Source organism: Lemur catta, chromosome 25 (genome assembly GCF_020740605.2).
Source record: "Lemur catta isolate mLemCat1 chromosome 25, mLemCat1.pri, whole genome shotgun sequence".
Classification (NCBI taxonomy): Eukaryota; Metazoa; Chordata; class Mammalia; order Primates; family Lemuridae; genus Lemur; species Lemur catta.
Window position 1 is genome coordinate 13,798,411 of NC_059152.1, and position 72,089 is coordinate 13,870,499.

The 72,089-nt window shown below is 45.9% G+C and overlaps 1 protein-coding gene across 1 annotated transcript; it reads right to left on the bottom strand.

Moving 5' to 3' along the window:
* Nucleotides 1-26,675: 26,675 nt before the first annotated feature.
* On the bottom strand, nt 26,676-54,327 carry LOC123627477 (ERO1-like protein beta). The gene is made up of 12 exons (XM_045537038.1): nt 54,319-54,327; nt 54,154-54,237; nt 52,812-52,852; nt 51,138-51,221; nt 46,223-46,295; nt 40,861-40,982; nt 40,691-40,737; nt 37,600-37,611; nt 35,056-35,082; nt 32,402-32,494; nt 32,023-32,269; nt 26,676-26,790 (listed from the first exon to the last, which is right to left on the bottom strand). Exons 1-12 carry the CDS (start codon nt 54,325-54,327, stop codon nt 26,676-26,678), a joined length of 954 nt encoding a protein of 317 aa, XP_045392994.1.
* Between the last annotated feature and the right edge of the window lie 17,762 nt (nt 54,328-72,089).

Genomic DNA, 72,089 nt, shown 5'->3' on the forward strand with positions numbered 1-72,089 from the left:
TGTGCCATCCACTCACGACCATCCCTCTGCACAGGTTCCTGCTCGCCGCACTCTCCTGTCACGCAGGAGTCCCCCAAATCCAGTTCCACACTCCAAGGGCCGAGAGGTGGTCTCGACTCTGGGAGGGCACCCGGGAGCCGCCCGTCAGCAGCTCCAACTCGGGCCACTCACTTCCTCTTCCCTCTAAGGCGAGCCAGACCCTGCGGCGCCCAAATGTGCGGTTCTGGTGGACGCTGCTCACACCCTGCCCTGAGACCCGTGTATATCCAGCTAAGATGTGTCAATTAATTCAGGGATCGTGATGACTCACGGAAAGTTGTTTTCAAGATTAAAGCCTTCCTCGATGGGGGTTGATCCAAGGGTGTTGGAGCGTGGGAAAGATGCTTCAACATCAAAGGAGACCGTAGGAAACCGGTACATGGATCTGAACGTGAAGTAACGAGACAGTGCTAATCGGGACCTTGGTGGAAGAGGACACACTGGATGACTTTTTCAAACTGTGGGTCCATTTCTCATTTTCAGAACCAATAGATTCTTTTTTTTTTTTTTTTTTAGTAGAGTCTCACTCTGTCACCCGGGCTAGAGTGCCCTGGTGTCAGTGTAGCTCACAGCAACCTCAAACTCCAGGGCTTAAGTGATCCTCCTGCCTCAGCCTCCCAAGTAGCTGGGACTACAGGCATGAGCCACCATGCCCAGCTAATTTTTTCTATTTTTAGTAGAGACAGGGGTTTACTCTTGCTCAGGGCTCAGGCTGATCTTAAACTCTTACCCTTGAGTGATCCTCCCGCCTCGGCCTCCCAGAGTGCTGGGATTAAGAATCAGTAGATTCTTTTGGGCCCTTCATCACCCCCAATCTACTCTGCACCTCGCAGCCAGACTCAACCTTCCCCTAGGGCCACTTTCATGTTATGCAACTTCCCCATTCCACAGGCTGCGCTCGCTTCTCTTGATAAACCCAGCTCATCTGGCAGTTTTTAGATCCCTCAAAAATTAGGCCCTTTAACTAACCTGTCTATAATTCTTCAGTATTGTGAGCGTCCTAGTGTAGTGTTTTGCACGTAGCATGTGTGTGTGCATATATGTAGGGTGTGTGTATACACATACACACACATATATAAAAACATAAGTGCATATGTATATTCAAGCCAATTCTCTCATTGTCTCCAATAGACATTGTTTCTTCTCATGTTGTCACTTCCTCCCCAGTGGCACCATTCCTCTTCCACATAGTTATTATTACAGAAAGCCTGGCATAGGTATGGGCTGTCGTGGAGCTGACATGAGTTTAGAGCTCTTTTTAAGTCAAGTTCCAAGTGCCTCTGGCAGCCTGGGGCTGTCCTCAAGATGTGCCAGGAGCAAGTGTGAGCCGGGTGCAGCTCGTCTGCAGGGCAACTGGGTGAGCTCCAATGGGGCTGATCCGAGGCTGTGGTAATCCACCACCGACAGAGCCCATCCTTTGCAGCAATTCCAGACTAACCAAGGGAGGGAACTTAGGCACTAGTGCATTTAGTGATCAACAGAGTGAATTTTAATAATAAAGTACATATTTTCAGATTGTACCTGCAAGAAATTGTCAGAGATCAGGTTTAATCAGAACATCCCATGCAGTTTCAGAGCTGACGATAACAGCATTTTTGTGTGTGTTTTATTTCTTGTTGTTGTTGTTGTTTTTGAGACAGGGTCTTGCCCTGTCACCCAGGCTGGAGTGCAGTGGTACGATCACAGCTCACTGTAATCTCCAACTCCTGGGCTCAAGCCATCCTCCTGCCTCAGCCTCCTGAGTAGCTGGGATGACAGGCACATGCCACCATGCCTGGCTGATTTTTCTTTTCTTTTTTGTAGAGACAGAGTCTCACTATGCTGCCCAGGATGGTCTTGAACTCCTGGCCTCAAGTGATCTTCCCACCTCAGCCTCTCAAAATGCGGGGATTGCAGGGGTGAGCCACGACATCCGGTGATAACAGCATATTTTAAAAAATGGTTATTTTATTTAGAGAAGTAAGTTGTGTTTATTATAAAAATTAATAGTCAAAATTTATTAAGTAAAAATTTCCCATAATACCACTCTTAAGAACTGCCCATTTTTAACACTTTATTGGGAATCCTTTCAAATCATTTATATGCATAGTGTATACATATGCTTCTTTTCTTTTGCACAAATGAGATGACCTCATATACATACAATTGTTTTTAATCACTTATCCATAGAAGTCGTCTGTTTCCACTGTTGGCATGTAGCGCTGTCTCACGTTGTTTTTAATGTATTTCACTATATGGATGTTCCAGTGTTTATTTTAGCTTTTTTGGACTTTCATTTTTTTCATTTCTTTTACTATTATAGACAATACTATAATCAATATTTTTATGCAAAAATGTCATCATACACTTTTGAAACTGTAAGAGAGATTCCTGTAAGTATAATTGCTAGATCAAAGGTATGCACATTTATAATTTTGACAGAAATTAACAAGTTTCCTCCAAAAATATTTTGCTAATTTATATTCTTATAGCACTTGAAAGAACAGCAACATCCTTGGCTACAAAGCTGGGGAGGATATATCTGTCTGCCAATTTTTCCTCTCACATAGTAAAATGGAGTCATGAAAAGAACACTAAGATGCAAGTCAAGAAATTCACGTAGAGTCAGCCTGGTGGAAGCACACAAGTCAGAGAGTTTTGGAGACCTAAGGACGTCAATTTTTATTGCGACCCCAGTATCCACTAACATGGTGAAGCTGGGGCAGTTTGTTCAGTCATCCTGAGCTTCAGCTTCCTTGACTGTACAAGTGGGGACAGCGGTGCTCCCCCTCCAGTGCTGCCGGGAATGTTTAATGAGATACTATGCACAAAGGGCACTGATAGAGCCTGAGCCATGTGTTTGCCATGTGTTTGCTGTGTGCTGGCCGATTCTATATCAGCATCCTCTTCCTAGCCTGTGTTTCCCAGCCTCCCTTGCAGTCAGGTGAGACCGTGTGGCTGGGTGTGGGCAGAAGGGATGAAGCCGTTCGCAGGCTCTCTCCCTGTTGGAGCAACAGGGGCCTGGTGCTGAGACGGCAGAGGACCCGAGGAACCCAGCCTGTGCCCCACGCTGAGACTGTACTTGGCCAAGAGGTAGACTGTTGTGTTAAGCCGGGAGGTTCCAGGGTCTGCGATCAGGACAGCAGGGCCACGCCACCTTCCCCGGTGCCAGGGCTTGGTTAGCACTGCAGGCTTTCTGCAAGCACGTGTGGTCTTTCTAGGCTCACGACTGGCTCTGGGGCTCATCTCGTGACCTTGGGGAAGTTGCTTCCTGGAGGCCTCAGGGTCCTCGTCTATAAATGAGAGTACAGAGCTTGATGAAGCCACCGTAAGGATCTTTCCAGATCTCATACTTGATGGCTTAGAATCACTGGCGGTGTAATTCCTTGGTCCCTTGGACACTGTGAAACAAAGTAGCAAAGGTGAGAAGCCTCATTTGCTCACTCCTGCTGGCCAGAGTAATGTCACAGTGCCCCAGCTCTGTGACGACGTGCAGCTCTCTGGGCAAATGCTTTGAAGACAAAACAGGATGGAGCACGTGGCCTGCCACACCTCTCGCCACCGGAGCCCCTGCATTCCTTAAAAGACAGCTTACCCTAATCCTTGCCTTTTCCTCCACACAAGGTGACATCGATAGGGTTCGCTATTGTACTTCTGTGACCTATAAGCAGATGTGCTCTTACACCCAAACCTTCCTGCGATTCTGCTTCAGTGTGACTTCTGAGCAAGTTGCATCTGGTTTTGCAGGTACTGGGCTCCCACCCCTGTGCAGGAGCAGCGGGACTGAAACCCTGTTCAGGAGCAGCCTGGCGGCACTGCTTGCGGACTGCAGGCCAGTCTGTAGTCCTCAGAGAGACTTCTGAGTAAAACCAACTTTAATTCTTTAAAAGCTTGACTTTTGTTGACAGCACAAGTGCCCAGAACCCTCTGCAGCGAGGTAGCATGCACAGGGCTTGTGAGCAGAGCCTCAGAGCCCGGCTCCCTCTTTCCAGGCCCCACCTCCCCTGCTGTGGGCTGCATGACCCTGGGCAAGGGATGCACCCTCTCTTCGCCTCAGTTTGCCAATATTTTTTGTTGTTCTTGTATAGATCTTGTACATGTTTTGTTGGATTTATACCCAAGTATTTCACTTTTGGGGGGTGCTAATTGCAGGACAGTTTTCGAGATGGCCTTGGACTGACCCAGCTCTCCCCCTGCCCCCCCCCCCGTCTTGCTTGTGGTTCTCAGGAGTAACTAACCGTAGGGTGTGCTGGGAGCGCAACATGCCGAGGTGGGGGACTGGCTGGAAGAGCTGGGGCCTTGTTCCTGTCCCTCTGAGAGCAGGATGCCCTTCAGTGCTTTAGCCCAGCGTGTTGAGTTCACCTGGGGTGTGAAACCCAAGGTGGGCTGCTTTCTGGGGTCCCTCAGCTATGGCGCAAGCAAGGCCAAGCACAGTTGTGGTTCCGTCTTCCCTGGGCAGCTCTCCCGAGCCTCGAGGGCCCTGCTCATCACGACTCCTAGGCCTCTGCTGTCCCCTGCTGCCTACCTGCGAGCCATAAAGCCGCCTTGTGTGGCTTGTCACGTGTGCCAGTGTTCTGTCTCCCCAGACGCAGGCAGTAACCGTTGCACAATCAGCCTGCTTCACACTAATGTAAATAGTATTATGTTTTTGATTTCAAATTCCACTGGTTTATTGCTGGCATATAGGAAAGCAATTGACTTTTGCATTAATCTATTAGCCTTGTATCTTGCAACCTTGCTATAGTTGCATTTTAGTTCCAGGAGATTTTGGTTGTTGTTATTATTCTTTCAGTTTTCTATATCAACAATCATGTCATCTGCAAAGAAAGACAGTTTTATTTTCTTCCTTCTTATTTTCAAACTTTTAATTTCCCTTTCATATTGCATTAACTAGGACTTCTGGTGTGATCTTGAGAAGGAGTGGTGAGAGAAGATCCATTATTTTTTAAATGGAGACAATGAGATCTAATTAATACGATGCTTTTGAGGTTTAAGGAATTATAATAGTAAATGGAAAGTGCTTAGGTGAGACCTGGAACTTAGTAAGTTCTAGGTAAAAGTCTATTAAAGAAATAAATGACTGAGGGCTCCCTCTGCCTAAATGCCCCCTGGACTTGGTGAGTGACTTCTTCACCATGACACACTTCAGGTAGGATGCTCAGGTCAGGTGAGAGAGGTGGGATTTGGGGGGCGAGGGAGTTAGGTCTAATAAGCCGTCCTTACCAACAGGTTCTTTGCCAGACCTAAGCATCAGGCATCACAAGGCCAGGAAATGACCCAGACTCATTATAAAAACTCTCTGTTGTTTCCAATTTAATTGTAGCTGAGAACGGAAGCCAGAGCTCCTTTCTTCACTCCGTTTTCTGTGGTTACACCAGCATGCTCTATTTACCTTCCAGCCCTAAGCTGGCCTCCAAACACACGTGAACTTTCCTTGGGGAACAGAACCCCAAAGCCCCTCAAGTGTGGAAACCAATGTCTGAACTAATGTTGCCCAGCAGCAACTTTGAGGCCACGGGAGGAGGATTTGAGGGAACAGAGAGCTGAGTCTTGGACTGACTGTCACCAGAACGGTTTGGACACTCCTGCCGAGTGGCCACGGTGGAGGGAATGACGGCTCAGCTATCAAGAGCTCTGTGCTTCTCTGGCTATCAGGGGATTAGAGGCTGGCCTTCTCCTGTGAAGGAGCTTGGCTCCGTGTGTGGCCCGTAGTCTCTGCCTATTTCCAGGGGTTGTTTGGCAAACTCAGTACTTGTAAGTAAACCTGTCATAGACGGACAGAGAGTGCCTGGGCCTGAGCTAGGCCTCCTGGTTTTATTTCTGGATTTGCCTGCTGACTTCTCCATGATGCTGGTGAAGTCATTCGACTTCCCTGGTCTGTTCTAAAATAGCCATGCGAGGAGCCACTAAGTCCTTTGGCCACAGTGAGGAGCCAATGATGTCCAGGACTGGCTGGTGCTCACACTGCTGAGGGCGGGAGGCCATCGGCCAGTCTCTCTGCCTCTCTCCTCCCTACCGAGAGCAGTGGATTGAGGTCATCCTTGGACTACAGTCAAGAGGTTTGGAAAGTGAAAAGTCTTGTTTATTTAAGAAAAAGTCTTTAGAAAGGACTTGTAGATGAAGTAGTAGGATCTTTAGAAGCTCGTTGGAGTCTGTCCTTAATTTGTATTGTCACTAAGGCAGCCATCAGACAGGAATCAGTATGTGGTCCCTCTGTTGCTGGGGGGTTCAGAGTGTTAATAAATCAGAATTCTTGCATGTAGAGCTGTACAGGATCCAGCAAAACGTCTTTATAAGCATGCCATTTACAGCCTAATGCCCTGAAGGCAGCAGTGATTTTCTGTGGTTTTGGTGGGAGTCCAGCCAGGAATAAACTGCTGCAGCGTCTCCACAGGGAAAAAATGATCCTGCCCTAGATCCCTTGGCACCTCGCGTGCCTGCTGGCCGGACCCAGTGGCCACAATAAAGTTCCTTCCAGAGGCTGAGGCGGAGCAACTTAGAGAACAGAATCTAATTAACCTGGTCAACAAGGGGCGAGATCCGTGTTTGGTGTTAATGCTGCGGCAGATGGGAAGGCAAGGCTGTTCTTCTGCGGCCCCGTGGGAAGCCCTCCATCCTGGGGAAACCGTGCACGGCGTCCGCATGTGCTGAGTGACCTGTGTGTTCTCTTAGATGCAGGTAACGGGCCAGCTCCGTGTGTCCCACGCAGCATTTAGTGCACAGCTGATGCTCAGCGAAGGGGTCAAGGTTTGTTGCTGGAGACCCTGTAATTCCTGGCTGTTCCCGGCAGAGCTTCAAGCGAGAGCTGCCCAGGGCCCAGCGCGGGCAGGGGTGAAATCCCCATGAGAAGTCTGACTGCTGCTGTGAGTGCCTGTCATCCCTGTCCCTAGGTACAGTGACCCACCTGCCTTACTTCTCCTCAGCTCATCAAGGGGGAGGGGAAGAGGGTGGGTGCTTACCTGGACCAGCGGTCCCCAACACTTTTTGGCACCAGGGACCGATTTCATGGAAGAAAATTTTTCCATGGACCAGGGTTGTGGGGGTATGGTTTCGGGATGATTCAAGCACATTACACTTATTGTGCACATTGTTTCTATTATTATGACATTGTCACTTGCCACTCACTGATAGAGTTTTGATATGAGTCTGCAAGCAATTGATTTGTTATGGTCTCTGTGCAGTCAGACCTCTCTGCTAATGATGATCTGTATTTGCAGCTGCTCCCCAGCACTAGCATCACCGCCCCGGCTCCAGCTCAGATCATCAGCCATTGGATTCTCATAAGGAGCAGCAACCTAGATCCCTTGCATACAGCTTACAGCAGGGTTCACGCTTCTATGAGAATCTAATGCATCCGCTGATCTGACAGGGGGCGGAGCTTGTGCAGTGATGTGAGCCACAGGGAGCGGCTGTAAACACAGATGAAATGTCACTCACTCGCCCACCACTCACCTTCTGCTGTGTGGCCTGGTCCCTAACAGGCCAAGGACCGGTACTAATCCGCGTTCCAGGGGTTGGGGACCGCAGACCGCAGACCTGGACAGCAAAGTGCGGAGGAAGGCTTTTCCCTGGTTGTGCACGTGCCTTTTGAGTTGCGGAATTCAGAGCCAGGCGCAAGACTCAGTGAGGAGCCTGAGCACGGTGGGCCCTGCAGGAGAGGGGCCCAGGGTGGGGGTGGGGAGAGATCTCAGGGAGGGTCAGCCAGAGGATGATGAAGGTAGGGAAGCGGATGGTCAGTTCAAACCGTCTAGAGGGCTCCTCTCCTACTGCTGAGGGGAGGGGACACACCAGCTACTGTGGCTCACCCAGCTGGCCTTCTATATGGTGCGTGGCCACCGCCCACAGGCCAGTGACAGTGCAGGAAGCGTGGAAGGGGAGCCAATTTGGGATCCGTGGTTCGGGGCTTGCCCACAATCACTGCACAGTAGAAGGGAACTGAGTGAGTAGCTTGGCATCCGGCCCTGGCCCAGCCTGACTCGGGAGTGCGGCGGGAGGGCCCCAGGGAGGCTGACTGACAAGCAGGGTCGCATAGCAGTTGGTCACCCTGTCTCGGAATCTGTGGCAATGCAGTAGAAAAGGCGCCAGCCAGGCAGGCCCAGGCTGAAGTCTGGGTTCTAACTTAGCATTTGTGCTGCCTTGAGAAAGTCTCCAAATGTCAGAGCCCTCATTTGTGAACGAAAGGAAGAAAAAAAAAATGAGGCAATATTGCATTGCTCAGAGGAGAGCATCTCCTCTGAGCAAAGAACTAAGCCTTTCAAGCAGTAAGCCTCTCAGAGACACAGTTTTAGAGGCAGAAGGTACTGAAACATACGTGCCAAATGCTAGGGCCTCGCCTGAGTGTGCGCAGCGCTGTAAATCGGAGGCAGCCTTGCAGCAAAGCATGACTAATTATACCATTTGGGGAAGTCATCAAAGCGCCTCCGTCTCACCCAGATGACTGTGCTAGAGAGAACATCTCAGGATTGTCAGATGAGCTTCTCAGGCCGGGCGTGACGCGCCAGCACTTTGTCCTCACGGTTGTGCCGCTGCTGCTAGGGGAGGCGCCGCCTCACACGCTCACAGCCCCGGGAGTGGGCGGGTGGTGAGCCGGGCCGGGGCCGGGCTGCGTGCGCTACCCCGGGCAGGAGGCCAGCAGCCTCTCCTTCCCCGAGCCCGTTCCGTGAGCGCTGCTTTATCCCCTTGGGCTGCATGAGCTGCTCTGGAGGCTGGCGGGTGCCTGTCCCGGTGGCTGGGTGGGGGCTTGGAGGGAGGGGACAGAGAGGAGAAGAGAACTGCAGCCTTTGGTCTCAGAGCCCCTTCCCCACCCACCCTTTCCTCCCCCAGGGGGCCCTCGCTGGGGCTTGTTTGTCTCAACACGGCTTTTCTCCAAGGCTGTCCTCTTGTTTTGTCGACAAGACACACATCCAGCCCATGTCCTCCTGGTGGGGCTTCTAGCGCCCAGACATAAAGTCACACCAAATGGAAGAAGTATACTTTTTGATCATAAAAGTCCAGGAATTTGTTTTTGCTTTGCTCCTTCTCACTTCTCTCAAGCCTGGGGAGCTGCGCGTGTGCCAGGGGATGTCCCAGGCCCCAGCCACGGGCTCAGGGGAGTTTGGGCTGGCACAGTGCTGGGTGGAAAGCAGTTGTCCCCCGTGCAACCTTTGTGGGAAGTGCGACCTCCCTCTTCCTTGGGGGCACTATGTGAAGTTCACACGGGCAATTCTGAGCCCACATTCCTGGAAAAGGGGTCCTCTACTCGGCCTGAAGCCAGCACCAGGAAGTCACCTCTCCCCAGCCCCCTGTGGACAGTCCCAGCTGCCTTGTCACTGACTGGAGGAGCCTCCAGCACCCCTGAAGTGCGTTTGTCCGGGGTGGACAACACATTTGCAGCTGGCCACCGTTTACAGAGTACCAACTTTGTGCTGTGGACTCCTGCACGTGACCTCCTCTAATCCTGGCAACGGCTCTGCCAGAAAGACTCTGTTAGGCTCATTTTACGGTGCGGAAGCTGAAGTTCACCCAGGCGTCCTGACGTGCTCAGGGCACACAGCTGGCTCTGGCGCTCGCTTCTCCCACCACAGTGTCCTGCACGCAGGCCCCCTGGGTGGTGTGAGCCTGGGTGTGGCAGCAGGTGGCCGAGTTCCTGCACCATGAGAAGTGGGAGTTGTTGGATTGGAAGCCCAGAAAGTACGGCAGAGCCACGATTTAGACTTGTGGCTCCTTTCCCACGGACAAAATGGGGGTAATAAAAACAACAGCAGGACTCTCTGAAGGGGACGAAGGACTAATGTTCAGAAAATATTTACTGTTTTGAAAGCACTACTAATTGGAGGACTTTTTATGCTAATATAGGTAAAATGCACGAAAGCCTAAGATACAAGCCCTGTGTATAATTTCAAAACTGAGTCGTCGGAGAGAAAAACAGCCAAGTTCAACAAGAGCTTCACTGAGCCTCCCATTATGGGAGGAAACCTGGAAAGCCGTGGTGAGTGAGTGACAAGCCCTTCGGCCAATGAGATTCCATACTGGAAGCATTCCATCACGGAGGGAAAGGCTCGTTGGTGGTCTGGCCTCTGAGACCCAACCCCCAAGCTGCTGGCATGTGTGAAAACTGCCTTTCACTGGTGTGGAGGCGACGGTGCAGCCCAGAGTAATGGCTCGCCCAGCCCCTAGCATCCAACTGCTTCAGAGGTCATGGGTGGCTTTTGCTCTGCCCAGACGGGGGATGTTGCAGGTGTTCCCGCCCCTGGGCCGTTTAGAATGCTTGTGAGGAACAGTGCGGCTCATCCATTTCACACCTGCGTTTCCCCAAGAACCCCCCTACTCCACTGTCCTAGTACTTCTAGTGTCACCACAGGCTGGACACGGTCTGCCGGATAGGAGCTGAGAAAGACAATTGTAACCGTTTGCTCATTTGCTGAGTGATTGGAAGTGATGCATATAGTCACCTCCAGCACAGCTGGGATCCAGGCTGCTGCGGGCTGAAGGCCCTTCTCCCCCCAGGGGATGTCCTGGCCGCGCCTCCCGCTGCTGCCCCAGCACAGCGGAGGTGGGAAGGGTACCGTGGACGCTGCAGGTAGAGGGAGGGGAGGGCGTCTGTCTTGGGCAATGCAAGTGACAGGGGCTCTTCATCCCCACCCCAGGACACAGCATTTCCCCCTGGAGATGGAATCTTTTTTGTCTACGAGCGTCTTGTTAGAACTGAAGGAAGGGTGATTCCTGCTTGGCTTGTCTGCTATTTTCAGGTTTTATGTGGCCACAGAATCTGCAGAGGGAAAGACATTCAGGGCCACGACTGACTTCCGTTTCCCCGTGCGTTACGCTATGAGAGAAAGACCCTGGGTTTGCCGTCAGAATCTGGGTCCAGCCACGAGCCCCAGAGTTAGCAGACGCAGCGGGGCGAGGCCCAGGCCTCTCTGGGCTTTGGTTTTCTCGGATGTGACAAACTGTTGATGAGAACACGTATTTCACACGGCTGGTGTGAGAATCACACACAGTAATGTGTATGGAAGCATTTTGTAAGATGTAGAGGGCTTTCGTGATAGCATTAGATGAAAGCATTAAAATTGCCTGTTTTTGAGGTGAAAACATTTGAATATCAGCAGTTTCGTAGGATTCAACCTAATAGTTGCTGTGTTGCACCTGATGCCTGAAGGGGATTCGGGGGTTCCGTGGTGCGCCCCTCTGCTTCTGCCCTTGGGGCTGAGCATTAACTCCCACAGCCGGGACCGTAGCTGACAGCTCTTGGCTCAAGGCTTCGGCAGAATCCCTTTCTAGGAATTGCTCTCAGCGAAGGGGAAGCTCACTTTAGGCCATGCCCGCCTCCTGGGGCAGCCCACAGCCAGAGGCTGGGCCATGGGGCGCACACTCAGCCCTCTTGCCAGTAGGTGGGGCGACTCTGAATGGCTGTCTTAGCTCCAGAGCCTTCTGGGGACCATCTGAGGCCTTGGTTGTGGCTGCTTCAGAACTAGACTCCTGGGAACCCGCCCTAAGCAAGCAGTCGCGGAAGGTTGTTTGAATGAGAGAGGACTTGGGACTCTGGGTGCCTCGTGATATTTCCTGCACTTGGCAAGGTATCCACTCCCACTTAACGAATAGTAAATGTATTTTCTCTTCCTAATGATTTTCTTTTCTCTAGCTTACTTTATTGTAAAAATACAGTATATAATACATATACAAAGTATGTGAGAATTGACTGTTTATATTGTCAGTAAGGCTTTGGTTAACAGTAGGCTATTACTAATACTAGTTAAGTTTTGGGGGCACCTAACGTTATACGTGGATTTTTGACTGCGCCAGGGGTTGGCACCCCTCACTCCCACGCTGTTCAAGGGCCACCTCCCCACGAAAACCCTGATCTTGGCCACTGCTTGCTGCTACCCCTGCTTCCCTGTCTCCCCTCCTTCCTCCTCTTCCTTCCCATTCCCCTCCCTCTCCTTCCCTCTCTCTGCCTTTCTCCCTCCACCCAACCCCAGCGGATTTACTTCATGTCTCGGTCCACCAGCTGGATTCCTGTGTGAACAGATGTTTCGATCACTGACTTTGCCTAAGTGCTGAGCACGTGAAAGGCAGTAGCCTGGTAAAAAGCTTGCCAAGTGCAAAGCCGAGGTAAAACCGCCTTTGGTATTTCTGCTTGTTTGTGGGGTCCATTGTTTTAAGGGAACTTTCTTTGCTTCAGCTGCAGGCTGCGTATCTCTTGATTTACACCATTTGAGTGATTTCTTCTACCCACATCCAATACGAGGTTTTAAACCTTCAAATCCAATTAGTTCCTAACTGGATTTGTGGGTTTCTTCCTCAATTAGTAAATGAGCTGTCATTTCATCCGTAGGGCAAGTCCTTGGCTCTTTGCTGAAAGTGGTGGTTAAATTTTCTTTTCCTCCTCCGGGTCGGCACAGCAGGGCTGACCGTGTGCAGTGAAACACCTGCTTCAGTCACCCGTGGGCGACAAGTCCCCTCCTCGGCGGCGAGGCTGGCGGTGAGCAGTGTGCACGGAGCTCGCAGCTTCTCAGCGGCAGAGGCAGCGGGCACCCTTGAGGCTTGAAGGACAATGGCGTAGGACAGGGAAGAAGGGAGAACTGCTTTTACAGAGAGCAGTTTATATGTGCAGCTAACACAGCTTGAAAATATTACTCTGTATGTCCAGAGTGGTGGGTTGTCAAGGGTATCTTCTGGAAATTTTATCAAGATGCACCACGTGAAATCTTCCTAGAATCATTGAATGCCACACAGGGCACCAACCAGCCTAGTGTTTTACCATGGGCATTACTGGCCAGCACAATGCCTTGTGCGTGGGACTGACACATGCCTGGGAGAACACGTGGCATCCTAGGCCCCTGGGCCCCAGAAAATGTCCCCACACATTTCCGTGAACCTGTACACTTCTCACTTTTTTGACCAGGAACCTGAAGGTAAGAGAATTGAAGTGGCTTTTGCAAGAATTACACCGCTTGGCGGGGGCTGGACTCCCATCTGATGCTCTTTCTGCTTCTTCTGGTCAATTGGCTGAGTGAGGGGCCCTGCGCTAGCAGAAGGGGCAGGAGAGAGATGCGTTCGTTTCGTTATGTGGTTGGTGTTGGAGGACTGAGTGTGAGCTCGCTCGCACATGCTCACACACATACACACTGTTACCTTTTTCTGATGACCTGCTTGTCATCTGATGCCCTAGTCCTCTGCAAAGCAACCTTGAGATGTTGAGTGTCAGTGGATCAAGCCACAGATTAGCACATAGAGTTTATCATTCTGATTCATTTTACAGTTGGAGAAGCAGCTTGCAGACAAGAGTGGGCTTTTTCCCCTTTAAACCCAGCAGAATGGTACACGTAGGCGTGTTGGACCGCGAGCTCCCTTAGGCTGCGTCTTGTCACTCTCATGCACATGTTTCCAGTGGACACTGGAGAATGTGCTCAATAAATGAATGAATGAACGTGTGGTGAATGAATGGATGATGGGCAGGCCACGCAGTCCCTCTCCACGTTTGCATTATGAGGTCACAGTGGCACACAACAGTGCCGGGAGACAAAGGGCCTGGAGACCTTCGAGTTGACGTTGAACGAGGTACGTATCAGGTACGAGCACAGTGAAAACCAGCGCACTGTTTGGACCCGTGAGTGGCAGAGGCGCCTTCCACACGGGAGTCTCAGGTCTGCTACAGAGGCCGCCGGCACCCTTCCTGCATCCGCTGTCGTCATTGCAATTTTTTAAATGTCTTTAATGCAAAACAATCAACATGCCAGAGCGGCATATTTTGGGGTGGCAAGTTCTGAACACCTTCACTGTCTAATTTAATCCTCATAACAACTGCAGCAGGTCACCGTTTCCATCTGACTGATGTGAAAACAGCCTCGGAGAGGTCATGAGATGTGCTAGTCTCTTACAGCAGCTAAGAGATCTTCCTTCCTCCTGTCCCCACTTTCCTTCCTCCAGAGATGTGGAGACGCAGAGTGAGAGTGACAGGCGTCTGAGTTTGCATGCACGTCCGGAGGGAAGCGAGAAATGGAGTATGGAGGGGACGTCCTTGGGGACGCCTCAGTAAACAAAACCCAGTCCTGCCCTGACGGAGGTTTCCCGCTGGTGGGGGAGACAGACGCACATGGCAGGCTGGCCCGTCGGGGGGCAGCTCCATGGCTCCCGCGCTGGGTCCTGGGTGCTCCTGTCCACAGAAGCTCGATCTTGACCTTCCCCCACCCCATGCTCCTGCTCCGCTCTCTGGTTTGCTTTTCTGCTTTCTCCTTTCTCTTGGTCAACAACCCAGAGTCCAGACCCTGATCGCCCTGAGCTAGACATTTGCAATGACCTCCTGGTTGCTCCCTGGTCCTTGTGTCTCTGGCCGCAGTCCAACCCCTGCCCTAGAACCTGTCTTTGGTCCCCCAACCACACTTGCCAAGTCCAGACTCCACTGGTGGGTCTTCAAGGCCATCCACAATCTTGCCCTTCCCAACACAGGGGGCTCATCTCCCTCCTCTGCAAGCTGACCCCTGTTGGCTAATAAGGACGACCTTCCCTCTGTCCCCAAGACAGATCCTACTCTCATTCAACCCCCACCTTTCCTTTATTTTTTTAAATTAATTAATTTTTATTTATTTATTTATTTAGAGACGGGGTCTCACTCTGTCACGCAGGCTGGAGTGCAATGGCACGATCACAGCTCACTGCAGCCTCCAGCTCCTGGGCCCAAGTGATCATCCTGCCTCACCCTCCTGAGTACCTGGGACAGCAGGTACCAGCTCATTTTTTTATTTTTACTTCTGTAGAGATGGAGTCCTGCTGTGTTGCCCAGGCTGCTCTTGAACTCCTGGGCTCAAGTGATCCTCCCCCCTCAGCCTCTCCAAGTGCTGGGGTTATAGGTGTGCGCTGCCGTGCTGGCCTCTTTCATCTTTTTCAAACACTACTCTCCCTGCCTCCTGCCCATCTAAATGAGGTTAGGACCAAGGGGCCTTCGGGGCTAAAGAGATCTGTGTTAACACCATGTGTGTGACTTTATTGAACCTTCGGAATCCGGTTACCTCATGTAAAATGAAAATGGTACTAGCACCCGCATGATGTCGGCAGAAGAGTGACGTGCAAAGAGTCCCACGAGAAGCACTCGTCACAGGGTCTGGCAAATGGGGAGCTTCGCGACGTGGTTGCAGTCATCCTCCATTCCTAAGGCCAAGTCGGACCCGCCCGCCCCGTGGGCTTCTTGACTTCTCTGGCCACGCAGCAGCCGAGCCCTGCCGCGCTGAGGGCGTGACATTCGGTCCTGGATCATTCTCCTGCAGTGAGTGGATCAGATGTAGCTCTTGAGCTAGACTGTACACTCTGAGGACATAGACTGAGTTTTCTTCTTCTTCCTTTTCTGTGCCCCTTGTTCTCAGAAATTCTCCTGGCTGGAGCTGAGGGGGACCTGGGGGATTTTCTTTGTCCACATCAAGTCCAGGTCCTCTAGCCCCAGGCTCCTCAAAGCCCCGCAGGCAGCCCCCGTGAGATTTAGGGCCGGGGCTGCCCTCCTGCAGGGGTCCTGCCACCTGGCGGATGCCCAGGGCTGAATGTGCACCCAGCAGGCCCGTGGCCTGGGTACCCAGCTGCTCCCTGAGGGCACTTAGTCTCCCCTCATCTTGCCGGGTGACAGGGGTGACACAACTGTGGTCCCCGGGGCCGGCCAGCATCTTGCTTTGCAGGCCTGTGGAGTCTCCACGGCAGCACGCTGGGACAGGGTGAGAGGGGGTGTTTTAATGAAACGGGCCTGTGCTCTGTTTAGTGAGGGGCATTCGAGACCCAAGCTGAGGAGATTGCACGAGCTGACTTCTTGACAGTGCAATTATAGCTCATTGTCATCACTAAATTAGAAGCCCGTGGCCGGGCACTGGCCTGCTCTGGCCAGCGCGGGAACAGCCGCTGCTGCCTCTCGTGTTGGAGCCCGGGGGGCACGTCTGCAGTGGCGGGTCTGCTTCCATTAGAATATTCCTGAGAAACTGTGCACAAGTGGTTTTTATGAGCATTTGCCTTGGGCTGGCGTTACGGTGTCGGGAAGGCTGCATTGCTGACTGATCCTGGAGTGCCCGCCAGCGCGTCCCCATTGAGGTTCCCAAGCAGTTAATTGTCTGTAAACTCTGGGGAAGTCGGGGTTTCTATCCGAGGCAATAAGCTATCCTAAGTGAATCCTTTGGTAAAGAGGAAAATCCTTTTGTAGAGAAGAAGGATCTCCCCTAATCGACGTCTCTGGTGAGCAGGGCTTCCCTTGCCGTACGGGGTCTTGAATGCACTGGGGTCATCACTGTCACCGGGCTCTGAGGGGCAGACCCTGGGGGGGCACCACAGTGGGGGGGCAGGTGAATCGAGCACCTGCTGCTTCCTGTTCTCACGTGATCCACTTGGGAGCCCTGTGCGGTAGGTGTCACTACCCCCATTTCCCAAGTGAACAAAGTGAGGCTAGAAGAGGCCAAGTAGGAGTCTGAGGTGGCCCCACTGGCAGGGGCTGGGCCAGGACACATGAGGCCACTTCACCGCCAGCCTGGAAGGAGACCCTGAGCCCTCGCAGCCCTCTGCCTGGGAGACAACCCTGAAGGCTCTGGAATTTCCAGCCACTCTTACTTCTAGCTCTTTGAAGCCATTCTCAGAATCGAGTCCCCTTATCCTTCAAGAGAGGAGATGAGTTTTCTCTGGGGGAGTGTCCTGGGCTCGTTCCACAGTGGCCCGGAGGACAATGGCTCAGTGTTTCCCTCCCAGCCCTCCGGGCCACCTGGGGGCTGTGCCGAGTCTCCCTTGACCTTCTCCTCTTCAGACAACCAGATTATTTAGAGCAGCAAACAGCTCAGTTTTCCCGTCTTAACCAGAAGCTGGGGTTAAAGTTTTTAATGACTAGAGTGGTTTTTTATTTTTATTTTTTCATTTTACAAATGCTTTAAATACAGTCATAAAAATAAGCTTTGATTTTACAAAAAAGCCAATATATTATTTGTTAGTTTATTTTTTATTTCCTTCAGCTAGCCTAGAAAAAGCAATATATTAATATTAAAAGACGATGGGATGGGAAGCAAATTTCCGTGGTCCACATGCTGACTCGACACAAGATTTCCTTTAAATGGGGAACTACCTAAATGCATGTGATGTGGTTATGTTTCTAAAATTAGAATTAAGTTTTTATTTAAATATTTTTGGATGCAATTTTATCTCATACCAAACTATTGCATAAAGTGTATGTAATATAAATTTTAACCACAAATACAACCAGAGCTAGCCCAGATCTTCCTAAGGTACACTGTGGGTGCACCATTAGCACCCTAAGGTGTTCATGAGGCGTTCTTTGAAAGAAGCGTTGTGTAATAAAAGCATTTGCGAAACACTGAGTGAAAGTTGAATACGTTGTCTGAAACTGCAGGACCCCCTCTAAGATTTCAACATGCTAATATATATTTATATTGGCTATCTATTGCTATAGAACATATTATCCCAAAAGCCAGTGGTTAGAAACAACAACAAACCATGAGATGCCACTGACGGCATCTGCGGGTCAGGAATTTATGAGCGTCCTGCTTGGGCGGCTCTGGCTCATGGTCTCCCCCGAGGCTGCAGTCAAGATGTCGGCTAGTGACGTGTCATCTGAAGGCTGGACTGGGGCTGGGGATCCTCACTCAGCCATCAAGCTGGTGATTGGTGGGGCCCTTGGTTCCTCTCTCCAGACCCCTCTGTACGGGGCTGCTTCAGGGTCCTCATGCTGTGGTGGCCAGCTTCCCCCGGGGGACAAGGCAGAAGCTGCAGGAGGCATCACCTCTGCCAGACTCCATTAGTCACCCCGACCAGCCCCGTAGCATTGTGGGAGGGCTCCACAAGGCCTGGAAGTCCCAGAGGCAAGATCTTTGGGGCATCATGATACCGTTCAACCTTGCTGTATGACTTTCCCCAAACTTGCTTTACCTCAGATAGTCACAAAATCCTTTTGTCTTTCAAGGAATGCGTATTCCTGGTGTGTGTTGATCCCTGCAGTTCTAGCCCAGGCTGCTCAATCCGACCCCTGGCCCGGGATGAGCCCACCAGCCTGTGTGGTGCCAGGAGACTTCTTTGTATTTGATGTGTGTGCATGTGGGTGTGTGCACATGCGTGTGTGCATGCGGGTGTGTGTGCACATGCCTGTGTGCATGCGGGTGTGTGTGCACATGCCTGTGTGCATGTGGGTGTGTGTGCACATGCGTGTGTGCATGTAGGTGGGTGCACATGCCTGTGTGCATGTGGGTGTGTGTGCACATGCGTGTGTGCATGTGGGTGTGTGCACATGCCTGTGTGCATGTGGGTGTGTGTGCCCATGCCTGTGTGCATGTGGGTGTGTGTGCACATGCGTGTGTGCATGTGGGTGGGTGCACATGCCTGTGTGCATGTGGGTGTGTGTACACATGCGTGTGTGCATGTGGGTGGGTGCACGGTGCTGGCCAGGAGCTCTGTGGGCAGAGCCTGAGCTGAAGGACTTCCTGGGTATTTAAACTGCACCCCCAGGGGGCCCTCCCCTTGCTGCAGTGCTGAGTTCCCGCCCACGCTGGGGCCACTCCCTCCCTTGCGGCCACTGAGTCCCCAGATTCAGAGCTGAGGTTTCTCTCCACTTCTTGGTTCCTTCCTCACCTTCCTCCACTTTGTGCCTGGATCCCCCTTTCTCTTTCACACCAAAGCCATCTTCCTGGCTTTTCTTTCACAAAAAAGCTATGGTGGTCAAATCAGAAAGAACTTCTAAAACAGGATTCTGAGCCGTTCACGACCGAAGGTATTTCCCCCTTCTTTGCCGAGAGGAAGGCTCTCCCTGCAGACCCAGCCGCCTGGTCAGCACGTCCCGGGGAGGGTCGCTCTCCCTCCCTGTCCAGCCAAGGACGGGCCAAATCTAAGGCAGGAAAAAAGAGACAAAGGACTTGAGATTTCATACCCCATTACAGGCAGCATTTGTCCTTCTGTCCCAGACCCGTCTCTGCCTGCATCTAGCTCGGGCAGAAACGCAGCCTTCCTGACCATCCAGCTTCTCTGATGTGCTCTTGCCCTCATTCCAGGAAACCACGTCTTTCCTGCTTTGCTTTTGTGGTGGCCCTCCTTCCACCTCCTCGCCCCCTCTACACCATAGTTGCCTCGCACGTCGTGCCGTGGACTTGGCTCAGCCATGTGCCTGCTGCCCTTTTGCTAGCGACAGTGTGAGGTCCCTGAATGAGCATCGGAAGCCGTGGCCCTGGCTGGATGTGGGCAGGGGCTGCATTCTCAGGCAGCCAGGCAGAGGGTCTGGAAACACAGCACGCTGTTCTCGTTTCTCTGTGAACTCGTGCGGTGAACACGAGAAGGCTCATAAGCTGCTCAGTGTCATGGTTGTCCAGTGCTGGGATGGGGAGGGACACACACCGCATTTGATGCACCGTCAGGCGGGGTTAACGAGTTTCTCTCTCTCTTTATTTTTCTGTCCACGTCCTGGGCAAAGCTTACTTATTCATAGAAGTCTTTTCCATTGTGTCATTTCCTTCCTTCTCTGAAGAGCAGATTTCCATCTGGGTATCTGGGAAGAGAGGAAAGGAAAATAGTTCTTGGACACAGTGGTTCTGGAAATTAATACCTCCCTCCTCTGTGTTGTCAATCTCCAGACTTAAAGAATACAGCTTTTTTTTTTTTACCTCCCTGCCCAATTGGTGATTAAACACCAGGGTTGTTATGACAGAGAAAAAAGGGTGGATTCTAATTTTGGCAGCAAGAATAAAGACTGACCTTGTCAATAAAATGTGGTCAGGGAGTTTAAACTCTTTTGTTGAAGGCCTGGCTTCCCAACTAGAAGGCTGACCCCCGCCTCCTCCAGTGAAGTTGCTCATATTTTCCCTTGTTGATACATTGTCCTAAAATGCTGTGCAATTATTTTCCCCTTAATTGTCTCCTGGAACTACTTAGCACGTTTTCCCCGAGTGAGGGATGGCACAACCGAGGCACGGAAACACGACAGTGTGAATACCATGCTCCCAAGGAGCTCTCGACGGCCCGCTCTTAAAGTAGCTTCCGTGGATCCAGGAGCAGTGGGGCTGAGACACAAGAACCTCACCAGCCTGTCGTGCCTCTAGAGCTCAGCCTGTAGAAGAAAAAGGACCCTCACCACTGGCCAGTCGCAAGCAGATTACAGAGCTTGGGGGAGGGTGTGTGACCTTTTGGAAGCAAATACTCCTCTCTAGTGGCCGGGACTGGTTTGCTTCCAGACTCCTGCAATGGCAGCCACCCAAGCCCCAGGTAGATGGTGGGATGGGGCTATGTGGGGCAGAGTGGCTATCTTCATTACCTGAGTCACCTGGGCCAGGTAGACAAGTCTACAGGCCACTTGTCCCCAAGCTAAGCTAAGTGAAGATAAATGTCTAAATCATCTTCACTTCCTTGCCAAAGCCACTGGGTGTCCAGGATGCAGCCATAGTGGAACGTGTCAAGAATTTTACGCCTGTCTCTTTGTCTGGGCCAGATGTCCCCCTCTCTGGGATCCTGCCCCACCCCTGTCCTGACTGCTGTCAGCATTCATCACTCTTTGTTACGGTCGCCCATCTCCCCTACAACACTGTAACTGGCTTTAGTGCAGGAACTCTGTGTGTGTGTGTGTGTGTGTGTGTGTGTGTGTGTGTGTGTGCGCGCGCGCGCATTTCTGTATCCTTAGTGTTTAATATAGAGCCTGGCACCTAGTAGGGACTCACAATGTGTTTTCTGGGAGAATGAAATTGTCCTGCAGCAGAAAAGCAGCAGCAGGTGTTGCTGTGCCCGGTGAACTCAGGAGGCTCGGCAGGACGCCTCCTGAAATGTGGAAAGACCTGGGCCCCTGAAGCAGACACGCAGCACTGGCAGGGCCAGCGGTAGCTGGAGGGAGGCTGGAGGGAGGGGAAGAGACAGGTGACTAGGGCGAGGGAGAAATCTCCAGTGCATTAGCACACTCTTTATTCATGTCCAGTGAACATTTCTTGTTTCCTCTGGAGTCCCAGCTAGATCAGATGCTGGCAGTTGAGGAAGCGAATGATCATTGAGGGCGGGTGGAGACCTGTTGGAGCCTCGCTCAGAAACAGACCTCGCTCCCTCCTGGCCGCCCGTCCCACGGTTGTTGAAACAACCAAGAGCAGGAGGGTGGTCGATGGGCGAGTTGGAGGCTGCAGGGAAAATGGGCGCCTCCCAGACACACACAGGGCCACGGAGGCTGGAATCACTGCTGAGCGGACGCCACCAATTGGTTGAAACCTTTTCCATACCGGGCTTTTTTGCAGAGAAGGGCAATTGATAATAAAACCAGCTCATATTAGGCATTTAGTAAACAAAGGAAGGAAGATGATTTCTAGGTCTCAGCTGATTCCAGATCGTCTCCAACACCAGTGTGTAACAACACACTGTTTTTAGGAATGGAACTTCTTAGTTGCACAAGATCTGGTATTGTATCCTAGCATATAAAATGATGCACATGGGGTTCCCCACGTCCAACCCCCTGGCAGCAGGCAACTGACCCATGAACTCAGCTCGGGACCCGCTGCCTGCGCCTCCCCCATGGCTTAGGCCCCTGGAGCTCACGTGAGCCACCGCGTAGCCCCCTGACACTGCAAGAAGATTCCACCTGGTCCTGCATCCCACACTTAATCTATCAGGAGAGTGAACTGGAGCCTGACACCTGGGAGAGACTGAAAATCCCCCAGTGCAGCTCCCTGCGTCCTTTCCTTGTTCAATGCCAGTTGATGGGTCCTCACGGTTCTCCGCGATCATTCCTCATTAGGTCTGGTTGACAGTCTCATCCTCCTGTGTGTCCCGGGCACTTAATTCTGGGAAAGACGATGATAAACCCCCAGCCTCAGGGAAGCAGCCTTTTGTCCAGAGCAGTCACCTTTTAGCACTGATGTCTGAGCTGCAGGTGGCGCGTGGAGGATTTGAGACTGAGGGACAGACAGGAAACCACCCGGAGAAGAGGCTTCTGTTTAGCCTGAGCGGGTCCTGCGGGGGCCCCGGCGGGAGGGTGGACTGTCCCCTCTCGGCACCCACCAGGTCTGCGAATCTCTGTCCACCGTGTGGGGGGCCAGCCGGGCCTTTCCTCCGGCAGAGGGGTGTCACAGCAGCGGGGGGAGTTGGGGACAGGCACACTCAGGGGAGCACAGACAGGGGAACTCTCAGGCCTGTCATCCTTCGCACAGGCGTGAGACCACCAGGCGCGGGACTGTGACCCTGTTTGACAGTGCCATGTGCTTAAGGAGGGAGTTCTGTACTTTCACAGCTGCAGCAACGGAGAACTGAACAGTCTCTGCAGCCGGCCAGTCCGCAGACACCGCGGGAGACGAATCCCACCTGGGCTCGTCTGGACCAGCTTGGGACATAGAGGAGGACAGAGACAGGTAACGAAGGCAATGGGCCTGGACAAACCAGGGCGGGGGCCAGCGGGGGTGGAAGGTAGTAACAGGCTCACAGCGCAGTTTTGTACATGCAGGGTTAAAGTTGATGCACAACTGCAGTTCTCCAGAATTATGTTTAACTTAATTGCTTAATAACCTGCCGATATTCCATACCTTAGTATGAATTCAATTTGTTCACCCCGCTATAGCGTTGCTTTGCAAAGTCACAAGTTCGAAGAAGTTCCTTCCCGTGTGTCGGGAGTGAGAGCAGCTGAGCCCTAAGAGCGCAGGGTCAGGAACCACGTGTCCAGGGGACAACTCCTTGAGCCTCTTGGGAGAGATGAGCCCAGAGAACGGTTCCAGGTATGAGAGCACTTTATCACAAGGTGACACTTTGGCGCTGGCCTCCTGCGCTATTCTCTGGAAATTGGCTAAACCACGTGGAGCTGGAGGGTGTTCTCTTGCCTAGATTCTGTCAGTCTCAACAGCCTCCTCCCCCCGTGTCACTTTCAGATTTCTTCTGGGCTTCGCACAGAGGGTGGAGGGGAAAGGGCCAGGGTCCCAACCTGCAAAGAATGGAGACAGGAGAGGTGAGCGGGAGGGGTGAGTGGTGAGGAGGGAGAAGGGAGCCTGGGAGCGAGAGTGCCGCACACGCTGGTGACAGGCAGAGGGTGGGAAGTGCGAGGCTGCCACCTTTCTCCTTCCACAGAGACCCACGTTCCAGCTTCTGTGTCTACTGTCGTGGGTGCTCCAGCGTGGAGACGGGTCTGAGGCCAATCACCTCACAGCACCGCTCTTCCTCCCTGGAGGTGGGGTTCATTCCGGGGGGCTGTTTTGCATTGATGTCGTGTTGTGGGGGGAGCACAGTCTCCCATCTCTCTCCCTCTCCTCAATCCTCCCTGTTCCCTGAGACATAAAAAAAATAGAAATTAGGGCAATTAATAACCCTACAGTGGCCTCTGCGTGTTCAAGGGAAGGGAAGTTGCACTTCTCTCGCTTTCAGTCAAAAGTTACAAAGGATTAAACTTAGCAAGGAAGGCAAGTCCAAAGCCGAGACAGGTGACAGCTTGCTCTGAGGTCAGCCAAGCTGTGACTGCGGAAGAAAAAGTTCCTGAGGGAAATGAAAACTGCTCCTCCAGCGATCACACAAGTGATAAGACAGTGAAATAGTCTCTCTGACACGGAGAAAGAGTTAGTGGTCAGGACAGAAGATCCAACCGGCCACAAGATCCCCTTAGGCCAGAGCCTAATCCAGAGCGAGGCCCTAACTCTCTTCAGTTCTGTGAAGGCTGAGAGAGGAGAGGAAGCTGCAGAAGAAAAGTTAGAAGCCAGCAGAGGTTGGTTCCTGAGGTTGAAGGAAAGAAGCCGTCTCCATAACGTTAGTAAAAATTCAAGGGGAAGCAGCCAGGGCTGATGTAGAAGCTGCGGCAAGTTGTCCAGACGATTTTGCTAAGGTAACTGGCAGCTACGCTCAACGCAGATTTTTAATGTGAATGAAACAGCCTCCTGTTGGGAGCAGGTGCCATCCAGGACTTTCACAGCTGGACGGGACAATCTCGGGCTTCAAAGCTTCAAAGGTCAGGTGACTCTTTTGTTAGGGCTAATGCCGCTGGTGACTTTAAGCTGAAGTCAGTGCTATTTGCCACTGTGAAAGTCGCAGGGCCCTTAAGACTTACGCTGACTCGACTCTGCCTGTGCTCTATCGGTGAAACAGCAGTGACAACACATCTGTTTACAGCGTGTTTTAGTGAATATTTTAAGCCCAATGTTGAGATTTACTGCTCAGAAAAAAAGATTCCTTTCAAAATGTCACTGTTCATTGACAATGCACCCAGTCAGCCGAGAGCTCTCATGGCGATGTACCAGGATACTGATGTTTTCATGCCAGCACAACCTCCATCCTGCAGCTCATGGGTCAAGTAATTTCGACTTTCAAGTCTTATTATTTAAGAAATATATGCTGTAAGGCCACAGCTGTCATAGGTAGTGATTCCTGTGATGGATCTGAGCAAAGTTAATCGAAAACCTTCTGGAAAGGATTCACCATTCTAGATGCCATTCATGAGAGAAGATCAAAATACCAGCATTAACAGGAGGTTGGAAGAAGGTGATTCCAACTCTCATGGATGACTTTGAGGGATTTAAGACTTCAGAGGAGAAAATAACTGCAGATGTGGCAAAAATAGCAGGAGCACTAGGATTAGCAGTGGAGCCTGAAGATGGGACTGCGTTGCTGCGATCTCATGGCCAAACTTGAACGGATGAGGAGCTGCTTCTTACGGGTGAGCAAAGAAAATATTTCTTCAGATGGAATCTACTCCTGGTTAAGATGCTGTGAACACTGTTGAAATGACAACAAAGGATTTAGAATGTTACAGAAACTTAGTTGATAAAGCAGCAGGAGAGTTTGAGAGAACTGACTCTAATTTTGAAAGAAGTTCTGCTGTTACCCATAGCGTCATATGCTACAGAGAATTGTTTTTTGTGAAAGAAAGAGTTAATGTGGCAAACTTCCTTCCTTTATTGATTGATTGACAGGGTTTTGCTCTGTCACCCAGGCTGGAGAACAGTGGGGTGCTCATAGCTCATTGCAGCCTCTAAGTCCTGGGCTCAAGCGATCCTCCCAAGTAGCTGAGACTACAGGTGTGCCCCGCCATGCACAGACAATTTTTTTGTTTTTGGAAGAGGCAAGGTCTCATTGTTTTGCCCAGCTGCTCTCAAGCTCCTGGCCTCAAGTGATCCTCCTGCCTTGGCCTCCCACAGTGCTAGGTAGGATTACAGGCATGAGCCACCGCACCTGGCCTCATTGTTGTCCTGTTTTATGAAACTACCACAGCCACCCGCCCTTCAGGAACCACCACACTGATCAGTCAGCAGCCATCAACGTCAAGACAAGACTCCGCACCAGCAAAAAGATTGCAACTCACTGAAGGCTCAGATGATCGCTAGCATTTTTTAGCAATTAAGTGGTTTTTAATTAAGGGATTTACATTTTTTTTTCAGACAGTGCTACTGCACACTTAATAGACTGCAGTCTGGTATAGACATAACTTTTACATGCACCGGGAATCAAAAATTGCTTTATTGCGATGTTCGCTTTCTTGGATGGTGTGGACCAAACCTGCACTATCTCTGAGGTGTACCTGTGTGGGGATGTGCTGGAAGGTAGGACTGGATTCCTATCTAAAGGCAGCTTCCAAAGCTTTTATTTTTATCTTCACACCTTGCTTTACATGTGTCAGAGATCAGCCGGACCTGTTGGAGTGACAATAGATGTGCTGTTGACCTTGCAGCGAAATGCCTTCCACCTGCTCTCAGGCCCAGAAGATGTGGACTGCCAGGGCCGAATTCATGCCATGAGATGAGCCCTGGAGGGGCTTGAGAGACCCAGCCCTGCCCTAGTTGCCACCACCCAGGCTTTTCACCTCTCTGTCCCTCAGTCTTCCTCATGGGACAACAGGACAGCTGAGGCCCCTTCCCCTCGGGCCATCTCTGGCTCAGAAGGCCGAGAGCTTCCAAAGGAGGCTGGGCACCAGTGTTCCAGAGCCTGCCTTTCCCAGAGGTGTCCACTGTCCTCCCGGGAGACCCACTGGGAGAGCACACGCAGTGCATGGGGATGGTCACCAGGGAGGAGGCAAAGGCTGGGGCCACCTGCTTTGTCCTTTTTTATTAAAATCTCTCAGAGACCTTCTAAGGATGGCGGGAACCTTAGGGACCACCTAGTCTCGCAGGCCCCATACTTAGTAATGCACCAGAATCCTTGTGGAGCTTCAAAAAGGTGGATTGCTGAGACCCATCCCAGATCGAATAAAGTGGAGTCCCCAGGGATGCAGCCTGGTCCCATGGAGCTGAGTGTGGGAGGCACGGGGCCAGCCCAGACACCGTGACACAATGGGAGTGTGGTGCTCAAGGGCGTGAGTTTTGTAACCAGAGCATATTTGCCACTTACCAGCTAGACCTAGGACAACATGCTTAGCCTCAGTTTCCTCATCTGTAAAATAGGGATAATAACATGTCACAGGTGAATGTGCTATATGTGAGCTACTATGTGAGGTACTTTGTGTGACACTATGTGGGTTACTATACGTGATACTATGTGAGGTACTTGGTGTGAGACACTGTGTGACACGCTACACGTGTGTAAGACACTGTGGTGCAGAGCTCAGCCTGGTGTCTGTGCAGCACGTGAGAGCCAGGGTTGTTATTTGCTGCCCACTCTGTGGACAGCGTTTGGTGGAAGATGCCCTCGGGCGGGGCAGGTGCCCTGCTTGTCCTGCATTCTGTCCTCAGAGGACAGTGAGCCACTGCACGGACTCTCACCACGCGAGTCTGGACACAAGGGGGTAACTTGCTCTAGATGCGTTGCTTGGGGAAACTGGCTCGGGATGCCCAGTGGTGCCAGTGGAGCCACCAGCAGTTATCTGCGCCTTGCCTTTGAATGCTGCCAACACAAATGATGGCCTGGTACCTGGGCCAACCAGGCTGCAGGGCCAGCTCAGTGAAACCAGAGCTTTGTGTGGGAGCAGCTGGATGAGGGTGGGCTGAGCAGCAGGGAAGGGTTATGTAAATAGAGCTGGATAACTGGCTTTGTGTGTTGATTAGATAAGGGTCCCGGAGCTGCAGCCCCCTGAATAACAACTGCGTCTCCAAGGCGGTAATGGCCCTATTTGAAAGTCTGAGGCAGGACACTCCTGGCACGGGGTGAAGGGTGGATTTCCCTGAGGTGTCTGGCTGCTGAGATAATGCCTGGTGACAAGGGGACAGAAGTGCAGTCACCAGAGTCTGCGTGTCCCTCCACAAGCATAGGGGCCTGTCTGTCCTGGTCCTGCTAGTTGGAATACAAAGAAAGTCAGACAGACATGAGCTCTGTCTCCAGGAATTTCAAATCCTAATGAAGCTTAAGTCAAGAATCACAGGTTAACAAAATCCCGTGTGAACATTTGTAGGGTCCCCAAACACCGTGAGCAGGCATTCACAGGCTTGGAGGTCACCCCGGGGGAAAGAAATGGCAGGACACTGGACACTCACCCTGGTCTTCACACCAGTTATCTTGTTTCACATCGTCACCTGATACCCCATAATCAGATGCTCTGTCTCTGCCTGGCTCCAGTAGCATTCCTGTAACCGTCTTTTGAATGGTGCATAATTCTCTAAACATACTGGATCCATTCCTCAAAGGCTCTTCCAGTTTCCAAACTTTGATGGCTCTTGAGCAGTTCTGAGTCAGTCCAGCGACTGCTCACTGAAGTCAACTTCAGGGTCTGGTTTTCAGCAAAAGGCAGACAGAGGCCTTGTTCCAGGACCACACATGTCCGTGCTGTGACTTTCCTACTGGGGACATCCTGGGACTCCACCTGGCATTGTTATCCATCAAAGATAACCTCCGGTACCATAGAATCTTCTAGGTTCTGGTGGGTTATGTGGTCCCAGAAGCATGGACCTGCTGCATGGCTTTCTCTTACTCACTGACCCCCTCAAGACAGGCTGCCTTCTGTGTCACCTAATAAATGAGTCAGGGATATATTTCCGAGTGCCATGTCTACTGCCTCTAAAACCTGAAGAGTCCTACCAAGCACTGTGCTCTTTCTTAGTCGTGGGAAGTGCAAGTTGCATTAACTTGTTCTTTCTTTACCTTGGATGGCATTTCCTGGAGAGAGAATCTGGGAAAGATTCTACTAGTTACCTGTTCTTCACAAGCCCCTACTCTACTTGGAGAATCATAATGGTATTTCAGTTCTCCTGGTATCAGTGTGACCTCTGCCTGTGTCTAATAATCCTGGAAGTGTCCGGCCGACTCTTCCTAGAGCTTAGTTACTGTGGCAAATGGCCTCAGACCATGTTGACAAAGGACTGGGGGAATGTGTACTACGTGTTACTCATGGTGGTGTTGCCAAGTCTTTCATCGAGGGGATCCACACTCCCCTCAGTCAGTAGGCTCTAGGTGTGTGAAGGATTTAGATCTGAACATTGAGGTAAGGACCAATTCTCAACCTTTTTTATACAAGTTGAATAGCTCCTTAGTTGACTCTCCAACTGTCTTGCCCCTGAGAACCCCATAATCTAGCAGCCAACACCACACAACCCTGCAAGTCAAGGCGTCTTGATTGCTCTTCTGGTCTCACTGACATTTAGGGCGATTACGTCAATCTTCTTGTGAGATTTGAATGGCACGCGAGCCCCCTGGCCTCCAGGATTCTATGATCCCGGTGATCCTGCTGATGCCAGGGAGCCCAGTTCTGTGACATCATCTCTCACTGTCAGCTCTGCTCTACAACACACAGGCCTCTCTAGGCTCTTGAAAGATGCCCGTGTAGCCACGACAGCGTGTTCCTGATGATCTCAGTGAGCCGTGCATCCTCTAGGCCTCCTGGGGAGCTAGGCCAGCGGCCTTCTCAGAGCCTGCACGGTCACGCCACACTGACAGTCTCTCCTCTCTGAACCGACCACAAAGATGGTGGTGTCTCCGCCTCGTCTGATGTAGGTTTTCTTTATGTCAGACCCTCACGGAGGCATCTCCGCAGACTCTCGGGACTGGCTGCAGGTGTTCCTGTCAGAACCCTGGCCCCCAAGTTACACGCGAGTGCTCTCACGTCAATAAATTCTCTCCTATGCTGACTGATGTTCCGATTTCAAAACCCTCAGAATCTATTTTCACATATTTCCCCGGTTATTGGCAGTATTTATTAATCAGGACATCAATTCCCTTGGAAGGTAAATTATATTCTGAGGCAAGGGCTGGATTTATCATTCAGGCGGTTCTGGGCCCTTATCCAAGGTGTGGCCCTGGAATCCATGGGGCAAGGCGGGAGGGGTGTGAGGAGAGCAGGCATCGTCCCACAAGCCACCTGCTGCAGGTGACGTCTCTGCTGCTCCATTTCCAGGCAGACAGACACTCTTCTCCTTTGGAAAGGAGGATTAGGCTGCTTCTGGTGGCCCACTGGGTTCAAGACAATCTGGGGACTCAAGATTCTCGGGCTCGTCCACTCAGATATTCTTGTTCCCAGTCTTAGGGGACCACATTTTTCCTTCTCACCAGGGTGCAGACTTGGACATAGGAAACTATTAAGACCCTGATTATTCTTCCCTGCGGCCTTCACAACACCGCCATGTTTGCAGTTTGATCCTGGGCTTGATTTCCAGCCCCATCTTCCCCATGGCTGCAGGAGGCAAGAGTCTCCTCAAAAGCTGCCATTGAGTTCTTCTGACTTTCTCAGTGTACCAGTTGGCAGTTGGCTGCCCTGAGTTTATTATTTTATCTTTTTTTAAAGGCTTCAAATGCAGTTAAAAGCAGTCAGCTTCCTCCATAATCTTATGGTTATTATTGTTACCATGCCATTCCGTGCTGCAGGCACCTCAGTCCCAATAGCTTGTCTTCTACTTGCATCTGATTCCAATTTCCAACGACCCACAGACAAAAGCATTCAGCCTTTCACCATTAAGTATGATATTAGTTGCTTTTTTCATAGACACCCTTTACCACGTTGAAAAAATTCCCTTCTATTCCTAGTTTGCTAGAGTTATCATCAGGATGGATGTTGTATTTGTTGTTGAATGCTTTTTCCATGTCTACTGAGATCATCATGTAGTAATATTTTTTAAATTGGACAATATGGTGAGTTACATTGATTTTCAAATGTTAAACAAGCCTTGTATTTCTGGTAATTAATCAATTACTAATTAAGCCAAGTGGTTAACCTTTCTTTAGAATTTTAAAATATATGTTAATGAAAGATAATGAACTGTAGATTTCCTTTCTTGTAATGTTATTTGTTTGATTTTATTTTCAGGGTAATGATGGTATCATAGAATATTGGGAAGTAGCTTTCTTTCTTTAATTTCCTGGAAGAATCTGTATAGATTTGGTATTATTGCTTCCTTAAATGTTTGGTGGAATTCACTAGTAAATCCATCTGGCCTGGAGTTTTCTTTGTGGGAAGACTTTTAATTGCATATTACATTTATTTAATAGATGTAGGACTATTCAGGTTATCTATTTCTTCTTGGATGAGATTTGGTAATTGGCATATTTCAGAGAATTTATCCATTTCATATAGGTTTTCAAACTTATTCGCATAAAGTTATTAATAAAATGTCCTGATTTTAACATCTGTAGCATTTGCAGTAATATTACCACTTTCATACCTGAGGTTGGTAAATGATGTTTTCTTTTGTTGATCTCAAAAAATTGGCTTTTATTTTCATTGATTTTTTTTTCTCTGCAGCTTTTCTGTTTTCTGTTTTGTTAATTTCTTCTGTAATTTTTATCACTTCATTTCTTCTCCTTTGTTTTTTCTTTTTACTTTTCTTTTTGTGGTTTCCTAAGTTGGAAGCTGACGTCATTGATTTGAGACCTTTGTTCTTTTCTTTTTTTTTTTTTTTAGAGAAAGGGTCTCACTCTGTTACCCAGACTGGTATGAAGTAGCATGACCACTGCGGCCGTGAACACTTGGGCTCAAGTGATCCTCCTTCCTCAGCCTCTCTAGTAACTAGGATTGTAGGTGCACTCTGCCATGCCCAGCTAATTTTTAAATTTTTTGTAGAGACCGGATCTTACTATGTTGCCCAAGCTGGTATTGAACTCAAGTGATCCTCTCACCCTCATCCTCCCAAAGTGCTGGGATTACAGATATGAGCCACTGTACCCAGCCTTTTCTTTTCTGATTAGGACATTTAGTGCTATAATTTCCCTCTAAACATGGATTTATTGGCACCCCACAAAGGTTGAAATATTGTTTTTCATTTTTATTCGATTTTAAGTACTTTCTCATTATCTGTTTAATTTCTTCTTTGATATTTAGAATTATGATTTTTAGTTTGCAACTATTTGGAGATTTTTCAGAGACCTTACTGTTATCAATTTGTAATTTAATTCCATTGTGGTAACAGAATATATTATATATAACTTGAATCCTTTTAAACTAACTGAGGATTGTTTTATGACCCAGAATATTGTCTCTCTTGGTAAATATTCTGCATGCATTTGAAAGTATTTTTATTCTTGTTGAGTGAAGTGTCCTATAAATGTCAATAAGGTTGAGTCGGTTGATAGTGTTGTTCAAGTTTGTATATCCTTATGGATTTTGTCCAGTTTTTCTATCTATTTTTGGGAGAGGAACACTGAAATCTTTGGATATAATTGTGGATTTGTTTATTTCCCCTTATAGTTCTATAAGATTTTGCAGGTTTTTTATTTTATTTTATTTTATTTTATTTTTTGAGACAGAGTCTCACTCTGTTCCCCAGGCTAGAGTGCCGAGGCGTCAGCCTAGCTCACAGCAATCTCAAACTCCTGGGCTCAAGTGATCCTTCTGCCTCAGCCTCCCGAGTAGCTGGGACTACAGGCATGCACCACCATGCTTGGCTCATTTTTTCCTATATATTTTAGTTGTCCAGATAATTTCTTTCTATTTTTTTTTTTTTAGTAGAGACAGGGTCTCGCTCTTACTCAGGCTGGTCTCAGACTCCTGACCTCAAGCCATCCTCCTGCCTCGGCTTCCCAGAGTGTTGGATTACAGGCGTGAGCCACTGCACCCGGCCAAGAAATATTTTTAAGTACTTGATTTCTAGTAATCATTTTCCTTCTTAGTTTTAATTCTCCCCTTTCCTAACTTTTAGGAGTCAGTTTTTGTTGTACTTTAAGTGCTACCTCATTTGAATACAGAGTGGAGAACTTCAGATCCTTGATATAGTCAATTCTTACTTTGTATCTTGAAGGATGTTCAGTAAAAAGGTTTTTGTGTCAGCATCTTCTTCTCCATTTCCAGTGTAAAGATCGACAATCAAGTGCTCAAAATATGGGGCCACCTTTGACAAAGCTCGAAGCTCAATCAAGTATAAAAAGTACAGGTTCTTTAGCCTTCTTGGACCTTCTCCCTTGGTTTCCACAGGGTCAAAGCAGCGTTTAAATTCTTTGATGTTAGGTCCCCAACTAGGTTTACCCCAGGTTTCTAGAGAAAGAGAAACAGAATACATTATATTTTTTAGTAAACAGGATATTTTTTTGCTTTAGAGATATGAATTTCCCCCCAATAACTTTTACACTATTAGAAGGCAAAACTTCCACTTAAAAATCTGGTTACCTTCCAAAAGATAATTTTCACATAGATGTAAATTGATACTGGCATGAAGTTCCAATATAAGCTTATAGAAGACTCTTTTCTCCAGAAACAAACCTATTCAGAAAAATGTTGAAAAATAAATCACACCCATTTCAATAACAGAAATATTGAAACAAGGAGATTCAGTAGATAGGCTTATTTTCAAAGTTAAGATTCAAAGATATTAAAAATAAATCAAGGAATAACATGAAAACAATTAGATCAAGATTCTTTTACTAGAAAACAAAATAGGATTCTGGCTTTAGAATGGAGTTAACCGAATATAATGAGAACTTAATGCAGAACAAGACAGAAAAGTTGGGCTACTGGAAGTCCAAACACTATGAATACAGTTGGCAAGTTCCCATGGAACCCAGAAGGCTACAGCACAGGTATTTTTGTGATTTAGGCTAAAAATTTATTAAAGCAGACAATTATAAAGTCAGTGCTTTGACTTAACAATAGCTGTTTCTTCCTTTCCCTTCTCTGTATGTGTTCTTTTGTTGAACCTACTTGACAGTGGAGAAAGAAGGGTCTTACTAACTTCCTGCCCTGGAATTCTCTTAATTTCATTTACCCATATATTCCACTTGCAAGGAGCTGAAATTTGGTAAACAGACATCTAGGAATTTCAACTAATAACAAAAGTATGTGGACTACTTATTAATATTATTTCAGTAGCATCATATGACATGGAGTTCAGGATATATGAAGGGAAATTATTTTACACAGCCTTCTTAACCCACACAGGCTTTTGCTCAAAACTTGTGACAGAGGTCAAGATAATCCCACCATCCTATCCTACCCCTGCCTCCATTTAAAAAATTTTTCTTTTATATACTAACACGGATTGTGAATATACTTAATATCACTACATGGTAAACTTAAAAAATAATTAAGATGGTCAATTTTGTGTTTACCACAATAAAAAAATTTTTTTAGAAAAATATTCTTTATAGAAAATTTTAAAATAAATAAAAATGCAGAAAAGTAAGTTTTAAGAAGTCACTGGATACAGAGCATTTAGCTTTTTCCTCTTTCACCATCCAACAGTTTTTTTGTTTGTTTTTTAACACTCTCCATGGGGGGAAATAGTCTTCAATAGTGGAAATTAAGATACTATCTTATTTATATGCTGAGGGAATTTTTTTAAATGTAAGATTATGTGGCTTACTTTCCATGGGTTCAAGGTCTTTTAGATCAATTTACTCTCTTTTTATGTCCTACTATAGATGGCTTTGAAACAAGTAGCCTCTAATAAGAAAAAATAATTCTTTTGAGATTTCATTCCCTAATTTAGAATTCTTGCTAGAATATTCAAACTGTCATGGATGGGGACCAAAAGATAGAAATTAAATTCTATTTTGTAGCTTCCTCTAAAAGTATATGGCTAATTCTTAATGTTTACAATATTAAGAGATACAAACAATATGAATAAATTTAATAAAACATTAAGTACTAGCTTCTCTAGTAAAACTGTTCATCAAATCTTTTATCAAGTAGCAAAATAGTCAGATTTGAAGTTTACTTTCTTTTCTTTCCAATGTACATCTCTATAAGCAGTACTTATGCCCAATAAAATGGCTGAAGACTAGAGAAGGGACAGTAGGCAAAACAAAGCTCCAACTACCTCTTGTAACCTAAATACTACTTTCCACAATTTGTATCTTTAGAGTAGAGCTTAATAATTAAACAAAGCTAAGCATCTTCTATATAGGCCATTTTTCAATATTACTCTCAACAGTATTTGCACATCAATAATGTTCACTTTAATAATGGCCAATATATGTACATAGTTCATTAAAAACAAAGAAAAATCATGTTCATAAGATAACATGACCAACTAACAAAGATAAAACAGAATTAACAATTTAGTTTAACTCTGTAGAGTTCCTATAAGGTTATGGCTATGAAATATCAATTTTCCTTTATCATTCAACTTGCTTATCTTTCATTAATATATTTTAACTTTTACTTTCACAAACTAATAGTAATTTGGTAAAGTGAATTTTTAAAGCACCATATATTCAGTTATTAACCTAAATTTGTTAAAATCTTAGAACACTTCAGCTTTCTATTAATACCATTTTCTACTTTCAACACTGGAAATACAAGAATGCAAAAGTACCTAAAACATTGGGATCTATGTTTCTTTATCTTTTAATTAGACACAATCAGACCATATTAACTCATGCAAACATGGTTAGAACCTTTTAAATTCAAATTTATCTTCCCTCAGGTTTTTCTATAAAATGTACTTCCTTCCAAAAGGAACATCTCTGCTTCAAAAATAGATTTACATACTGGTTACTAGAAAAGTAGTTTGGATGAGCATTACATACAGAATGGAAAGAAGACCAGGGAACCCACTGTGAACATGTGATGACAGTATCTGGCCTGTGTATTTATATAACACTAGTCTTTGGCTGACCAATATCCTCAAACTTTTTATACAATTTTATCCCAAAATATAACAACCAAAAACAAATGTTATTTTCCTTCAAATACCGTCAAAACTAGTTGTCTAGGTAATAAAATTCTAAAACTTACAAAATACGGTATGTAAACTAAATATGCTCAATAAAATACATTTTTACAAAAAGCCAATGTATTTAAAACACAGACTTTAAGTTTACCTTCTAGCCATGTATAGAATGATTCTCCTAAAAAGGGAGGCACAGAAAATTGGGTTAAAATATTTTATATGGTCATTTATAGAATGTTAGGTCTATAAAATATTAGGACAGATTTAAGTAATATCTCTAGAAATATCTACTGCTTCAGGTGAAATGGAAAAATAGGCATACGATTCTAGAAAATAAAGCCCACAAGTAATTTAAGTAACTTTAAGATAATCTTCTTACAAGTAATATTTTGACTATTAAAATTTTTGAGAAAACATTTCATTCATCAAAGGTTTAAATATCCAAAAGCATGGGGGTAAATAGTTTAACAATCTTAAATTTGCTTTTCACAATAACAACCATAGTATTTTTTAAAAATTTGAGGAAAAAAGTGCATTATAATTAATATAACAATCAAATTATTATTTATTCCATTTTTCCTAAGAAAATAAAGCTAGGTATGTTTCCTTGATTACCTAACAGTATTAACTTTCAAGAGACAATAAAAATGCCCTTAATTTTCAATATAATTCTTCAGAAAAGTTAATGAATAGAATATGGAAGGGTTTGACTAATCAATGTGCTAATGCCATAAGAACCATTCCTGTTGCTGGGGAGATGTTGGTCAAAGGATACAAAATTTCAGATAGATAGGAGGAATAAGTTCAAGAAATCTATTGTACAACATGGTGACTATAGTTAATAACAATTTATTATTTCTTGAAATTGCTGAGAGATTTTAAGTGTTTTCACAAAAATGATAAGTTTGTGAGGTAATGTATATATTAATTAGTTCAATTTAGCCATTCCACAATGTATACATATTTCAAAACATCACGCTGGACACAATAAAGATAAATAATTTTTATTTGTCAGTTTTTAAAAAAGAACTATTCCTGGCCCAATACTCTTCTTCTGAGTGTTGGAAGGAAGGAAGGAAGGAAGGAAGGAAGGAAGGAAGGAAGGAAGGAAGGAAGGAAGAGATGGCAGTCAATAAGGACCAAAATTGTTTAATGTACCTCCTAAGTTACCTATCCTTTTCTTATTATTTTTAAATTGAGAGTGATAGAAATTATAGAAAACCCAGCACAGAGATGACCTCAGTAAGGAGTCTGTGGGATAAATTAGATGATGGGGAATTACTTTGCCACCTTTGCAAAAAAACACAAACATCTTTCTACAGATTCATTCATTCAACATACACCTACTAAGGATCATTCATCATTATCTCACTTGTGTATTCAAAAAACCTCAAGTGCCAATAGGAAAAGTCTAATTCCCAAGTCCTCTATAATTTGATCTCTACCCATCTTTCTAACTTAAATTACCATGATACAGTGTCTCCTACTGGTAAGAGTCTCCATACCAGCAGTCCCCTACCTTTTTGGCACCAGGGACCTGTTTTATGGAAGACAATTTTTCCATGTCAGTCGGGGGTGGGGGGAGGCAGAGCTCAGGCTGTGATGCAGGATGGGGAATGGAGCGGCTGTAAATACAGATGAAGCTTCACTTGCTAGCTGCTACTCATATCTCCTGCTGTGTGGCACCCCCCCCCACCCCTTTCCTAAGTTTCAAGGAAGACAATTTTTCCATGGGGTGAGGGTAGGGGTGGTGGAGCTCTGCAGCCCAGTCAGCCATCAGCACCCAGGGGGGTGGGGAAGGGGGACTGCAGTCCTTACTATCTCCCCAAACATGCCTGACTCTTCCTTTCTCAACTCCTAGGTTCATGCTATTTCCACCAACTAGCATGTACTATCTAATTCTACTGGCCTAAATATGTACCATTATTCAAAATTCATCTCAAATGCCACCTCCTCCAGTAAGCTCTCCCAAATCACTCCAGTGAGATATGATCTGTTTTACCTTCAAGGAGCTATATCACCTACTGTCCATACTATTAAGGTGTATTTTTTTTACTTCATTACCAATGTTTATCTACAGATCTTCTCCATCCTACTATATGACATATTGTCAGCTCCTAGAGGGAAGGCATCACGTTTTATACATCCTACCTTGCACAATACGATAGATCACAGTGCCCTTGAACAAAGATAGTAAACATCCAGCTGAAATAAATTATTCTGGCTGTTCTGAGTGTACCTAATAACTGATACTCATTCAGTAACCTGAAGTAACCAATTGTTGGTAGATTGTTCTTCATCAGATTAAGTATTATATTGATAACTGAGGTTATAAATTTCAAAGTCAATAAGAAAATAAAGAGGGAACAAGACAAATTATCTGATAAAACTATCTTAACTTCTCTCCATTTCCCCAGAACATACTCAAGCAGATTATTATAACCAGAAAATGGGGAATTTGGAATGTGAACTTGGTTTCCAAACTACACATTTAGGTAAAGTGGTTTTTACACTTTTTTAAACTTTATATTGTAAAAAATAATCTGTATTTGTCACCATTCATTGGTAGTTATCTCCTGTTATTTTCTGGATAAACACTGTCTTTTGAATTACATAGAGGAAATATCAAATTTTGATCATTGTAAACATTTCCTCTACACTTAAAGCAAGCACAAACGTAAGAGTTTCAACTCACCACTATCTTCACCTAAAAGAGAAAGTAATAAAAAAGATTTTAGAAAATGTTTTACATAGCTCAGATTCCAATTTATATATTTTAATATGGGATTAAAACTGTTAAACTATCAATTATATCATGAACCTTGGTCACTGTGTAGTCATCCTGGAAATGAGACCTCTTCAAATAAGAGTATAAGATTTGCACATATGTTTGATGCAATAAATAATATCAGAAAGCAACTAAAAATAATCATAAAAACCACTAGTTTCAATAATTAGCAAATATACAAAGTCACTCCTTTAATCTTCATGTACACAACCCTCTCTGAACATTTCTGTTTCCATGCTGGAATACTTTTCTCTTTTCAATTACTGGTCTTCAGCACAGATAGTAAGAGTACTTCCCTAAACTGTAATCAATGAACCCTCACTGCGGTGCTGCTCCAGGGCTGCCGAGACGTAGCGAACAGGCTAGAAGGTTGGGCTTTAGGGCTCCATAGAAGCTCTACCTGTGCCAGCTTTATATGTGGGATTCTGATGTAAGATTTCATTTTCGGAAAAAAGGTTCTGTTGCTCAAAAACTGTTGGAAAAATAGTTGTAGAAACCTAACTGTTATAATTTAGGAATTGCATAGAAGAAACACAGTTAAGAAGACATGGGGCCAGGCACAGTGGCTCATGCCTGTAATCCCAGCACTTTGGGAGGCAGAGGTGGGAGGATCACTTGAGCCCAGGAGTTCAAGGCTGCCCTGAGCTATGATCAAACCATTGCACTCCAGCCTGGGCTACAGAGCAAGACCCTGTCTCTAAAAACACACACACACACACACACACACACACAACAAGACTGAAGAAGAGCTGTTAATGAACAATTTCAATGGAGACAGGATGTAAATAGCACCAGCAAGAGCTATTTAATTACTTTATGGAGTACTCCTGTAACAGCTACGGCCCATTCTCTTTCCCCTTACCTAGTCTTTTGTCTTTCTTTTATATTTTGTTTTCTTCTTTTCTCCTCTTCCCTCCATCTTTTTCTACATAGTGATTTCCTTCCTCTCCTCATCTTTCCAGCAGTTTCATGTCTCTAATTTATCATAACATGGAAGTGAAGTATTTCTACAACTCCAGGGTTTTATTAAGTGAACAAAAATATCTTCTGCTTTAAAAGTAACTGACCATAGAAAAGTTCTGGAAGAATACCCTCCAAAGTCTGTACTATGGAACAGAAATTGGGGGTAGGGGAGAGAGCTTTCCCTTTTGACTTTACATAACTTATGTATTGCTTCCATTTTCATAAAATTTTGTGTAATTAAAACATTTAAGTTGAAAACAGAAAAGTTATGAGGTAAAAGTAGTAAAAGAGACAAAGGATAAGAAGCCACACGTCTTTTTCATGATCCAATTCCCTTCTCCAGGCAGTTTCAAAATGAGTTTGGGGAAGAAGAGTATTTGCCACAATGTAATAGAGTGAGCACATAACCAGTCCATGCGTTCAATCCTTCCAAGTCTATTGGGTTCTCAGAAGGCCTAAAGATACAAATTTAGACCAGGAAATTCAATTTCCTCCTGGTCTAAAAAAACACTGGAATGGTAGGTCAATTACAGAGTTATTCCCAGGGTTCAGTTCCTCACTGAGACTAGATTGAGGATGTGCCCGACTGACTACAGCAATGCTGTCCCATTGGAATATGATGCCAGCCACATAGGCAATTCAAAATTTTTCTAATAGCCACATTATTAAAAGTAAAATGTACACACATCCTACAACACAACAGTAATGTTACATGATGCAAGGGTTAATCTTACCAAAACCATAAAGTTCTGTTTAGTGGCAATAACATTTCACACTGCTTTGGTTTTTAAATTTAAATGAACTAAAATGAAATAAAATTTAAAAATCAGTTTCACATTAGCCACATTTCATGTGCTCGGCAGCCCCATGTGGTGACTGCCTACTTTACTGGACAGAGCCCTGCACAGTACTGCTGAAGGCAGCCTAAGTCTCTGAGACTTCTCCACATTCTTTCTACTCAAAATGTGGCACATGGGTCAACATCCTAGGTAGCACCCAGAGCTTGTCGGAATCTTGGGCCTCCCCCAAGACCTAGAGAATCAGAACCTGCATGTTATTAAGTCTTCTAGGTGATTTGTATACACACTGAAGTTTGAGAAGCACTGGTATAAGCCATTGGTTCTCCAACTTGGCTGCACACTGAAACCATCTAAAGAGTTCAAAATATACCAGTGCCTGGGTTCTTATCCCGAGGATTCTGACTTAATTATATGGGCAGGGCCTGAGCATCCAGATTCTTAAGAGGTCCCCAGGAAATCTCTGATATATATGGATTACTCACATGTTCTAGGTTATTTTACATAAAGCTTCTAGTTCAGGCAATCAGGGGCCCTGGGGTAGCAACTGCCCAATTAGGCACCGCAGCAGGAGGGTGGGGCTCCCACAACCTGGGGCTTTGTGTCTCCCGCCAGCCTGCCAAGCTAGGTCATCTCTACTGCTCTTTCTCTTTTGCTCCGGGAGGCCCAGGTGACTGCCACAGCCTCTGTGGCCCTGTGACTTGCAGGTACTTAAAGATCCACAGGGAGGATGCCAGGACACCACAGAAGTTGGGAAGTGTTAACAAATGGCCACCATGAAGAGACCCATGGAGACCCCTGTTGTGACGGGAGGTCAACACGCTGCCGTCTGCACAAGCCCCTGACAGCTTAGTTGTCTCCCCAACCTCACTGGGAGAAACTCGGGACAGAATTAAAGATGTTGGATATTTTACCAAGGCTTTGACTGAAATGGCATATTTTCAAATATTCCTGGACTGCATTGAGGAATCAGGTTGACTTTGTAAGCCCAATAAAAAGCCCTTTAGGGAAAAAAAAAAGCCTCCAGTTTGGCATATAGCAGGTACTTGATAAATGACAGCAGTAATATAAAACATGTATAGAAATCTTGAGATTTGACTAGGAATCTTATTCTTCTGTTGATCAAATTAAGAAAAAACATAAAATAGTTGAAATTTTTTTCAGTGTAAAGTTTAGTTGCGAAGATATCTTACAAACAATATCTAAAAAGCATGAAAATGTATGTGTAAAGCACCTACCTCGGCTGGGCGCCAGAGGATTTAAAGGACGATAAACAGATCGGGGCCTGGAAAAGAAAGCACAACACCCAAACGGAAAATGGTTTGACTTTTCTATATAATTATTTTTCCAACAAAAATATTTCCTTCCTCCACCCTCCCTTTACTCCTCCTGCCCACCCCCTCGTTACTTGAAACAGTTTTCGTCATAGATGCTGTTCCACACTCTCCACGCAGGGGTCCCTTTGTACCCAGTGTAGCGCTCCGGGTTCAGCAACAGGTCTACGTACTGAGCAGCTGGAGATCTCTCATCCGAACAAGAAACAATTCATACAAACCATCCATATTTCACCATTTATCTGAAACTCGGTGTTACAAAGCAAATAGGTCTAGGTTAAAGAAATACTATGTTTTTTCAAGTAATCTCCAACTTAAATGTAGAGTGGTTAGCATACTTGTAAATGTACTTGACCTAGGATTTATAGTAACTTGGAAAAATTACTTCAGAGAGAAAAAAACACAACTATTCCCTTTCCATTTGGAAACTCAGCGCTCTTTTAAGTAATGCAACATCCCTCACCTTATTAAAGACATTAATCATTTCTTAATTTTTAACCACCCAGGATTGAAAAGACCAAACAGAATCATAACCTGCTTTAATATTTTATGCAATTTCCTCTCTAAGCATATATCTACCTAACCACATGCTTGCGAACACTTTGTTAACATATATTGTATTAAAAATAGAGATTTCCTTGCTACTCTTTACTTGGACTCATGAAGTAAATGGCTCAATAACTTGGTGATTCAAATCTGATTATTCATAAAGCTACACAATGCTCTAGTTTAAAAAAATACATATTACTTATTTTCACCAATGTTAACATATTGAAGTGTTTTTTTCACTCTCAAACTAATATAGTTGGCACAACTTTCAAAAACTTGTTGAAATATTTAAAATTAAATAGCTGTTTTGCACATTGAAATTCAAATGAGTATTTACTAGATCTCTACTATTTGGACATTTCAATAGAGATCTTTGAGGAATACAAAAGATAAAGAAAAATGGTCTTAATTATTGCTCTGCACATTCTAGGTATGAATGGGAAAGGCATGCTTTCATAACAAAAGAAAAATTATAATGACTGTGATTCACAAATGTATGATCATAATACATATAAGCTCAAGTGCTCTGTATGTTGGCACAGATGTATTCCTTAATTAATTTGGTTACTACCTTTTGTTGTCATGAGATTAAATCAATAGTACATAGGCACCTGGTTTAAAACAAGGGTCCAAATATGATTATTAAATGTCCCTCTTCCTTTCATTACTTGATGGTAGTACGCCTGTCTGTGAACAATATTTACTGGACATTCAATGATCATAGATTGGGATTATCCATAGTAATAAAGGGAAAATGACATCTTGATTCATGCTTTCCAAGAATTACCTGGTACTTTCATGATGTAGGAAGAGTACAAAGATAATTAACAACTTGCTATTATTACATGGGTTGTATATAACTTACAGAAAATGGAAACATGATTTTGCAGACTTTAAGAATATCAGCTCTATTTCTAGCCCTAAAATTATAAAGATATTTCACTATACAAAATAAGGCAAAGAAAACAATTTACAGATGGGTAAACAAAAACTGTCCAAGAACACATATTGATTCAGGACTAAAATGATCATTTTTAAAACTTTGATTTTAAAATAAAAATTCAAAGTATGAAGTTATTAAAAGTATGGCTTTTAGTAAAAATACAATAAAAAGTTAAAATTCATTGTTTAATTTGTTTTTTTAATTTCTTTGAGCTGTTTTTGCATAAATTCATTTGCAAAATTGATTCAATTATATAAACTAAACCAACATTAAGTATGTATTTCTGATGCATATATATGTATGTACACATTTATAAATAATTTGTGTGTGTACATGTGTAGGGTCATCTATGAATAGGCAGACTGGACTCTAAAACCAACTAAATAACCAATAAAGAAAAAAGTAATTCAGATATTAAAACATAATGATTTAAAATATATATTAAGGAAACTAATAATTATGATAGTAAAATCAATTATATCAGGGTTTTTTTTGTTTTAAGAGGCAGGGGTCTTGCTATGTTGCCCAAGCTGGATTCCAACTCCTAGGTTCAAGCAATCCGTCTACCTCAGCCTCCCAAGGAGCTGGAACTACAGAGGTGCACCACCACACCTGGCTCAGTGATGCTGGTTTTTATGACTATTTTCTTAGGCAAAACTCATATTTTCAGTGTTTTTAACGTTTATATCTTTAATTCAATCAAGAGTTATTTTTTAAAAATCTTTTAATACTTTTTCAAATCACAAAAAGGGTGGGTTTTGTTAACCTATACAAACCTACATAGTTTATAAACTATAGCTCATGGACCAAATCTGGCCCACTGCCTGTATTTCTAAATAAAGTTTTCTTGGAACACAGCCATGTTCGTTTGCTTATTACTGCATTCACACTATAATGGCAGAGTTGAGTAGCTGCAACAGCAACTGTATAGTCCACGAAGCCTAAATTATTTACTATTTGTCCATTTACTGAAAAAGCTTGTCAAGCGCTGATCTACACTGATTTCCAGGCATCCAGAGCGAGCAACGTGTGTGGGAGAAAGCACATACAGGTTGAGTTCCCCGCAAACACACTAGTGCTGGTGCCCATCCTTACCCCGTCACCTGTGACACTGATTTTAATTTGTTCCTATCTTATAACTTCTTTCCATTTGTACAGCTGCATCATTCATCCAAATAATTCTCTCTGGACGCCTCCTATTTCCTCCCACGAAAAGTTTTCTCTTCTTCCTTCCTCTGCGAAGCTGCCCCAAAGCTGTCTTTCCATTTGACCATGCTAACTGTTACCTAAGGATTCAAACAATTCCCACTGAATCTAAATTCCTCAATTCCTTGAATCTAAATTCCTAGACTCCAATGAATCTAAATTCTGGGAATTCATCAAGTTGAATTAAAGTTATATTCCTCCTCAAGTATACCACTTTTCCCAACCAAATTTTCTTTTCACAGTCCAAATATTAGGGTTATGAGGTCACACCACATTTTCCAGGATGCTACACATTCCTCCCTGCCTCCTAACCCTATACATCCCTTAAAACATAATGGTAACATGGGCCAACTTAGTATGCAGGCTTTTTGCTTATGGTCACACATAAAAAATATTATATTAATATTATGGACTCAGGATTTAACATATAGCCCTCCATCACTAACCCTATCCCAAATTGCCACTCATACTGTTAAAACATGATTTACACAGTTGAGGAGAATCTACAGTTTATAAAGCTCTCAAGTAATTTTGATACACAGCCAAATTTAGAAATTGCTGTTTTAAATATTTTAAATTATTAATGAACATGTTTTAAGGGAAAAAAATAAAAGTAAAAATCTATCATACTATTTAGGCTATTTATGAACCAACTACTTCATTCAGCAAATATTAATTAAATATCTACCATTGTCCAGGCACTGTTTAGGCACTAGGGATACAGTAAGGATACAAAGAGATACGACCTTGCCCTCAAGTAGCTCACAATCTACCTGGAGAAGACAGATAACAAACCGATAAGCTAATATACCACACACTGCTGTCAGGCAGCTGTTAGTGCTGAAGGAGGAGCGCAGGGGGTGGGGTGGGGTGGGGTGGAAACCTGCCGTGCAAAGGGACAGAGAGTGATGGTGGTTACTATTTTATATAGGAAGATGAGAGCAGGCTTCCCTGATGAGGTGACATTTGAGCAGAAATATGCACCAAAGGAAGAAGCAAGCCATGCATAAAGACAGTAACAAAAAACAGAGTAGGGTGAGGAAGGCAGCTTACCTTAAAGGATATCAAACAGCTAAATTATTCTATAGGGATCATCTTTCATTCAAATAAAGACAATACCAACAACAAAACAGTAGGGAGCAGTGGTATACAGATACATTCCCTAATGCACTGGGGTGGATATTCTTTAGATTTTTTTAAATCTACTGAATTTAGATAACAGGAATAACTAAACAATGACTCTATAGCTACCCTGACAGTGATAAAAAAAATATTACAGGTATAAATCAATGGAACTAAGAAGAGTAGTGGTAATCCAATTAGTAATTACCATGGTTTTATATGTGTAAGAATTACCTTAAAGAGAAAAATTACTGATTATTTTAAATATAATTCTAAAAACTTAAAGGATGATTTTATGTAAACTTTTATATGACATCACTCCCATTTTTACAATTTAAGAAACTAATGTTTTAAAAAATAGTTAACCCTATTTAGAGTTATATAGCACATAATTTTATTTATAACAATCTCTGCAATTGAGGATGTTTTTTATTAAATACCTATTTACTATAACAGTAAAATATTACAGAAATGATTTATTAATCTCAAAAACTTAAATAAGCACTGTGATTTTTTTTACTTTAATAAAAGAAGAGGTATGAGAAATTTGAAGGAAGTGATTATGAGTGTTAAGTACTCAAATATAACTGTAATGAAAAACAAAGAGCAAATGAAGGAGTGAGCAGAGGTACAATGGCTTGCTTTGATAAAACCTTTGGCAATTCTAAATATCACAAGGTGGCTATATCATTAATTGCCCAGTAGTATATTCTTGCTCAGATTATTTAAAAATTCCCTTGCTAAAACCATATAAACCATGATAACCTTCCTCTTCTGACATTCTTCTCAATTTACCATATTATAGTAGAAGCTCACTGTAACTTATTCCATTATAGTCTGGATTAATAGCACAATTCTACCTGCGAATCATTTTTTAAACCTTTAGAAAGCAGTATGATTACTCCAGATACATGAAGAGTTCAGAAGAACTGCTGTCTGTTTCCAACTAGGCATGCTTGGAATCCCAAATTGTTTTTTCCACCACCAAAAATATAATACCAAGGTAAAAGGTAAAGAGAGGCCAAATGAATGATTTCAGCCTACTCAGCACAATCTCTGGGAATATTATCCTATAAGATAAAAATTCTGAATCACTGCAATTATCTTCTGCTAAGAGAAGTTGTAGTTACTCTGGTAGAAAGTGTCCAGTCTTTGTACCATTCCAGGGGCCTCTTGGAAAGAAGGCTGTGGGGAAGTAGAATTAAGAGTCCTCTCCAGTATCGGCAGGCATCTTCACATGAACTTGTTAAGACCTACAGCAAATTCCAGTGTAAACATTTTTATAATATGTTCACAGACCTGTAACTAAGTAGCTTCAATAGAAGGTCTTGTGTAATCTTGGGCAAGTTAGTCTTTTAGAGACTCAGTTTTCTCACATATGAAATAATACACACCTATTAAGGTAGCTGGCAAAGATTAGAAACAATGTATTTAAGGCACCTAACACAGGGCCTGGGTCACAGGCTCTCTATAAATGCCACTGTGAAGAATAAAACCTGCACAGCAAAAACCCAGTATTAAAGCTATTAACTCAGATTATATTTTCATGGATTTAAATGTCTTATAAAAGGGTTGAAGTTAAAATAATTTAATTATTATAGTTTGATTTTATTACCATCAAGTTCACAAAAGTGATCCTGTGAATCATCATATCTTGCCCAGTCAATGAAAGCTTCTTTGCTTTGATTACTATGGGAAGGAGGAATAAAAAAGAAAAATGATTAAATTTGGAGCTGAAACTTTTAACATTGTATTCTAGTGTAATTAAAATAGATAATCTGAGGTCACTTCTTTATTAGATGATATCACAAATTCCGTTATTAGTGATTACATGAAGGAATGATAAAAACAAGTTATATGAAAAGCATATATTAACTTCCATGAATGATTTACATTCCTTAACTACACTAAAATTATTATTAGCCCTAGTCCAATAATAATTATTTTCACTAGAAATTTACAAATACATATAACATGTAACACAAAAATCAAGTTGGCCTTTTCAATTGACTTAGAAGTTGTAATAATGTTTATATTTCTTTTTGAAATAGGAATTAAATTTACTTCTAGGCCGGGTGCAGTGGCTCACGCCTGTAATCCGAGCCCTCTGGGAGGCTGAGGCGGGTAGATCGCTCGAGGTCAGGAGTTCGAGACCAGCCTGAGCAAGACCCCGTCTCTACTAAAACTAGGAATAAAAATTATCTGGACAACTAAAACTATATATAGAAAAAATTAGCCGGGCATGGTGACACATGCCTGTAGTCCCAGCTACTCGGGAGGCTGAGGCAGTAGGATCACTTAAGCCTAGGAGTTTGAGGTTGCTGTGAGCTAGGCTGATGCCATGGCACTCACTCTAGCCCGGGCAACAAAGTGAGACTCTGTCTAAGAAAAAAAAAAAAATTACTTCTAGAATTCTTTAAATTGCTCCTACACTTACAGGATCCAAAATACCGAGAACTGCATTTCCATTATCTCCCATCCAATGTGGTATTCACTGGTTACACCAATGCCACTTACATCCTACACCTCACATTTAACAAAATCTTTCATCAAGATTTCTAACTTGAAGAACTGGTAAGAAACAACAACATTCATTCAAATAAACTTTGATCTACATGCACTTTAACCTACATTCAGGCCTCTGTCTTGATATATGATGGCAGCATCTATCGGGGAAGCATCATTTTCCTACTTTTCTTTATTACACAAAAGGAAAAAAACAAGATACAAAAAACTGCTTGTGTGCCAAGTACAAATCAGGTAATTCCTAAATCCAGTACTGTCACAGTTAAGAATGTATTTGGTATTTGAAATACTGCTATACAACATAAGCACTAGAAAGAAGTGTATAAGGCTGGGTGCTGCTCTACATCAACTTCATCAATGCATTTTCCCAATTCAATTTTCTTTGGAATTTTTTCACGATGGGAATATATAACTAACTTAAACAGTAAAAGTTAATGGAAAAATTTCTATCAGTTGACTCAGTTGAAATATAAGAGGCCATATCAACTGTCAAACTTAGTACTTAAGGAAATCGGACATTTCATACTTAATGACCTAATATTTACATTAAGAATTTCTTGGGCTTAACCCAGTGCTTCCTGTCAAGATGGTGCTGTGAGGTTAAAGGAGTCGTCTTCAAACTGGGACACAAGCAATGAGAGGAGACTGGATGGAGAGACTACCAAGGGGCATGATAAACCTTCTGGGAGGGATAGAGATGATAACTGTCTTAACCGTGATGTTTTGTAGATGTGCACATATATTGAAATATCAAATTGTGCACTTTAAATATGTGCAGTGAATTTTATGTCATTATTACCTCAATATAAAGCTGTTTAAAAATTACTGTACCAGTTGTTGGAGAAGTCTGGAACAAGGAACTAGACTATACTGCTAGTTGCCATATAACTTGGTAGAAATTTTGGAAAACCATTCGGCAGTGTCTGTAATAATTTTACTCCTAGATATATATCCTCCATAGACATGCATACATGTATTCAATGAAATATTTTTGAAATGGCACCAAAGTATAAAACATCCAGCTATCAACAGTAGGATGGAAACATGGCACATTGTTACTATAGAATACCATATACCAAAAAGTATATTAAGTGTTAATTACGGAAGGTGACAGTGACTAGGAATTTTCACATGGTAATCTTTTGGGTAGCAAGTATATTGCTCTGGATGGTGGCTACAGAGTTGAGTTTACTTGGTAACATTAAATTAATCTTTACACTTAAGATTTTTATATTTTACTGTATGTATTAATATATTAAAATTTAAAAGTTTGAAAAATTAAAAATTTCTGTTCAACAAAAAAACTATGAGCAAAATTAAAAGACAAGCCCTAACAACCCAAATAGCCAACAAAAGATTATATAAAGGATGGTTAAAATCAATAATATTAATAATTTAAAAATCCCAAACCCCCAGTGGAGAAACAATGACAGGGGATACGAACAGGCAGTTTACCTCAAAACCTTGTTAATGACTTAAGCCTAGTCCCTAGATCATTTCTCTGTTTACACTCTCTCTTTGGTGATCTCATTCAGGTTACCGGCTACTAATTACCATATACTGACTGTCTCCAGGACCTATCCCCTAATTCAGACTTGGATATCCAACTGCCTACTTAATATCTCCAACTGGATGTCTCACAGGCAGCTTAAACTTAGCAAGGCAGAGCTGAACTATAATTTCCCATCATACTTGCTCCTCCTGCAGATGTCCACAGTTCAGTAAAATGGCAACTCCATTTTTATAGTTTCAAATCTTATAGTTATCCATAAAGCTCATCTTTTTCATACTCCATATCCAATCCTTCGGCAAATCCCATAGCTCAATCTTCAAAGCATATGAAGAACCTGACCAGTTCCTGACCAGTTCTCATCACGTCTACTGCTATCACCCTGGTCTGATCACTGTGTCTTAATTGTGTTACAATAATCACATAACCGGTCTTCCACAATAGAACATCAGGCTCCCTTATCACAGGCCCCTGCTTAAAATCCCCCAATGACTTTGCATTCCACTCAGCTGAAAAGCAGTTTTCATTATAATTGCCTGCAGGGCTCTACAAGATCTCCACCCACCACTCACCCCCCTGTCCCCATCCCCAGCATCTTTGGACATTGTCTTTTACTGCTTTGCCCTTGATCACTGTACTCCAGTTACACTGGCTTTCTTGTGTGGTTCCTCAGATAGTCTAGGCATGACCCTGCCACAGGGCCTTTTCACTAACACTTGTATATACCTGGAATACTCAGCGCCCAGGCAGCCATATTAGGACTCACACCTTCACCTTCTTCAGTAATGGGCTCAAATGTCCTATTATCACTTAGGTCTTCCCTGACCACCCAGGTTAAAACAGTGCTACCCTCCTCACTCTGAGCCCTCTTCTTTCTTTTTCCCTGCTTTATTTTTTTCTCTAGCACTCATCATCATTTTACTTTTACTCATATATCTCACTTGTTTATTGTGTTATCTCCTCCCATGAGGATTGAGCTATATGAGGGCAGAAATTTTGTTTATCATGTACACTACTGTATTCCTAGTACCCTAGAACAGTGCTTGGCACATTGTAGGTATTCATTTGTTGAATGCATAAGAAATTCAAATGTCCAATAAACAGATAAAAATGCTCACTAATAATCAAGAAGTATAAATTAAACAAAAATGAGATACTATTTCACACTCACCAAACATTATCAGCTTTTGGCAAGGATGTGGAGAACAAAACAAACTCTCGGCACTGGAGTCAGTACACACATCAAGCACTTTGGAGTGCTATTAGCAATATCAAGAATAGTTGAAAAAGGACAATCCTAAAATTCAGCAATTTTACTTCTAGTGCACAACAAGCAACATATTCAGGAATGCTCAAGGTAGCATGCTTGAAAAGTAAAATATTGGAAATAGCCTAAATGTCCATTGATAGAATCGATAAATAAAATATTATATATTTATAAAATGAAAACTATTCATCAGTTAAAAGAATGAGACAATCTCCATGTATTTCAACATGGATAGATCTAAAAAGCAATTATGTACAATGAAAAAACATAGCAGAATGTTAAATACAGTATTATATCATTTATATAAAGGAAAAATAAAACCAAATACACAAAATAAAACTGTATGTTATTTATACATATGAATATATAGATGATAAAACCAAAAACATAGACTGGTTACACACCAATTCATGATAGTAGTTACTTCTAAGGACAAAGAAAAGAAAACAAGATTAGGGAATAGAACATAAGGGATTTTAAATTTATCTGTGATGTTTGTTGTTTCTTGGCAGAAATGGTAGAAAATGCTAGCACTTACTCATTTGAAATAGAGGATATGTGGGTGTTTATTATATTATCTCTTTTACTTTTCTTTACTATAATTTTCTTCAATAAATAAGACTGCTAACTTTATTATGACCCATTAACAATTACAGTACATAAAAATACAAATCTAAACAGAAATTAAAAAGAATTTCTGCAATATTCCATTCCTAGCTATAGATTCTGTCCAGTTATTATATACTGCATAGTCTGAGGCCATTTATAAATTAGTCATGTTGGCCTTCATAAGCAAGTTTCTGCTCAAAGCACATAAGGAAAAGTTAACAGAATAAAAGATATATGAAACTTAACAGTTATGCTAATAACAACTTTTATCATTCACAATGTAACATATATATTGAATTACTACTTATAAAAGACTTAGAGGTTCAAGCCCCATTTCCCATAATAATCAGGAAGAATGGACCTATAGTCCTGCTAGGGTCCATTCTTCTCAATTTCTACTTTTTAATAGATTTGCTACTAATGACATATTCTAGAAATTTAAGGACAAATCAGCCAAGAAGAGGCAAGCTATGTGGAATTTTTCTTCCTTTTATAAATTTATTAGTTGAAACTTCAATGGTTACCAAAAATGTTTTAGCAAAATCACAAGAAAAATAGAAGATCATTGATTTAAATAAACTAGAGAATATTTTCTTAATACTACTAAAATAAAACTTGCCTTAATGTGCTGTTAATGGCTCCCAGTTTATTAGCTTGCTCACAGTCTTCTAATTCTTTTGTATTGTTTGCCACTTTCAAGTACCGCAAGGAAGTTTGTAAGTTTAGTAATAATTATTACCTTTCTTTTTATTTCAGCTTCCCCCAGCAGAACAATCAATTTGTCAATGATGATACACTAAATATAGGTACATTCTATTATAAAAATCCATCCCTATCATATGTAAGAAATACAAATGAAAATGAGGTACAAATTTCCACCAACTAAATAAGCTAACACATTAAAGTTTAACAAGTAGCATTGATGTGTAAGTGATGATATAAACTGAAAAAAACCTCTTGGGAAAGAAATTTGACAAAATATACCTAGAGCTCTAAAAATACAAAAACCCTTGATCTAGCAGTCCTACCAGGGAGACCATATCCCATGGCAACAATTTAAAAGCAAGGTACAACCACCTTGTTTGGTATTATTTGTAATGTTGAGATAGGCACACCCTAGGGTCCAGCAATTCTACTTTTAATTATAGACCTAGAGAAACTCTTACATGTGTATCTGTGTGCACATTGAGACAAAGGACAAAACTGCTAGTGCCTCACTGTCTAAAATAGAAAAAAAACTGGAAATAACTGAAATGCCCATCGATAGAGGAGCGGCTAATCTGTGCATACTAAGTAGCTATTAAGATGAATGAACAAAATCCACATATAGCAACAGAGAAAAAAAATCTCAAAAACTTAAGAATGAGTAAAAACACAAACTAAAAAATTTTTTAACCTGAACAAATACAAAATATTATTTAAAAATTTAAAAGATTTTACACAAAATAATCTATGTATTACTTGTGGATACACATGCAGTATATTACCTGTAGGTACACATGCAATAAGAGTATAAAACCACAGAAGGATACTTCAGAAAAATGGTTGACTCTGGGGAGGGAGGAAGTAGAATGGGACTGGGAAGGAGTTCAGGGGGTTTCAACTGCCTTTATACTGTTTTATTTATTTATTACAGATCTGAAACAAAAGTAAATATGAGAAAGTAAACACAAACAAAAGACTACACATGCGAGCAAGCAAGAAGAAAATGGAGCGAGGATGGATGCACAAGAAGGAGGCAGAGAGAGGGTATGAAGACGTTTATTATGTATGTATAATATTAAATACAATAGTGAAAAACTAAAAGTAAACAGTTATCTAAAATACATGAATGGCAAAATAAGTTATGGCATGCTCATAAGAGGAAAAGGGCAATCATTAAAAAAGGAGAATTTTAATACCATTTGAAAGTACTCAGCTCAAAAATATGTTGATAATTATTTTCTCTATACAATATAATCCTTCCTCTGCCAGGTTGACTAATTGAAACAGAAGACTAAAAATACCTACATGATAAAATACATATTGAGTAGGTGATCTGACACTGTAGTTACATTTTAATAGTTCTTCTAGAGATTCCAAAAACAGAACTGAAGTAATTTCAAAAGAAGCTTAGGAATATATGATCTCTCTGTTTGATGCAAGCATCAGGGATTTGGAATTCTGAGGCAAAATGTCTCCATTCCCAACTAACCAACTGTATTACGGTTCTCCATCACAACCACTGTCAATCAGTAAATGGTAAGTTTCACTACGTGAAGCAGAAATAGTCAAGAAAGAAAAGGGACTCACCTTATTAGAATGCCCAGCTTTCATTCCAACTGGAATTTTACTGTTAAAGGAACAAAAAAAATAATTAAAAAAATGATCTTTATTTTTGAGATTTCTTCAAAAATTGGTAATGCACTGCTCTAATTCACTGAGTATTTTATTCTAGGAGGAACATATACACATACATTCAAATTCCGTTTTCACACTACCTCATGAGGTAAAAGTAAAGAGTTATCCCAATATATAGACTTGTAAATCAAAGTATAGAAAACTGAATGACAAAGACAAAGTCAGAGAGCCAAAATCAGCTCTAATAACTCTCCATGTAATATTTCTTTATAGTTTATAATAATTTTTACATTAGAAAAACTGACAATCACTTTTTCCATTAACTTTCTTACCACAGAAAAGAAAGCTTTTAAAAGTTCAAAATTATTTGAAAAATATTATACATAATTTTAATTTGTGCTCTCAGATGACATTTAAAATTTAGAAAATTTTAGATTACTAGAAGACAAGAGTCAAATTTTTGGCCCATATGATTAACTTAGGGTTTACCAAAGAAAGAACTGTGCATAGGTCTGATGTTCTTTCCCATAAAACCAATAATTAGTGCTAGGGTTTAATAAACAAATCTGCATTATTACAACTGATTTATCAAATATAACTTTAAAAATATATATTTTTACTCTTAAAGGAAAATGAAGATAATAATTTTTTAAAATTTTCCCTTTAGGAGGGACACTGGTCCAGATGTTGTTTTCCTATTTTTAAGGACAGAAAACTAGACAAACAGATTAGGTAAGAAAGAAGTGAAATGAAAACATAGCTTACAACAAATTACTATTGAGAAGAGTATAATTAATTATGCTAGATGTCAAAAATCAAAGTCTAAAATGTAGCATTATCTTGTTAATATGCACATTCTTTTTTAAAATCTATATGTAACAAATCTAATTCCAAGCCTGACATTTTCCCACTTTACTCACTCTAATTCCCACTCTGAATTTGAAGTTTAGGTCCAGTAGCTTTTTTTTTTCTTCCTTCTGAAACAAGATGCAGATTCACTAAGCATTAAATAGAAGTCCAGTGTAGATCCAGGCCTCTGATTTTTCTTTCTTTTTAGAATCAGACTATCTTTCCACATCCAATCACCAATATTACTGGATACAAGTGTCTTCAAACCCATGCTGATGGCAAGTATAGAGTCCTCGAGAATCTGGTTATAAAGGGGAGGGCTGAGAGCATATGAATTTGTTGACAAGTCCAAATCCATTGACATTAACCTAAAATAAAAGAGGTTATGCTTATCTGAAAGTACAAGAGAAAGCCAGCTTTTCCCTTTTATTTTTAATTATTTATACCTCTGGACAGGGCTCCACATGACACTCTTTTATTGAACAGTGACCATCTTCTGCCCAGAAAGGGCATGATCGCTTCAGAATAACCTTGAGGGAAAGAATAAATTAATGTTAGCAAACATGTATTATAGTTATAGAATGCTTTCAAAGTGTCACTGTACAGAGCACCAGCGACATGGTGGTAAATAAGAAGGAAAAGTTTCCTATCCTTGTGGCACCTATACAGTTCAGAATTTAAGATGACTGCAGCTTTTTAGACACCCAAAGGTAATATTAATTTTTAAAATAAATGGCTATTAGTCCTCTGACACTTGAAAAAAGAAAGTTTAAGCTCACTGCTCCTCTGAAGAACACTGGAAAGTATTTTAGAACTACTTTAATGTCTTCCAACCCCCTAACATTACTTTATCAATCCGTGTTCTCTCATGTATCCATTCACATAACAAGTATATACTGAGCATCCACTAGGTGTCAGGCACTGTGCTAGGGGAATTCTCCAGGGGAATAAAGAGGCAGAAAAAGAGCTCCCTCCCTGCCTCCCAGAATTTACAATCTATTGGAGGAAGTAGAAATTCGATATTTGTGTGCTTATTTACTTACAAGTGTGCTAAGTACTACAAAGAAAAATCCAGTTTTGTAATAGGCTGGTGGATGGAGGCCTCTGAAGAGGTAATATTTTAGGATGGATGAAAGTTGGAGGGAGTGTGCATTTAGAAAGAGCCTGGACAGTTCTGGGAACTGAAAAACACCAGTCTGGCTGATGTTTAGTATAGAAAGGGGAGGGTGGCAAGGAATGAGGGCATGGGTAGGCAAGGGACAGATCATGTGGGACATTTTAACCAAGGTAAAATGGAATTTCATATTCTAAACATTATGGGAGTTCAATAGGAGTTGCAGATGGATTGCCCATATCAAAAATCTGGGTTTTATTCTGTTTCTTCCTTTTTCCTATTTCTCTTCAAACAATTCATTGTCCACTTCTCACCACCCTCCCTTGTCACCACTTATCTCTTGCCTGAACTACTGCAACAGTCTCTACTGTCTATTCCTAACACAGCAACCACAGTGATCTCCTTAAAACAAATCAGATCATATCAATCCCTGCTCAAAACCTTCCTGTGGCTTCCCATTGCCATTAGAGTAAATCCAAACTCCACAAGGCCCTTCACAACCTGGCCTCTTGCCCCCTCTCTGACCTCCTCTCTCACGCTCCTCCAGCCGCGCTGGCCTTCCTGCTGGGAGCACGCCACGCTCCCTGTGTGTCAAGGCCGTTACACTGGCTGCTCTCTTTGCTCGTCCTGTTGCTCCTCCAGACCTTCTGAGAGCTCAGTCCTTCCCCTCACTCAGCTCTCTCTCATACACCACCTCAGCAGAGAGAACCGTCTGACCAGGCTCTCTAGAGTAGCGCTCAGTATGCAATCTCTACCCTAGTATACTGTTTTACATTCTTTTATGGTACTTATCACTACATGAATATCATTTACTTATTTATTGTCTGCACCCGCCGTTGTAAGGACTGGAATTTTGCCAGAATCCCCAGGGCCTAGAAGAGTGCCCAGGATGCATAGCAGACACCTCAGTAAGTATGCGTTATGTGAAGCAAACAGTATCTATGTTATAGAGGAAGAAGCAAAAATAGGTAGAGAGATTGGCAACACAGAGAGGGATCAGCTCTGACTTTGGTAACAAGTAAAATGTATATGACTAGAAGCGTTTTAGAGAAAGATTCTTGACAGAGGGGGCAGGATATTCAAAGACAAAGAAGCTTAAAACAGCATGGCACGTTTGGGGACTACAAGTTCTCAGCCTGGACACCTCCCTTAAGCATGTGACCTGTATATCCAACTGTCTCCTAGACATTTCCATGGGGCATTTAAAGGCACCTCAAATTTAATATTTCCAAAGCTGTGCTCCTCCTTCTAGTAATTCTCACCATCTTACCACATAGCAACTCCATTATTCTAGTTCCTAGTGACAAAATCTTGGCATTATCCTTGACGCCTCTTTTTTTCACCCCACATACAACACCTCTGAAAATCTGGTCAGTTCTATCTTCAGAAAACACTCAGAAGGCAGAGTGATGTCAGCAACATGGCAGAATAGGCTTGTAACTATCCCTCCTCCCACAGCCACACCAAGTAAACACCTACACACGGATCAATTCTCTCCAAGAGAAAGGCAGAATCCAATTGAAAGACTCCCACACACTCAATGTCTGAGAAAATATCCACATCAAAACTGGTAGAAAAAGAGGAGAAAGGCTGGGTGCAGCGGCTCAGATGTGTAATCCCAGCACTGTGGGAGGCCAAGGCGGGAGGATTGCTGTGGCCAGGAGTTTGAAACCAGCCAGGGGACAACATAGCGAGACCCTGTGTCTACAAAAAAAATGTTTTTAAATTAGCTAGGCATGGTGGTGTGTGTCTGTAGTCCTACCTACTGGGGAGACTGAGGCAGGAGGATTGTTCAAGCTCAAGAGTTTGAGGCTGCAGTGATCTCTGATCATGCACTGTACTCCAGCCTGGATGACAGTGAGACCTTGTCTCTTAAAAAAAAAAAGTGCAGATACATTCACACCAATCCCACCCTAAGTACAGGGCCTTATGATGGTCTTATTATCGGGAAGAAAACACCAACTCCCAGCTTCTTCCCAAGGGGTGAGAGGAATATACCACACATACTAGTGCTGAACTTTTCCGGTCCCTGCTGGGGATTTAAGAGCTCGGCTCTTAAATCATGGTGCTTGAGGAAGGGCAGGGACAGAACATCGGAATCAGAGAATTTCCCTAAAGAATAAGAACAAAGGGGATTCTGAACCATGCAAGCACTCCCAGTACTCCCAATAGCTGTGGCCTCCGGGATTAGCCCAGCTTCCACCTTCTCCCTGGAAAGGGTTTAGCCACAGGCTTGTTGCAGCTCCCGGTCTCTAACAAGCCATTACCTGGGAGCCTATGAAGCAATAAAGAATAAACCTACTCCAGCCTAAATGGGAGGGACAGCACTCCACACGCCTCTTCCCCTGGCCTGCTCTAGCGATAATCCCGGCCATGCACTCTCTCCAGGGAAAGACACTGGAGGCCTCTGCCAGCAAGAACAGCAGGGATGGCATTCCCACGCTTTCTTTCCTGGCTAGCTCCTGAGCTAAATTTCTGCATCTGTCATTCGAAGAAGGCAGGGAGAACTCTCTGACTGGACAGGGTACGGGGCACTCCCTGTGACTTCTTCCCTGGCCTCAATGTAACTTTAGACCAGAAGACTCCCCCAGCAAGGAGCATCTGAGACTTCTTGCTTGAACAGGAGAGTGGGCACTCCCTGTACCTCCTTGCCTGGCTTGTTCCAGCAATAATCCCAGCCCTTAAGTCTCTCCCTGGAAAGAGGCCAGGGTCCTCTGCTAGCAAGAACAGAAGGGACTGCTCTCCCCACGCCTTCTTCCTTAGCTTGCTCTAGATAAATTCCTACAATCTCTCACTGGAAGGAAGTGGGGGACCTCTCCATGCCTAAAAGGGAAAGTGGGCACTCCCTGCGCCTTCCTCCTGCCTTGCTGCAGTGACGACTCCAGACCAGAAGTCTTCCCCTGCTAGAAATGGGTGAGACTAGGAGAGTGGGTACTCCCCACGCCTTCTTCCCTGCGGGCTCCAGCAATAAGTACAGATCTGCAGATTCTTCCTGGAAATTGTTTTTGAATACATCAAGCACCCCAACTTGTATAGCCTTCACACAAGGGACTGGTTTCTAAATCAACTACCTCTGGGAGCTGATGGAGCTCTGCACTCCTGAGTCTCCTAGAGCACAGAGAACAAAAAGGTGACTTGTAAACTTACAGACGTTCAGCAGCTATCTCCTCCAGGTGAAGAGTCAGAAGTCAAATCCAGAGTACAGGTATCTGCCTCAGACCTCTCCCTGGTGTAGGGCAGAACAAATGGGAGATAAACTCTGGCTCTCAGCTTCTCTGCAAGGAAAGAAGAAACTAGAATACACAGGTATCACTCCAGTCTCTCTAGTTGCATCCCAAGGGACTGGCTTCTATCCTGCCTCTCTCAAGGCAATAGCATGACTTGACACTCTAATTTCTTAGAAACAAAGACAGCAAGTTAGACAAGCACAGAGTTTAAAGGCACCTAGAATCCTGACCAAGCTGGGACTACAGGTGTGTGCCACCATGCCCGGCTAATTTTTTCTATATATATTTTTAGTTGTACAGCTAATTTCTTTCTATTTTTAGTAGAGACGGGGTCTCACTCTTGCTCAGGCTGGTCTCAAACTCCTGACCTCGAGCGATCCTCCTGCCTCGGCCTCCCAGAGTGCTAGGATTACAGGTGTGAGCCACCGCGCCCAGCCTGGGTTTCATTTTTAATACCCCTCATTAGCTGTTCCTAGAGGAGCACGTTGACAGGAAATGGCCAGCTCATTCCTGCTGCCCTGGAGACCGCACAGGCTGTCCATCCTGTGGCCTGAGCCCACCCCGCCCCCAGCCCCCTTCTCCTCACTGCCCAGCTGCACCTACACCCTCCGAGAGTTCCCGGTGCCGCTGGAGCACAGGTGATCAGCAAAGAAAAGAGTTCTCTGGTCCGCTCGAGGACAGTAGGCTGCTGGCAGTGGGTCCCCAGGGCCAAGGCCATCCAGACCCTTCTCTTCCCCCACTCTACTTGCTGCCCGGGGACAGCTGCCAATGACAGGGAGCTGAGAGAAGAGAGAGGAAGAGTGGATGGGCACCGGGTGCCCAGATCTGGGCCCAGCTCAGACATGTGCACCTGTGGCCATGGCCCGTCCCTTCTGCCCTCGGCCTTGGTTTGCTCACCTGCAAAATGTCCACAGTTACGGGCGGGTGTGGTGTGTGAGTGCGGTGATGGATGTGAGTGCGTGGACGTGCGTATATGGGCGTGGATCAGTGCGTGACTGTGTTTGCGTGTGCACGTGAGTGAGTGTGAATGCACGTGAGAGTGTGTAAGAGCGTGCGCTGTGTGAGCGTGCGGCTGTGTGTCTTAGTCCATTCAGGCTGCTGTAATAAAATACCTGCAGCTGCGTAATTTATAAACAACAGAACTTATTCCTACAGTTCTGGAGGCCGGAAGTCCAGGTTCTGGGCATCAGCAGGTTGGCCTCTGGGAGGGTCTGGTCTCTGCTTCCAGGACGGCGCAGTGTTTCTGCATCCTCTGCAAGGACAGGGACACTGTGTCCTCACGCAGAGGAAGAGAACAAATTCACTTCCTCCAGCCTTTTTGTAGGGTCACTAATCCCACCCTGCGGGCTCTGCTCTCGTAACTTAATCACTTCCTGGAAACCTCACTTCTTCCTGCTGTCACATCAACTTTTCAGTTTGACACATGGATTTGGGGGGGACGTTCAGACTGCAGCACTGTGCGAGTGTGAGTGGGCGTGAGTGCGAGTGTGAGTGGGCGTGTGAGTGGGCGTGAGTGCGGGTGTGAGTGCGAGTGTGAGTGGGCGTGAGTGGGAGGTGAGTGGGCGTGAGTGCGAGGTGAGTGGGCGTGAGTGGGAGGTGAGTGGGTGTGAGTGGGAGGTGAGTGGGCGTGAGTGGGTGTGTGAGTGGGTGTGAGTGGGAGGTGAGTGGGCGTGAGTGCGAGGTGAGTGGGCGTGAGTGGGTGTGTGAGTGGGTGTGAGTGGGAGGTGAGTGGGCATGAGTGGGAGGTGAGTGGGCGTGAGTGGGTGTGTGTGGGAGGTGAGTGGGTGTGAGTGGGAGGTGAGTGGGTGTGAGTAGGAGATGAATGGGCATGAGTGTGTGAGTGGGTGTGAGTGGGCATGAGTGTGTGAGTGGGTGTGAGTGGGAGTGAGTGGGCGTGAGTGTGAGTGTGAGTGGGCGTGTGAGTGGGCATGAGTGGGAGGTGAGTGGGCGTGAGTGCAAGGTGAGTGGGCGTGAGTGTGAGTGGGTGAGTGGGCGTGTGAGTGGGCATGAGTGCGAGTGTGAGTGGATGTGAGTGTGAGTGAGTGTGACTGGGAGGTGAGTGGGCGTGAGTGGGAGGTGAGTGGGTGTGAGTGCGAGTGTGAGAGTGTGAGTGGGAGTTGAGTGGGCGTGAGTGGGAGGTGAGTGGGTGCGAGTGTGAGTGGGAGTGAGTGTGAGTGGGAGGTGAGTGGGCGTGAGTGTGAGTGGGAGTGGGAGGTGAGTGGGCGTGAGTGGGTGTGAGTGCGAGTGTGAGTGGGCGTGAGTGGGAGGTGAGTGGGTGTGAGTGGGAGGTGAGTGGGTGTGAGTGGGAGGTGAGTGGGTGTGAGTGCGAGTGTGAGTGGGCGTGAGTGCGAACTGAGTGGAGAATCACTTCTGAGTCTCCTTCCTGTTCTAGCCCGTCTGCAGGAGCTCCGAGGGCGGGTGCGGGGCCGCTGACTCCTCCTCCCGCAGAGGGGCGGCGGGTGGAAGGTGGGCCGCATCTCTTCTGCCCCTACCCTCCCCTCGCCTCCTCCCCAAGCCCCAGCCGGCCGATCCTGTCACAGGTCCTGCCAGCCACATGGGCGGCTCAGCCCTGTCCCCACTCTCCTTGGCCCACACTCCTCCAGCCCCTCACTCAGAGGGGGAAAGGGGACACCGAGCCTGTGCCCGGGCCCTTTCCAGGGGCTCTTCCTTCTGCGCCCGGGAAGTCCGGCGTGAGAGCTCGCGGGCTTTGGCTGCCGGCCCCGCTGCCTCGCTGAGCTCTGGGTCCCCACACCGTCGCCGCTTGCTCCTCTGGCCCTGCCCGGAGGCCGAGCAGAGCGGGAAGAGTCCCTGCAGAGACGCCCTGTGGCTCTCTCCAGCCCCTCCCGGCCTGCCCTTCCAGACCCAGAAGCCCGTCCCCATCCTGCGCCGTCTGTGGGCCGCACCTCCCAGTTTGAGGGTACTGAGGACAAAAGCCACCTGGGCTTGGAGTCCGGAAGATCTGAGTTTAAACCCCAGCTCTGCCAGTTCCACCTGCGGACCGCGGACCAAAACCTCTGCCCGTTTGTCAAGAGGATGAAATGAAGATGTATGTGAATGCACTTTGCAAAGGACTCATTATTTACACATGAGATTGTCGGTATCCTTTCTGGCACTGTCTTCTAATCATTTCCTGAGTGTTTCTCTTATCTGTGATTTTTTAAAGATGTAAATTTAATATTAACTGAATTAAACTTTGGTTCAATATTAATATTAGCATTTAATATTTAAAAAGAAACTTTCTGCTTCTTGCATGCCCATGGAAGCTGCCACGCTGGTCCCAGCAGGGCTGGCGCATCTGGCTCCTTTCCCAGGCTGACCCCTTTCCCCGTCCCTGCACCCTGGGTGTCTTTGACAGTCGCGTGGCTGACACGCTTGGTTGGTTTCCCAGAGCCCTCTGCACCTGTCTCCTCCCCTCCTGCCACAGAGGCAGAGACACCAGCTTGCCTTGCTGCGGAGGATGGCACGTGGGACGCAGGGTCAGTGTGCTGGGCAGTGAGGGGGACATTGGGGTCCCTGTCATCCTCCTCATTCAGCCTTGGAGCCCGGGGAGGACCACAGAGGTGCCCAAGTCACAGTTACCAAATCAGCCCTGTGACCTTACCAGGTTTCTGGTTAAGTAAACAATGAATGTTTTCAGTTTAAACCACGTGGGCCAAACCCAGCACGCTGCCTGGTTTTACAAATTGCATTTTCTTGGCACACAGCTCTGCCCCTGTGCTTACTTGTCATCAGTGGTGTTTTTGAGCTGCAGGTGCCGGTGTGAGTAGTTGTGACAGAGACTGTGTGGCGCCAAAAGCTTCACATATTTGCATTCTGGCCCTTTACAGGAAAAGTTGTGACTCCTGATTTATTTGGAGATTTATTACTGGCTAAGTTGAGTTTTTGGTAACGATTGGCCAAATGCATCTTAATTGGTCCCGTGACAGAAAAAGCAACCCCCAAGAGCTCAGCCATGAGGTGAAAGTATTGTCACCAGGAGCACGTGGCGAGAGAGGGGCTGGTTGGTTCAGAGGCTCCACCACTCAGCCCAGCCAATAGAGTCCTGTTTTCCCTCCCCAGGGCTGTTGTAAATGATTGTGCAGTACACAACCTGTACAACCATAATTATGCAGTGCACAACTTGTACAACCATCCACAGAAACCAGGCTATTCCACAATTAATTTATTACACAATATTTACTTAATAACTGCATGTGCTAGGTTAGGGAGATAAATAGTGAAATGCAATGGGTCCCAGCCTTCAACAAAAGACAGAAAGATATTAATAGCATCTCCTTTTGGGGGCAGTATAGTAAGTGCTTTGATACAAGGCTCAGGAAGGACATTGTGGGAGGGTAGCGGAAAAGCTTTTAGCCCAGACTTGGTGGGAATAGAGGAGAGAAAAGGGAGGGTGGACCAGGAGAGTGTGCTCCTGGCCTGGAGAACTTGAAAGTCTTTTTCAACTGTGCTGTTGTCCTTTCAAACTCTACCACTGAGTCCTCATTCTTCTAATAGCGTGGCGTTACTGTAAATGCACTCCCCCTCGTGGAAGGGAATGCCCAGCCCTGTGGGCACGGATGAGGAGAGGAAGATGAGGGGGACGAGGAGCGGCTCTTCCCTGCTGCGGTTGTGCCTGCGTGGCCCGCCGGGTCCTGTATCCGTGATCAGAGGGGAGAGCAATGCGGTCGTTCCATCTAACTGCGGAGTGGGACTCCAGCTGGCCAGGGTTTGAACCTCACCCTGTTTTCCACAGTAATCATTGTTTAAACAAAGTGTCAAAATGTTTTTCAAACCGGGGAAAATGTAATACAGCAGCACATCTCTTATCCAGAGGGTGCTGAGCCAGTGACCAACCAAGACCCGCGAAGGAAGCGACAGGCTTCCAGGGAACAGAGCAGTTGTCGTTATCTCTGGACAGCAGGGCGAGCGCATCCACCCAGAGGGGCCCTCGAGCCCTCACTCACAACTGTGTTTACTCTTCACACAAAATCCCACAGTGGTGTGTGGCACTAACCCCCAGGAAACCACGTACGGCGCGTGCCATCTCCCTCAGAGCTGCGTCTCGCAGACACGCCGTCCCTCTCCCCACCCCACCCCGCCCAGTCGCCATGTCACAGCAGCGCCACCATCTGCACAGGGAGACCAGCCCCTGTGTCTCCTCCCTGCGCCTGCCAAGTTACCCTGTTAGAGCCGGTTCCTCTCCGCCCCAGGAACAGAAAGGCAGAGTCACTGAGGCTGCAAAAAGGCAAAGGAGTTTTACTGACTAGCTGGAGCTAGGGTCCAAGCCCCGAGCACCAACGCAGTGGTCTCTTTCCATGGGCAGGGACCCCGCACCGCAGGGGCGTATGTCTTTTATACTTTTCAGCAGATCACAGGCACGGGGCATACCATCCCTCCTCCCTCCCTTAATTCATTTGCTCCTTCAAAAGTGGCTGATTGTCTTGGCTCCTGATTGGTTGGTTTCCAAGCTGTGGGACTGGCTTCTGATTGGTTGGTTTCCAAGCCGCGGGACTGGCTCCTGATTGGTTGGTTTCCAAGCCACGGGGCTGGCTTCTGATTGGTTGGTTTTCAAGCCGCAGGACAGGCTTCTGATCATGCCTTACCCTTCTTATCTGATTAATTGGTTGGAGGCCCGGGGAGTCTCCAGCCCTTTATCAGGAAGTAACTTGCGGTTATCTCCCCAGGGCCTGTCAGGGCTCCACTTAAGCTAAGCCAGCAAGCCATATTTACAGAAGCAAATAGCATCAGTTAGAATCAGAGAGCACACTTTTTTTTTTTTAAACAATTCCCGTTCTTCAACCCCAACAGCGTCCTGCACCGTGCGGTCCCAGGGGGTCTCCAAACTGCACATCAGATCCATTCCTCTAAATCACACAGTGATGTGAGCTCTTCCCTGTCTTCGGGATAAAACTCAAATGTCCCCACACAGCTCACGGGGGGCCTCTGGGGATCAGGATCTGATTCTTCTTCCCCCTCGTCGCTGCTTCTCACAGCTCGCAGAGGTGCCAGCTGGTCTGTGTCCCTGAGCTTTCGCATGTGCTGCTCCCGGGCTTTGTAGTTTGTTTCCAGTTAGCTACCTCCTCGTTGTCCCTTGGAGCTCAGTTTGGAGATGGCTTCTTTGGGAAGTTTACCCACCCCTTGCCCAGCTGGTGAGGCATCCCCGCGTAGGCACTGCCCTGGCACATTGGGAGAATGTCTGGGAGGGCACGGGTGGGTCCTCACTGGGTCTTTTGTCAGACCAACAGCTGCCTGAGGCCATGGCGGGACCTCTGGGCAAACCGCGGAGTGCGGCACAGCAGAAAGCCCCCGCCAGCACGCACGGGGTGAACGAGCAGAGGAGCCTGAACTCCAGGGAAAATTGGGAGAAATAAATCCTTAGGGTTTGGAGTACTTGGTGAAGTCAAATATACTGTTAGTTAGAAATACTTTTCTTTGTTTCACTTTCTTTTTTTTTAATAGAGACAAGGTCTCACTCTGTTGCCCAGGCTGGACTACAGTGGCACCATCATAGCTCACTGTGACCTCAGACTCCTGGGCTCGAGCGATCCTCCTGCCTCAGCCTCCCAAAGTACTGGGACTACAGGTGTGAGCCACCGCGCCCAGCCTAGTTGGCAATATTTTGAACTGAGAGTGACATGAAGCCTTCAGTAATGGTGGCATGGAAAAGGACTTAGTTTCTTGTTCTTACACAAGTGCCGTTGCCCATAGCTGCAGACGCGGTGGGTTCCTGGTGATGCTGGGAGAGAAGGCACCTTCCAGAAGGTGCGCCTATAGGCTGTTTTTAGCCCTCCTGATAACTTTGTGAATTGTCTATATCTCTTAATAAATCACTCTTTCTGCTTTAACCAGCTAGTATCGATTCCAGTTGCCTTCAGCTAAGAACTCTGGTAAATCCAAACCTTTCTATGAATCTCACAAAATCTCAAAGCAATAGTGTCTAGTTTTGTAGGAGTCACCGGGGAAACTTATAAAAGGCAGCTTGGGAAGTAGCTGAGATGCCAAAAGCTGATTCCCAGGAGGAGAACCAGCCCCTGCTTAAAACCCACAGGTAGCCTCAACTCCTTGTTGTTCTCTTGTGTGCGGTTGCTGAATTTTAGAGCTGAAGGGACAAGAGGCTTCACGGTGGAAACACACTCATTTGCCGGACAGAGGCTGAGGTCCCCCCCCAACCCCACCCCCGGGCAGGGCCGGGGCTGTTCCTGCCACTCCACAGCGCCAAGCGCGGAGCAAGCAGAGGAGCGAGGAGGAACTGGAAAAGCTGATCACGGGGCTGAGCCGGATCTAAGTGGCTTAAATAACAGATCTGTGTAACTGTAATCTGCCCCAAGAAAGCCTGGAACAAATCTCTTTTGCACTCAGAACGGTCGCGGGGCGTGTGCGAGTCTGACCTCTCAGGGGACAGGGCCTGCAGGGAGCGGGGACGTGGCCGGCCAGCGCCCAGCTCTCTGCCTGTCGATTTTCTAGTCTCTTCCATAACAGCATTTTGACCTGGAAGGTTTAATTAGATTGCTTGAGTTTTCCCTTTACATGGGCTTAACTTAAAATTTCAGTGTCGTAAGCACTTTCCCAGTGCTGGGCCTGGCACCTTTGGAAGCTGCATTGACTTTTCCAGGCGCTGGGAGACCACTGAGTGCGGGGGAGCGTGGACAGGTCCAACGCACAGTTGTTACTGGGCTGCGGGGTGACTGGCGCTTTTCCAGTCACCGAAGCTGCAGCAGCGGCAGTTTCCGGGCAGAGCTGGGCCCTGGCTGCCCGGGCAGGTGCTGCGGAGGGACAGGGGAGGAACCCCGGGGAAAGCTAACGAGCTCGTGTGCTCCCAGGCCCTCCCTCCCCGGCAGCAGGGCTTCCCTGGCCTTCCGGTGCCCGGCTGGCTTTGACCCTCTTAAGCCAACAGAGGCTTCAGGGAGGGCTGTTCTGTGGCAGTTTCCAGAATGAGTCCTCTCTGGTCCATGCCCTGGTCATTGCCCTGTGAAACCTCAGCCCCCCCATGCCAGCCGCGCCCTGAACACACGTGGAAGGGAGCTCAGTGTCACTCCTGCGACGGGTGAGTGCTGAGGCATTTGTCCCCCTCCCCGCAACCCCACCCAGGACGCTCAGTCCCAGCTTTGGCGTGGGGAGCATCGAGTGCAGGTCCCGGCCTGTGTGGGGTGTGGGGCTGGAGGCTGGTCAGCCTGGTTTGTCACCCTCTAGTGTGATCTGGGGGCAGGACTTCCCCTTAGGCCTTAGGCTGCACCTACAAACTTCCTCTTTTTTGATTCCCGGTTCCAACAGCAGAGTGTGAGAATGTTTCAGAAGCTTTTCCAAAACTCTCATGTTGTCCTTCTCTCCGGAGGGCATTAGGAAGGGGGCACAGTGGCTGAAACACACACACTTATGTACATATATGTGTATATTTATGTACATACATAGGGAGAGCGCTGTCTGTCTACTGAGAAAGAGAAAAGAAAGCCTCCCAGTCTGATTATTCCATCCCTTAGTTGGGAAACACTGGCCCAAATTAGTGGTTCTCAAACTCCTGTGTGTAAGAATTCTTTGAGTGAAATAGGTTAAAAATTCAGATTCCTGGGCCCCCTGAGATCCACTCGGTGAAAATACCTGGGGCAGGACCCAGAAATCTGTATTCTAACACGTATCCTGGGGTGTCTTCGCCCTCAGCAGGTTTGGGTCATGCTGGGCAGGGGTCCTGTAGCAGTGGTCCAGCTCTAGTCACAGCGTGGGCAGCAGGATGCTCCGGGTTTGGGTGGCACTTGGGTCCCTTAGTAGGTCAGCTCTTCAGAACTTCACAGTGGACGTCCTGCCTCTCCCCTGGCCTGGGAAGGCCACCTGCCAAGTCACTTCTTGCAGCACAGAGTGAAAGGGCGCTCTTGTGTGATTAGAAACAGGCACAGCTGTGCTGTATTGCGTAGCGGGGAGGGGAGGGAAGGGAGATGGACTAACACCAGCTTGTGTCGACATACTGCACAGTCAGCATTTCCTCTGCCGGTTCCCAGTGGGGCGTGCAGGCTCCCACTGGCTCTTCAAAACAACCAGCCTCATCCGTTGCCAGGGCCACTTGCCTTCAGCGAAATGGACTCAGGTGCCCAGAGCTGCGGAGAGCCCTTTCTAAAGGCGGAACAGCTGCTTTGTCCCCTCCCCAGCCCCTCTCCTCTGAGCAAAGCACTTTCAGATCCCTGAAAGATAAGCTGCAGTTTGGCTTCAGAATGTTGGCGAAGGAGGGAGTGTTCTACCCAAGAGCAAACGCCCCGAGGTTTGGGTGAAACCTCAGGGTATTGGGCAATGAGCTGATCAGATGATATAATTTCATTATCTCTGCATGTCTGCATAGACCTATTGGCTTTAGGAGGCCAAAAAAGAAGAGTTTCAAAAGAAAAGTATAAAAAAAAAAATCAATAGTGAATTCACAGCTGTGTCCTAGAAGGTAGACCAGGTGGGGAAAAAAAAAAAAATGGGGCCAGTGAGTATGCAAGGAAGGCATGGCAGAAAGACCAAAAGCATTTGAGGCAGCAGACCTGAGTTCGAGGACAAACTCTGCCACTTAGGAGCCGTAAGACTAGGTAGAAGTTCCTCAGGTTCTCTGAGCTTATGCTTCTTTACATGAGAATAACAAAGCCCATTTCCCAGGACTGTTGGGAGGAGGAAAGGACAGTGGCCCTGGAGGTGAATGCTTTGGAAATCATAAGGCACTTCCCAGATGTCGGAGCTTGGCCAGGCCGGGCGCGGAGCAGACCGAGGGCCCGAGAAGGGGAGCTCAGCTGTTCTGACACACAGGTTGGAGCAGGATGTGGAAACCCCGCTCAGATCTGTGGGGTCACGAGTGAGGAGGAAGAGGGTGTGCAGCGTTGGACGTAGGAGAGGCCTAGGGCTCGAAGGCAGACGGCTCAGACGGAGGGCTGAGGGCAGAGAAGACACTACATCAATTCCAGTGTCCAGTTTAGGGAGGAGCTTTCGGAACACTCTTCATCCAAGGCCGGCTCGGGTTTAACCCACCACTTGGACAGCCCAGGAACACGTCCCTGAGGCCGGCAGTCTGGGAGGCTCAGGCAGCTCACAGCTTCTCTGTTGGGGTGTGATGGGTTAGTGCAGGATTTGAGCAACGCTGTGTAATGATCTGGAGCTTTGGCGGTGAAATACTTTCTATGCCACGATCAGTGACGTATCAAATGTTATCTAAGTTCCCGAAGCCTCAGTTTCTTCTGTATGACCGGGATGCTAGTAGCTGCCTCCAAGGCTAGTGGTGAGTATTCGGCAGGCATGACACACAAGGTGCTGAGGACAGGGCTGGGCACATGGTAGGCGATCAGTAAATCTTAGCTATAGTGATAATCATCATTATTCTTGTAAAGGCTACTCAGGCGATGTGTGAAAGCCGGAGAGATGTGTGTCCCCACCACACAGACTGCGGGTGAGAGAACAGCTTGCCCTCAAGACCAAGAGAGGCTTTTCTGGGCTGGAGCTGGGAAGAGTGTCCCACGTGCTTGCTTTGGTCTGGGAGTAAGTCTCTGCAGCCTCCAAGAGGCAGAAGGAGGTGGGGACGGGTTTGTGTTCTGGGTCAGCCTCTGGAACTCAGGCATCCCGGTTTCCCGTCCTTTCCAAAGGCTGCTTTTCCAGGGTGCTTCTCTCAAAAGCGTGTCGAGCAGTTCACAGCTGGTAACTCAACAAGAAGTTGCCCGAGTTGGGCACACAGGGCCGTGGATGTGGTGGAGGCCTGGCAGGGAGTTTCGGTGGGCTGGAGGCTGGCGGCAGGGGAAGCGGCTGCACGGAGGCAGAGGACTGGCCCCAGTGGGCGGCGGTGCTGCCTGAGACAGCCGCGCACACTCTGCAAACGGAGGCCGCTCACTGCCTGGATGAGGACGATGTCCAGGGAGACTTCTGATCCATGAGGTAGCCGCCCTGTACCTGAAAGATAAAATTCATTTTGAGGGGTATAAACTGGACACAGTGCACAGCGAAGTTGGCAGTTAAAGAGCATGAAGGCAGCGCTGGGAGGAGGCCAGTAAGAGAGGGACGGAGGGAGCGGGGGAGGGTGGACTAGCTCTTCATCTATGAGACTTTTAACAAGTTCTATCTCTATTTTCTTTCTTTCTTTTTTTTTTTTTGAGACAGAATCTCACTCTGTCACTGGGGCTAGAGTGCAGTGGTGCCATATAGCTCACTGCAACCTCCAACTCCCAGGCTCAGCCTCCGGAGCACCTGGGACTACAGGCATGTGCCACCATGCCCAGCTAATTTATTTTGTTGTCCATATAATTTGTTTCTATTTTTAGTAGAGACGGGGTCTCGCTCTTGCTCAGGCTGGTCTCGAACTCCTGACCTCGAGTGATCCTCCCGCCTTGGCCTCCCAGAGCTCTAGGATTACAGGCCTGAGCCACTGGGCCGGCCTCTACCTCCATTTTCACTCCCCTCTTCCGGGCACTAAAGCTGCCATCTGTCGCAGACGCCAGTGCAGCCCGGGCTGACCGCGGACGCTCTTGCAGGCCTTTCTAGGGAGAATTAGCGAGGGAAAAGCCCTATTCGAGCTCTGCGGGTCAGAAGAGGCTGTCGTTGGGTGTTTTCCCTCATCTAGCATGACCTTCAACCTCAGAAAACATCCGTGAGCCGGCACGAGGGGCCCGAGGCCGCGGGGCAGCCCTGGCCGCAGCCTCCCACCCCCGGGAGTGCAGGGACTGGCGCGATCCCTCCCGGCTCGGTCTTTGGAACAGCGTCACACGGAACATGTGTGCTTTTCTTTTGAAAGCTGTCACTTGGGTAGCAATCTGTGTGTCCTCCTATTATATAGTTTGATGTCTCGTTAGACTAGAAAGATTTCAAAATTAGCATCAACATTTGAGAAGCAATCGAGTCTCTCCCATATGCTCCTTCGCTTGGGCGGCACCAAAAAAGGCAGAGCTGAGCCCGAACGTCCCGTTTGCAGCCCCCGCCCCGCGGCCCGTCCAGACGTGTTCCCAGACGGCCGCCTCCACAGGGCCTCACTTGGGCTCCCCTGCTCCTTCCTCCCCCGCCCCCGCCCCCACCAGCTCATCGCCCAGCCTCTGTCCCCATTCTGCCCTTGCTGTCCTTCCCCGATCCATGAGATTCACACACCCGGGCGGCGGCATCCGTGCTGAGACCGCCAGCCATGCGGGATGCCTCCTCCTCATTCCCGTGCTGATTCCCACGGGGGCGACACTGGCCTGGGTGTCTCTCATCAAGCCACACCCGATTCTCCCGGGAGCCCCGCCCGCACTTCCTTTACCCTAAACAAAAATAAATGACACTGACCCTGAAGTCAGGGCTTCTACAGAACTTCAGATTAGAGAGCAAAAATCCCCGGATCAAGGTAGCCACAACTCTCGTGGCTCACTCTTGCCCAGACAGATTCTGTTTCCCAACCATTCGCTGGAATCTTTGGGACCCATCCATCAGCATATTCTAGAGACATAGGTCTCTGGATTTTACAGTTCCCTGTTGGGCAGAAAAAAAATCTCAGACCTTTAGCTTTTTTTTTTAAACAATCTCCTAGGTGTTATCCATGTAAATGATATTTTCCTTGTTCACAAAAACTCCCATGGTGAGCAGTGAATTTTCATGCAAAGAATCTTAGCAGGCCAGACTTTCTTGCTTTCTTGAAAACGCCTTTTTATTCAGGTTATCTAGCTTGGAAAACTACTAACTGGTCCTAACAGTATAAAAATTCATTAATGTTCCTCCATCCTCTCTTTTAGCCTTTTATGCAGCCAGAGCATATAAACTCCACTGCCCAGGGTCCAAGGAAAACAAAGTGAATTTAAAATTAATAAAAACTAATTTATACAATTTATTATATTAATAGATTGAAGTAGAAAGATGTATTATTTTCTTAATATACACAGAAAGAAACGGTCAATGTTCAACATCAGTGAATTCTAAATCACTGGTGGTAAACTTGAGCTTCCTTTCTTGGGCCTTTTGTATTTGGCTCAGATTAATTTATGGAATCAGATAATGGACACCTTGGAGGTTTTGGAAGTCCAAGGTCAGGTGAATGCCAGTGGAGAGGGACGGGGAACAGAAATGAGAGGAATAGGGTGGGGACCAAGGCCTCCAGAAAGGGTGTAAAGTGCACGCTTCCCTCAAGGCTCCCAGGAGGCTCGGTGGCATCTTCAGGTGGCACTAGGGCACTGATCAGTAGGACTGGCCCTCCTGGCCTCCCTCCCCTCCCCTGCCATCCTGTCCTGTGTCATCACACTCCCAGCTGCTGTCCCCAGCCTGGTCAGACTGGAAGGAAGTGTGGAGGCAGCCTCCAGCAGGCTCTCCTCTCCTGTCCCCAGTGTGAGCGAGCGCGAGATGCTGTGGCAGCCACCTGGGCAGGTTCGAGGAACAGTCCAGACCGGGGGCCAGCCAGGCACGCAGACTGCTCTGGGAGGCCACCCCCAGACCCCCGCTCCTCTCCTCTTGCTGCTCTGCCGCCCCCTGGGTATGTCAGGTGAATCATCATAGGTTTTGCTGGGGAGCAAGAAGCAAGCCCTACGAGCAGCAGATTGTAGTGGTCCCCATCCGTGCTTCTCCAGTGTCCCCATGCAGACCCTGACTCCATGTGTCTGGTGCATCCTGACAGTCCAAGTTTCCAACCAGCTCCCAGCTGCTGCAGTTGCTGCTGAGGGGAGCCGTGACGGTCAACTTCACGTGTCCATGTGTCTGGCCACGGTACCCAGACAGTTGGTCAAACATTATCATAAATGTTTTCATAGAGCTGCTTTTCAGATGAGATTAGCATTGAGATCAGCAGACTTTGAGTAGAGCAGGAAATCCTCCATATGCGGGTGGGCTTCATCCAGTCCACTGAGCACCCCCAGAGAGAACAGGTAAGCACTGTAAGAGAAAAAGGCTGAAGTTTCCAGAGGAAGAAGGAATTGTGCCAGCAGATGGCCTTTGGATCTTGCAGATTGTAGATTTACCAGGCCCCTCATTCATGGCAGCCTATTTTTAAAATAAATTCTCTCTCTCTCTCTCTACACACACACACACACACACACACACGCACACACACATATAAGCAATATAAACACACACATGCATATATACACATACACACATCCTGTGGATT

Coding starts and splice junctions, on each gene's coding strand:
- LOC123627477 (XM_045537038.1), bottom strand. Junction 40,983..46,222: donor ATCACTTTTGTGAACTTGAT/GGTAATAAAATC, acceptor GTTTCTTGTTCG/GATGAGAGATCTCCAGCTGC. Junction 26,791..32,022: donor AACATCCTTCAAGATACAAA/GTAAGAATTGAC, acceptor TGGTTGGCCCAG/GTACCAGGCCATCATTTGTG.